This window comes from Prionailurus viverrinus, chromosome B3 (genome assembly GCF_022837055.1).
Source record: "Prionailurus viverrinus isolate Anna chromosome B3, UM_Priviv_1.0, whole genome shotgun sequence".
In the NCBI taxonomy this organism is placed as follows: Eukaryota; Metazoa; Chordata; class Mammalia; order Carnivora; family Felidae; genus Prionailurus; species Prionailurus viverrinus.
Window position 1 is genome coordinate 74,106,388 of NC_062566.1, and position 72,089 is coordinate 74,178,476.

Below are 72,089 nucleotides of genomic sequence, written 5' to 3' on the forward strand. Positions count from 1 at the left end.
CATTCCTCAAGTTCTTCTATAAATGAAGGCATTGACTGATGCTGACATGAGTTGAAAAAGATTTCTTTTTTTTGTCAAAACATCCCTTATTTTTTTTTTAATTTTTTTTTTCAACGTTTATTTATTTTTGGGACAGAGAGAGACAGCATGAACGGGGGAGGGGCAGAGAGAGAGGGAGACACAGAATCGGAAACAGGCTCCAGGCTCTGAGCCATGAGCCCAGAGCCTGATGCGGGGCTCGAACTCCCGGACTGCGAGATCGTGACCTGGCTGAAGTCGGACGCTTAACCGACTGCGCCACCCAGGCGCCCCAAAACATCCCTTATTTTGATGTATCACACTCGAAAATAGAACACAAAAGTATTTGTTTTTCCAATTCATTCTATAACTAAAAATCATGTTAACTCAAAATCAGTTGAGAAGCAACCCAAATATATTTTATTTTATTAACATAAAAATGTTTATCAAAAGTTCAATGATAATCACAGATATTTCTTTAATATCAAATATTCAAAAATAAATTTCAATTCATTCATATCCCATTTCTGCATACCATTCAATATTTAAGTCATAACTGTACTAGATTATTCTATATATAGTATCACTTGGGAGAAAATTTAGTCATTAAAACACTAACATTTTCTTTAATATCTAGGCAATGAATTTGATACATATTTTAAAGGCAAAGGAAACATGAGAGAATAATATAATGTTATTGAGAGGACAATGGAGAATAACTTGAGATTTTATCCTAAATTTTCCTTTCATGTCAACCAAGTTACTTTTGGAATTGGTAAGGTCACATTGTTTTATCAAAATTTAAAAGAAGAACTTAAATTTTGCTGACCTTATTTACTTAAAAAAGATAAAAATCAAAAATAAGTAATTTATGTTTGTTTATTCTTGCTGACTGCTGAATCTATGGACTAGATTGTCAAAAGGATTGTATTTCGTAGTTAATACAATGCTCCAGTATTTATTTTGAAGTTTCAGTCTAAAAAGAAATGAGGTTATTTTAAAGTCTGATCTCGGGGCGCCTGGGTGGCGCAGTCGGTTAAGCGTCCGACTTCAGCCAGGTCACGATCTTGCGGTCCGTGAGTTCGAGCCCCGCGTCAGGCTCTGGGCTGATGGCTCAGAGCCTGGAGCCTGTTTCCGATTCTGTGTCTCCCTCTCTCTCTGCCCCTCCCCCGTTCATGCTCTGTCTCTCTCTGTCCCAAAAATAAATAAACGTGAAAAAAAAATTAAAAAAAAAAAATAAAATAAAGTCTGATCTCAATAGCTAATTTTAAGAATTATGGCATTACCCAGAAATGTCTAGTAAATTATAGTATTTATATACTTGTATCTGACACACTGCAAATTGAACAGGTAAAGATGTTAAATCCCTCTCTCATGGATTAGTGGTTTTAGAGTATCTTGTCTGGATCAAATGCAAAATTTTAAATCAGATAGTTTGAGACCATATTTCTTTTAATTTTTTTATGAAGATAATTCATTATTAACTCAAAGCAGGGAATCCCTTCACCATGTATATATATACCAAATTATCAAGTTGTGCACCTTAAACAGTTTACAATTTCATTGGTCAATTATACTTCAGTAAAACTGGGGAAAAACTGGTTCATTAATAATGACCTTTGCTTTACCAAAAATTATTTTTAATTTCCCAAAAACCCTCAAGGAACAAAAGTGGCAATAGTGCAGTAAATAAACAGCACATGCAGTTAATAAGTCTCATTTAAAAAAAAACACTTGAACTTGTAGCTGGCAGATTACAACACTCATTCAAAAAATGACTGTAAAAAAATAAATAAATAAAAGTGGGTGTGTCTTGCCTTTACCCTCACTCGCCCACTACCTATCCTCCACAGAGCATACATCAACGACCCTTTCAGACCAAAGTCCTATCACAACATACGTCACTCAGAACCCTGGAATGACACTCAAACCCCTCATCTCTCTCAGAGTAAAAGCCAAAGGCTCTTACAATGATGACCTACTGTGTCCTATGTCATTCCCCCACCCCACATTCATCTCCAACACTCTTCTCCCCTCACTGGCTACAGACGCCCCGGTCACTTTACTGTTTCTTAAACATGTACCTAGGATGTCCCCAACCTGGAGCCTTCATACTGCCTGTCTCTGTACCTGGAATTCTCTTCTGCCAGGTATGGCTAGAGTTAATTGCCTTGCATTCTTTAACGCTTTGCTTTTAAGCATCACCTTTCAATTAGAATGGCCTTTATAAACTCCACTCTGCTTACCACAAAGCTTCCATTTTCCTGCTTTATCATTTTTGATAGTATTCATCAACTTCTAACATATTATAAAATTCACATATTTGCAACTTTTGTTGTTTATTGTCTGCCTCTCTTCATTGCACTCTAAGCACCATAAAAACAGTAATTATTTTTCCTCCAAGTGTTCATTTAAATTCTAGCTAGTTAACATACAGTGCAATACTAGTTTCAGATACAGAATTTAGTGATTCATCACTTACATACAAGACCCAGTGTTCATCACAACAAATGCACTCCTTAATACCCATTACCCATTTAACCCAGACCCCTGCCCACCTCCCCTCCAGTAACCCTTTTGTTCTCTATAGTTAAGAGTCTGTGTCATGGTTTACCTCTCCTTTTTTTTCCTCACATTACTTTTTTTTCTTAAATTCCACTTGAGCAAAATCATATCTTATTTGTCTATGACTCACTTCTCTTAGCATAATACTCTCTAGCTCCATCCACATTGCAAATGGCAAGATTTCATTCTTTTCTATAGCTGAGTAATATTCCAGTGTGTGTGTGTGTGTGTGTGTGTGTGTGTGTGTGTGTGTATCTTCTTTATCCATTCATCAGTGGATGGACATTCAGGGTCTTTCCATAATGTGGCTATTGTTGATAATGTTGCTATAAACATTAGGGTTCATGTGTCCCTTAAAATCATTAATTTTCTGTTCTTTGGGTAAATACCTCATAGTGTGATTGGATTGTAGAGCAGTTCTAGTTTTAAATTTTTGAGGAACCTCCATACTGTTTTCCAGAGTTTGCATTCCTACCAACAGTGCAAAAGGGTTCCCCTTTCTCTGTATCCTCACCAACACCTGTTGCTTCCTGTGTTATCAATTTTAGCCATTTTGACTGGTATGAGGGGTAGTTTTAATTTGTATTTTCCTGATGATGAGTGATATTGAGCATCTTTTTGTATGTCTGTTGGCCATCTGGATGTCTTCTTTGGAAAAATGTCTGTTCATGTCTTCTGTCCATTTTTTAACTCGGTTATTTATTTTGAGGGTGTTAAGCTTTAAAAGTTTATAAAACTTTTAAGTTCTTAAGTTTATAAAACTTTTGTTTCCCTTGCCTGAGGAGACACATCTAGTAACACATTGGCTATGGCCAATGTCAAACTACTTCTAGGCAGTAGTTTTTGTCTTTTTTTTTCACTTACTTGTCACAGGCCTATAGTAGTCACTCGATTGATATTTGAATTTTTGCATTAAAATTGTCTTACTAAAGTAAATCTAAAGCAGTTTATACTAAGTAATGTAAACCTTTAACTTTTTAAACAAAGTTTTTAATTGGGAATAATTTTAGTTCATTATTTTAGATAGGATAAAGAGCTCTCATATATACTTTACCCAGTTTTCTTTAATGTTAATATTTTACATAACCACAGTACATCAAAGCTAAGAAATTAACAGAGGCTAAATGTCACTAAACTGTACAGACTCTACTCAGATTTCACCAGTTTTTTTTCCACTCATTTGTCTCTTCTCTTCCAAGATCTCATCCAGAATACCCTATCATATCAAATTGTCTCCTTTAGTCTGTGATGGTTTCTCAGTCTTCCCTCATCTTTTACAACCTTCATACTTTTAAAGAGAACTGGCCAGACATTTTGTGTACTGATGTTCAAGTTGAGTGTGTCTGAGGTTTTCTCATGATCAGACTGGGCTTTTTGGTTTGGGGGGAAAAGATCACAGAGGGGAGGCACCCTTCTTACTGCATCATATCAACATGATTCATCAGTGATGTTAACTTTCATCACTTGATTAAGATGATGTCTGCCAAGTTTATATATTGCATAGTTCCTGTTTTTCCCTTTTCATATTCTATGCTGTGTAAGCCATTTATTAAGTCCAGCCCACACTCAAAAGGAAGGAAATTAAGCTCCACTTACAGATGTAGGAGTGCCTACATAGATTATTTGGAATGCTTCTCTAAGGAAGATGGATTCTCTCTTTATTTTTTTTGTTTATTTATTTACTTATTATGTGTCAACTCAGGGATATGTTTATATTCCTTGGGTTATGATAGAATACAATCAACATTTATTTCGTTGGTCGTCAAATCATTCCAGCTTTGGCCTTTGGGGAGGTCTTCAAGTTTTGCCTCTGTCCTTTAAAATATTAATAAAATATTTTCACATTTTTCACAGTATTTCTGAAAATTTCTGTGGGCTTAAATTATGATGGCCACCTTTTAGTCGGCACTCCCCCACAAGTCTCACACAAAGCATTACATTTAGTAGATCTCTCCTTCAGTTCAGTTAGAAGAGGCTCTATGGCACAGAGAATAACTTAGGATGAAATGTTACACACTCTTGGTCTCAAAACAAAATCCTCTCAGTCATGTGGATATTTTTTCACAAGTCTGCTTCCCTCCTGATGTTGTCCAATCTCCTGTGGCCTTTCTATCCCTCAAGAGTGTCCTAACATTTGTTCTCCTCTTGTAAACCTTGCAATCCTGAAATATCCACTTTGTTTTTTAGGCAGTCAATTTAGCTTTGTCATTGTTTGCAGTGACCTTACAGATAATTCCCTGGGACCTTATCTTTTCCAACAAACACAAGCCATCAAGGTATTTTGCTACAGAATTCAATCTTCTTCCTTAAAGGCAGAATATATTGTGGTCACTTGTAGTTTGAAATAATTTTTCTCTACTGTTTATATTTTGAAATATTCAGAGGAAAAATGAAAACATTTAAGGAGACTCCAGCAAGAAGCTATAGACCTGAGATTTCCTACAATGATTTTTTGAAAATAAAAAAATACCCTCTTTAATTTTCTCTTGGTGAAGTGCTAAAAAGATAGCAGAAGACAGTAGGAAAATTCCTTGGAAATTAGTTGTCAGAGTAATTTTTTGGATATTAAAAAAAAGATTGCCATTGTTTTAATACATCTATGACCTTTCGTTAATTTTCTGTTCCTAGCAATGTAGCAAAATAGCATGGAGAAGGGAACTTGCATATACCTCTGAGAGGCCTAAATCCTTGCAAATGACATTTCCTATTTAATTCAATAGGCTGTTCCCCTAAGATGGACCGAAAGCACAGCCTGGTGGGAATATGCAATGGAGGAGGCTTGGGAAAAAGTGCAGACTGGGCAAATTTCAAAGACTGATGAAATCATTCTTGGAGTGGATTATAAAAGTAAAGATCTATGGCAAGCCAAACTGGCAAAAGGAAAATAGGTCTGGGAGAGATGCCAAGCAGAGTGAGTATTAAGGTGAAGATAGGGTCAACTCACAAATAAGGAAAATACAGTCTGGAACTTAAAGACTTTATGTTTTCAATGTTTTTGGCAAGACTGCAGGAAGTGAAGTTGAACTTAGATTTCCTCTATCAACTATTTTGGCTACATTGTAGGAAGAAGCATCCATAATCAAAATTACTTAGCAGAACCATGGAATCCATAGCAACATCTGGCCAGCAGTAAGTACCTAAAGCAGCCTACCCAACTTCCCACCAAAATGCCTACAAAGATTCAGGAAATTACAAAAACTCTTATCCAGCTTAACAAGTAAGATCAGAAACAGTCTGACAGAATATGGAAGAAATCCTCACTGAACCTCAAGCAGATTATGTGGGCTAAAAAAAAAATTCATCCATCTTCTATTTGATTAAACAGTGTTGACAACCTGGAAAAAGGAAGACGGCAAGTTCACACCCCTTCAACGGACATCACGTAACTGGAGTCTAGACCACAATGCTGCATATGTGACCTTAAATTTTTGGCAGATTGGAGAAAAGAATAAAAACAGATGGAAGAGCTTGCGAAATTTTATGGAGACTTATTGACAAAATGATAGTTGGGGAACAAGAAGCAAAGTAACAAGCCTAATGTCAAAATACAGAAAATGCATAACTCTAAGTACAACATAGAAAACTCAAGAAGGAGCTTAAAATATGACCTAGAATTTTAAAAATTAGTCAGTTAATGAAAGCAGAGAAAGGAGTATGGATAATTACACAGAAAGAATGATCAACATACAGACAGAAGTATGCACGCAAATGCACTGATTAAGTAAATGGGTTGCGCTCTCAGGAGTGAAGAATTTAAGACATATTTTAGGACTAGAAAAATAGATTGGCGTTAAAGTAAAGATGATTTTGAGTGTCCTCATAAAAGTTTTAAGAAAACTAATGGCCTATGACATACAGAACAATCCTCCAGAGAGGTAAGAATACAAATTAAGATTGTATTCTTTTTTTAAGTTTATTTTTTGAGACAGAGAGAAAGCGGGGAAGGACAGAGAGAGATGAAGAGAGACAATCTCAAGCAGGCTCTGCACAGAGCCTGAAATGGGGTTGAACTCACAAACTGCGAGATTGTGACCTAAGCCAAAATCAAGAGTCAGATGCCTAACTGGCTGGGCCACCCAGCCACCCCTAAGATTGTTTTTGCTAACCAGGAACAAGGTAAGTGAGTAAGAGAATAAAAGAAATAGATGTCACAGGAATTAATGGAGTCAAATGTGAATCTGAGGTTTGAGTCTAAGTGGATACAATGGTGAAATTTAAAAAATTAGAAATGAGAGATTTTGGTTGGAAAAATGAATTCTATTTATAAATGTTTAATTTTATATCCATAAAATATAAACCTGAAATGTAGAACAAGTATAGGAAGAATGGTTTCAAGATGTAGACTTGGAAATCACCTGAATAGAGGTGATACTAGATGTTAAGGGAAATTATAAAGAGATTTGAGAACAGAAGCACTTCAGCTAAGGTTCAAAGACAACACCCAGCAAAAGCACCAAGAACGAATCTAGAAGAAAGTAAAGGAGGGGCACCTGGCTGGCTCAGTTGGTAGAGCCTATGACTTTTCATCTCAGGATTGTGAGTTCATCTCAGGATTGTGAGTTCATCTCAGGATTGTGAGTTCATCTCAGGATTGTGAGCTCATCTCAGGATTGTGAGTTCATTTTAGGATTGTGAGCCCTGGGTTGGGTGTAGAGATTATTTGTCTGTTTGTTTTGGGTATAGAGATTACTCTAAAATTATATTTTAAAAAAGAAGAAGAAAGGAAAGGCATCCTTAATTCTCACTGTCAGTTGTACTGATGCATGTTTCCAAGCCTGGGAAAAATAGAAATGAGCAGCTGGCAATCAGAAACCCAAACAAAAATAAAATTGCTTATTTTCTCTAAAATGTCTAGTTAACAGTTGTCTGTTTTTATGACCTGATCTTTAGAGATTCTCGGTGATTCTCACACTCGAGGTATGTGTTTTGTTTTGCTGAAGTCTAAAGACATGAAATATGGACGACTGTAAGCCAAGGACTTTCTGTGGCATACAATTGTTTGCTCGACACAAATTAAAATAAAACTAAACAAATTATTAAATGCCTTTATTTTAATTAAAGAAGATTCTCCTTCTGTGAGTACCCACTAAGTACACTGTGAATTCATTGGAAAAACTTCAAACACCCAGCTCACCAATTTTAGACTGATCCCTGGTTACCCTGTGAATACAATGAATTTTCACCTATTTCTTGCCTGATGGCCTGCCCTATTCCTTTCCTCTTTTCTCTCTTCCTTCATACTCCCTTTCTGCTCACCCACCCCCTTTTCTGTATCAGGCCAAGTCTCTCTCCTCAGGTCAGAGTAATTGTCAGCAACATTTACCATCACTTTCAATCTGTCCCTTTGACTATTTGAGTAGAATCATTTAGGTCAGTTTAAATGCAATCATTAATAGAATGTGTATTCAGAATTTACTCCCTATGATAGGAACCATACTGTTACAGAAATACAAGTTACTATGAGGAGCTCAGCCTACTTCAGGATATCCCATTTTTCGTGAATACTGTTTCAATTATCAGATAGATATGGTTTATGCAAACAGTGCAAGCAACGGATAAAGCAGCTAGGTCAACAGGATGCCATCTGAAGGATTACAGCTGGACCAACTTCATACTGTAAAAATGTATGGCTAAATTTTGTTTCCAAATGTTATGGACATCGAGGGAAACCTTTCATTATGAATCCAGTCATTTTAAGCCATATGTCAACAGTTTACCATTTCGAAGACAAAATTGGTTGTTTCAAATTGCATTAGCATAAAAAAATTTCCTGGCCTTGCTAAGTATTTCCAAATTTCTTATTTTCTGTTGAATGCAAATAAAGGATAATACGGGACCAGTATATTCAATTCTTAAAAAAAGCATAATACACTGTCTTCTTTTGCTGCCAGTGGCCATTTTAAAATGTAGGTTTTAGGTAGGTCATAGAAACGTTGTATGTCCTATCAATATCTCAAATAAGTTATTTTTCCCATTGCTAAAGTAAAGTCCACCTGAGGAATTAAGTTTCTGATAGATTTCCTCTTTGTCCATACTGAATTGTATCATTTATATATAACTAACTAATACTTTTCTGTAAAATAAAAATTTTGGTAATTCCCAGTTCTTATTTATTACTGTTTTACATAAACTAGGGGTATTTTTATCTGAAAATTTTAATCCTATTTTTACTACTAAATGTTTACCCAGTTGATAATGCATATATAGTGGGTGTAATTGGTGTGGTTTATAATTATGCATATCCAGATTAAACAAGACAAATGGCAGGGCTGGTAATGGCATCATATTAAGAATATAAATGTATTAAAAAATCTATTTAAAAGTATAATTATAAAAAAGGGAATGAGAGCTATTTTAAACTCTTTTCTAGGTATAAATAATCACATTTACCAAAGGGTATTACAGAAATCACATAAGCAAAAGATATTACAAAGTATTATTTAGAGAAACAATTGGAATTCAGACTTCTTAATAACTACTTGCTACTGTTGGCCAAATACAAAATGAGTGTAATCTACCATGATTAATTGCTTGTGTTTTTTTCCCCACTCTGTATAATTGAGAAACAGTGTAATCAATGATATAAATGTAACTCTAATGTATCTTTCATACACAGCCTTAATGGCTTTTATTCTCTCCAGCTTTTCCTATACATAAGAGCAAACTGTATTTGCAAAAGATTGGTTTCTATTATTGTTCTTATCCCAGGTGACTTGTAAGTGAATTTTTTTAATCACATCAAGCATAGAAATGTATTTTAAGATGAAAATACACTTTATTTTGATATTCTTAGTGATTAATGTGGCAAATGGGCTTTAAAACATAATGTGCTATACAAATCTAAGAACTTATTATATCTTAATAAAAGCCTAAGTTAAATAAATGATCTGACTTCCTATACTTTGTACCGTTTCTCAACTGCTACAGCTCAAGATTGGCTAGGGAGTTGACTTCTGCCCCACTGACTGACACTCCTCCCCCATCCTTCTACAGAATCCTAGCAGCCCACCAGGAGCACTGCTCAAGAGTCTCTGACATCGGTTGAATGACCCCTTCCTCACCTCCAGTCCTCTCTTAAAACTTCCATTAAAAGAGGTCAAACGCTGACGCCCAGGCTGTTAGTAGCTCCCACCTGAAAGTCACCCAACTTTCATTTACAATCTGTTAGTCATTTGTGATGTATTTTTCAACAGTGCTCTTATTTCAGCTTCCAATTCTTTCAGTGCCTTTTCTCTACCTGCTCGGAGAACTCCCTCTGATTGGAAAAGTTAAGGTGATAGTGAGGAAAGTGTAATTTACTTCCACTTTTAGCCTCTCAGATTTCTTCACTTTCTGGCTGAGAGGTGATGAAACAGCATTCCCAACGACTATAAAGCTTCTCCTTTCTGCGATTAATAAATTCAGTATCATCCCAGAATACCTGTTTAATATTAAAGAGTTGATAGCAATATGTGCTATCAGGGAAGATCTCTCAAGTAAATACTCTTTCTTTTCCAAAATAAACCTGCATGATTTTATCTCCTGAAATATGCCAGTATGCCATAAATACAGAATATGACACATAAGGAATTATTTCAAAATATTTGTGTTTTCTTATTCCAGGGCAAGTAGGAAAAGCTATAAGAGCATTCAAATAGTGATTGGTATATATGCTATTATTGCAACCAATTTTTCTTCTGATCTAAGATTCATTACTGAAGCACCTAGCTTAAAGTGTTTCCAAAATGAAAGAGCCACCTCTCTGTATAAAAATAATCTCTGTAGTTAGGCCAGCAAAGATAAAATTGATGATGACTCTCAATGTAAGGCTCCAAAGCCTACACTCGCAGTCAATTGCACTTTGCAACCCATGATCTCCAAGTGCTTTACCAATAAGGGTTATTGAAAGTGTTTCACACAAGAGCAAATACAAGTGACTTATCAAAATCATGGAGCAAATTTCAAACCAGCTCATGAACTCAACTCTCTGTCTCTGCCTCTATTCTTTATATTTATGTTTACGTATGTATTTTAATGTTCACATCTTGATGGCCACCCCATTTTTTTTCCAATAAGGCCTATTTATATTAGCAAGTATTATAAAATTATAGCACGTGGTTATTTATCCATTGTAAAAACCACAGGTGTGTGTGTGTGTGTGTGTGTGTGTGTGTGTATACATTACTCTTTACTTATTTACCACTTCATCAAAATGCCTAGAATTCTGTTTCAGAAATATGGGGAGTAAAAGTCAGGTGCAAGATAGAGTGAATTCTCACATACCTGCCTGGATGGGAAAAGAAAAAGTACGTGGGTAGTCTAAACCTACAAACGTTTTAAGTATTGATGTTTCCCTACGTTTCAAGACATTTCGGTGTTTGGATGTCAAAGTATTTGCCTTCTGGACATTAGCCAAACTGAATTTTTATGAGCACACTGTCACGAATAACAGTGCACTGGCCGGCTTCTCCATAGCCTCTGCTGGCAGTTCCTTCCTCTCTCCTATGCTGGCCAGAAGTGGAATCATCTCATGGACAAAGACACTGGTCCCCTTTCTTTCTAAGTTTGTACTTTTCCTGGCTGATAACCTTTTCTGTAAAGGAAATGGCTTTTATGTATTTTGGTAGCAAGTCTATCTTTAATTCAAGTCCTCTGCGCTAATAAGTGTATTCGAAGTAAGCACCTTTGTCCCAGTTCTACTACAATATATATCCTATTGCACTATTATTACTAATAGTCACGTCTGTATCTCTGTGAAAAGAAACCATACTTATTCCCTGTTGTGATCCTCAATGCCCTGTACTGTCCCCAGCGTAAGGCACTTGAGGAGAATTTGGAAATGGAGCAAAGAGTAAGTCGAATAATGAATAATCAAGATTTACCTGTGCTCTTGTCTATTTTAGGTCTATTTTCCCCCATAACACCTCCAAGGATGACAAAGAGAAAAGCACGCTTTCAACCCACCGCTGATGCCTACTCCACACGTTTGAAGCAGCAGCTTAATATACTACAAATATGACATTCTTTCTATAACAAAATAAAAACCAAAAGCAAATACTAAAGCCAGTATAGATATTGTACCAAGTGCAACATCAGAGGGGGGGATTCCTTACATTTATCTATAGAGAGATCTAGTATATATTTGGTTCGTGACTTCAGTTCGTTATAATGGCAGCAAATGCATGTCTTGTGTTTCCTTTTTTCTTTCTCTTTTCTTTTTTTAATCCTGCAACTGAGGGAACTCTTCCTTCTAACCTTCTACAGGGCGACCAGTCAGCAGACGACTCCAGACTCACATTTCACAATACAAATCCAGGAGCCCAGTGGCCACAGAAAAGCCTTCATTGTTATTAGTTTCAGGACCTCTGGGATATTAATTCATCATGCACCCTCTCATCACTCCATCCATTATGCTTGTCTATACAGCTCACACGGAGCAAAGACCGATGCAAACTCCCGCTAAAGCAATAGCGTGAGATTACCAACACAATTACTTTCAGTGCGGGTAGGGAATTTTCTATACCAGCAGAAATGACTACAATCTCCTTTAGAAATATCCTTGTTGCTGTGGCCTTTTAAAGCTGCTACATAAGTGAGATTAGTAATATTAATGTATTCTTTAGCGAGGTAAGATATTGTGTGTGGAAAATTAAATAGGACCATCCATTTCAGAATTGAAATGCTAAGCTAAAACCTTCTTTTGCAGCCTCATCCTTTTGCTAGAGTGTGGTACACGTGTCAGTATTATAGGAAAGCATCCTGGCTCTTTTCCTTTGTTTGGATCCGGTTTTACAAACAACCGTAGTATCCATTTCCTCAGCTTACAAAATCTGTGAACAGGCAAGGCAGAGAGAATCAGCCATTTTATTCTTCCATCAAAATGCATGAAAATATCAGCTGCCTTTTCCATGCTTTCATATACAACATGAGTGCACTGATATAAAGCAAATGAGTGTGCCTAGTTAACCAATTAACATAGGGGGTTTCTTCATACTCCCTCCCATGAGTTAACTTGCAAAATTCACTTGTAAAATTCAGAGATTACTAACTAGTCTTTGAATGAGCTAGAAATGTAATTTTGTCTCTCACCAATACAGAGGCTTTGTGCTAACAAAGATTTTTCTCTCAACACTGTTTTTCACCCCTTAAAATGAATGGTAATAAGCAGAGGCTGAAGAACAAGCAACTCACTTCTTTTTTGAGACAGAAGCCGAGCGCCATCTGCTGGTTTCAGGTCTCCATGACCGTCTGGGCATCGTGTAATTCAGAGAAAAAGAAAGATTTTAAGGGTTCTCGGGTTGTTTTTAGCAGTAAAAACTAGTCTTGACTTATGCGAGAAAACCAATGAGCACTAACTTCATTATGGAGTAAGATAATACCCTAAGGGCAATGATCCCCAGAAAAGCACATTTCTACATCACTGAATGTATTCTCATTCTGCTTGGCTGTTTGCAAGTTGCATTGTTAAATTACAGTTCTCTGCATTTCCTTTGGAGAGTAGGCAGTAGGGGTAGAGAAGGAAGGAACATTTTACCGGACCTTCTCCCTAAGTAAGTGGCTATTAATAACCCTAACTCGAGAATCCGTTTTTCACAAATTCTTTAATCTATTTAACTACTCACATAATCAACATATTAGAATGTCACTACCGTCTACAGAAAAAAAAAAAATTCAGAATGCTATCTTACTGGCACTATTACATCTTTTTTTTTTTTTTGGATGTTTTATCTTGTCTATATAGTCATTGTCAACCATGGACTGAGAGTCCTGTTACAGTTTTGTGTACTGAATTTGCATTTTCATTATATTTCACACCAAATAATTCTGTTCTTCATCTTTAGCAAAACAGCTATACAACTATATAAACAAAACACTTTATCCCACATCCCTCACATAGAAGCATGGTTAAAACAAACTGTGTAAAATGAAATTTATTTGTTGGCTCATTCCTTATGTTAGCCTAAAAGGAAAAAAAAAAGTGCTAGATACATCAACACATTAAGAAACAGAAATTAGGCAGAAAAACGACTTTTAAATAAATGTTTTAAAATAAAAGTTATAATTTGTTTTTCGGTTGCTTTTCCAGAGGAAACTTCTACAGATAGGGGTGGGGGCAAGGAAGCCATAGGAAGCTTTATATCTCAACAAGAAAAATCATTCTTGCAATGGCTTTACCTTGCTATCATTTCAGAGTCCAAATCTGTCATAATAAATGCAACCATAAATCCACGGCCAGTGACTGAACCTATCAGCTTCACAAGGAAGCATTTCCAAACCATAAATATCGGTTGATTGAAAGCCAAGGTCAGGTCTTCATGAGGATTTATAGAGCTATTTAAGGAAACTGTCTAAGACTTAATCCCAATGAACAAGAACCATTTCCACAAATGTGAGTACATCTTACATGGAAATATGTGAATAAATAGAAAAGCACATAATAGAGTTTTTAAGCTTTATTATCTCCATTTTGTGGACAAAAGGCAATGGAGAGGAATATAAACAACAACTTAAAATACCAGAAGTGAAGATAGAAGAAATAGGACGATAGGACTGCTCAAGGAGAGAACCAGAGTCTTTTTCTGGGAAGTCATACTGTGAGGGTCCACTCATCCCTGCCCTCTTCAGTCATGAATTCCTTGTCTTACCAGGTCAATCTTCACTTCTTCATGAAAGTCTTGACTGACCTCCCTGACTAGGTCAAATTGCCCTATTATATGCTCCACAGCACTTGTAACTCAACTTCAGAGCCCTTATCATAAATGCAGTTTTACGCGATTATTTGATTAATTTCTGTCTCTCAGATTGAACAGGAGGCTTCATAAAGGTAGAATTCTATCCTGAATGGCAACATTGTGTCTACAATTTTTTCTTAAAAAAAAAAAGAATCTCAAAGGATAGGTGCTTACTAAGTGAATGAATTAACGAGTAAGTGGGGGAAATCAGAATTTGTTTGACAGTGGTAGCAAGTTTATATGGTATTTGGATTCTTGTCTTAGTGTATTCTATGCTAAGTTCTTGCTCCCAAACTACAAATGAAAAATTTGACAATAACAAGTGGAATTGAGCCAAATTCTCAGGAATGTACGATGCCCATTTGAAATTAATTAAGTTCTTGAGGAAGCCTTGTAAACAATCTCAGGTCATTAAGTTGGTAGCATCCTCATGTTCCCACACATTGCACGGTGCTCCTTTTCAATCTTTCCCCGACCGTAGCACGTCAAGTGGCTGGCTTCATTTTTTTCTTTTACTTGCTAATACTATCCATAATGAAATTTCTGTTTTAGGTTAAATGTTTGCTCATCTCAACTCAATGCTCTAAACAGATGAGTGACAAGGGTATTTGCAGGAAATACTGCTTGCACAGTCCTAAGTATGAGGGTAGGATAGTGGTAAACAATGAAGATTCAGACAGCATTTTTTAAGCTGAAAGAGAAGGGGATTACATAGGAGGGAAAAAGTATATCATATAACAATTATTGCAGGAAATATTTTCCCAGATACATTTTTTGTCTGCGTGGGCTCCTGTACATTGGTGAGAGGTAAAATAGAGTTATTCCCTTAGGCACCAATCAAAAAAAGTATGAAAGCCACGGGGCTTACACGAGGGTCAGCAAACTTTTTCTGTAAAAATCCAGATAGTAAAAAATGTTACATTTTGTGAGCCATACAATCTCCATTGCAACAACTAGACTCTGCTTTTCTAGTGTGACAGCAGCCATAGACAATACATAAACAGGTGTAGCTGTGTTCCAATAAAACATTTTTTACAAAAACAGGCAGTCAGTGGATTTGGCCCACAGGCTGGAAGATCAAAAGAAATGAGGCTCTTTCCACTTAGACTCTCTGCAAATGAGAAACAACAGGTATAACTTGATACCAAGAAACTGCTCCATCAGTCATAAAGTGATTCACATTTGAACAAATGGGGACAGAATGGGACAATATCCTAATATGCTCTCTACCCTTTTAATGCCCTTTTAACAATGTCCTAATATGCTCTCTACTTCTCATCTTCCATTTTACCTTTTCTGACTCAACATTCTACACCAGCCTCCAAAGATTTTCCTAAATAATTCCAACTTTTCCTTACTGAAAATCCTTTAAATTTCTTATTTCCAATTCAGTTCTTTAGTCTACTTCATGTGCTTTTTTTCACCCATTTAATATGCCTGCCTTCTGTCTCTTCCAACTGATCCTCATCAGCATTTCACAACTAATGATATTACCTCAACTGGGCCCTCGGTGCTTCCCAGATTCATTTACCAGACTTTACTCATTCTCTGGTATATAGCCTATGACTTTGACGCTGCTCAACACACTGTGAAAATGAATAATACTAAAACAAACCTACAAATATGCAGCCCTAGCTTTTCTGTGTGTCTATCTCTCTGGAGGTCTTGGTTGTTGAGAACTCCATGTTGGAAAAAATTCAACTGGCTCAAGATAATTACTTATAAGGCAAATAACCAGCAAGATGCTCTGTAAGATTACAGTCACACATCAAGGATAATAAATGACACAATTTCATGGATCTTGGAAGGCTCACATGAAAATGTGTCAATGTCTGTTCTGTGGTGTTAGTCACAAGGCCTTAGAAAGGATCCTAGAAAGACCACATGAGAGAGACAAGAAATGGTTCCTTCTGCAAAGCCTTTAGAAAGTAGCTGTTTTGGACAAGTGTTCAAGGAACTAATTAAGGTTATCTCATAAAGAATAGAAGTTCTGTGAAAAGATAAATATGGCTTTCCTTAACTCAAAAGAGCTAAGGACCTCAGTACAATTCTTTCCTCGTATACAAAGAGCCAACAATAAAGAACCAGTTTTAAGAGTAAGGAAACTTTTATGTATCTCAGGTTGAGTCTCCCAAAGCCAATTTCAAAAAGACTTGATCAGAAAATCTTTTCAGAAAAGATTTAATTTGTATTAATTTCTACTAATTTTGGCTGAATTTCTACTACTAAAAAGCTTCATTTCTAATGACTTATTTCTACTAACTTAAATTATATTGATAATTGTAATATATACCTCTCCCCAAATCCCAAGATTATCTTCATATTTAACTATAGGTTTCCAGATTATCCAACACATAAAACAAAGCTATTATAACCACGATCAAACTCTTCTTCAAAACATTTAGTTCAAAGCTCAATAGGTAGGAGGAAACCAAACCTCAGAGTTATAAAAGGCTTGGTTTTTCTGTAATAGTTATACATTAACCAGCTATTTCTATGATGATAATGCATAACAACCTCAAAATCTCCACTAGAGATTTTAAGCAACTATGTATAGCCTGCTCATGAATCTCAGGTTTCCTGGGGCAGCTCTGCTCCCGGAAGTCCACTTCAGGTCTACACCAAGTGACTCTTACTCCAGGAGCCTGGCCAAAGGAACACAACGACACAGTGCTCTTCTCATGGTACATGACAGGAGCATGAGATAAAGGACAGAGACACACAATGCTTCTGCAAGTCCACTCAGCACAAGCACACTGAATTTTCCCCCATCTCATTGGACAAAGTAAGTCACATGGGCAAACTTCAAGTCAATGGGCTGAGGAAATACGCTCCACCCACAAGGAAACCTCAACAAGGCTGTGGAATGATGATAGACCAGGGATACCACCAACCAGAGGTTGCACAGAAAATCTATCAAAATAGATTTTATGTAAGACCATGATGTGAATACCCCATTTTTATGAAAGACTTTTATGAAAAAAGAATATAAAAACACGTGTCAGGAAGGCACCAACATGACAAATTGCCATGAAAGCCAAAGGATTGTGTATTTGATAATGACAACTCCCAGGAGCACGAAAAGCAGACAGTTGTTGTAGCGTGTAATGCCTTCAGCCTGAACTAGTGTATAGAGAAAGGAGAAATGTAATTTCCAGTTTACTGGCAAACTTCATGACAGATTTGTTTTTTAAAAAAAGGAAGAAAGAAATAAAAATGGTTTCAAGATATATACACTAATGACTAGTTAAGAGAGCCATTTGGGCACATAAAGAGATGTCACGTTCAATTTGAAACACACAGAATCTGAGGTGTCCGATCATTTACATGGATTTTTCCTGAAAACATTTGGAAAAAAAGTGGATTTGAAGTATGGGCCAGAGCTGAAGATGTAAAGGTAGGAATCAGGAATCCGAATGTGCTAATTAAAGCTGTGAGCATAGATGATGCCATTAAAGAAGTAAAAAAGGGGGAAGAGAATAAACCCAGACAGAGGTCTCAATGACATCCAGCCTTGGAAGTGGAAGCAAAGAAATCTAACACAAATGAAAAAGGGAAGGAATTATCTGTTGCAGAATGAATGTGCCGCCTCAAATTCGTATGTTGGAACCCTACGCCACAATGTGCTGGTATGAGAAAGTGGAGCTTTTGAGAGTAATTAGGATTAGATAAGGCTGTAAAAATGCAAAGCCCGGCAATGGGATTAGTGCCTTTACAGAATTCATGAGAAAGTTTGCTTCCCTTTCCCCCTGTATCCACCAGGTGAGGATGTACATATGGATATATGTGCAAGGCAGAAGATGTCTCTCCCCAGAACTTGACCATGTTGGCGCCCTGAGGTTGGATTTCTAGCCTCCAGAACTGTGAGGACTCCATTTCTGCCTTTTTATAAACCACACAATCAACAGTGTTTTGTTATGGCAGCCCCAACTAAGACACCAGTCGAATGAGTGTCTCGTGAGACACACGGGAAACAGACCCAAGGTCCAGCTGTGTCATCAGACACACTTGGATGTTGAATCCTAACACCGCCGAGCTCCGGGACACCGCAGAAGGGACTTCCATGAGCTTCAGTCTCCACACAAAATGGACCACAGCATCTATTTCACATTGACATTTATACATGTAATTCCTTTTCATTAAACAATGGTTTTACTACTGTATTCATTTGCAAACAAACAAACACACACAAAGCAGAAGCAGACCTATAAATACAGAGAACAAACTGATGGTTGCCAGAGGGAAGGAGGTGGGGAGATGGGCAAAATGTGGGAAAGGGAGTGGGAGATACAGGCTTCCAGGTGTAGAATGAGTAAGTCATGGGGATAAAATGCACAGTGTACAGAATACAGTGTTGTAATGATACTGTAATAGTGTTGTATGGTGACAGATGGTAGCTACACTTGTGAGCAAAGCATAGTGTATAGGGAAGTTAAAACACTGTGTTGTACACCTGAAACTAATGTAACACTGGCTCTCAACTACACTCAAATATTTTTTTTAATCTAGTGGTTTTAGATTCTGAAGGTGAAAAAACAACTAAGACTTTGTCCCAACTGTTCGTTCCACCACAAGCACTCACTATAGAAAACAGTGAACACCAGTGCAATAGTTAACAAGTGTCCAGGTACCTTGTACTGATTTGACATGTTCCCCTTCTCATTTTTCTCCTGAATTTCAGCTTATCCTTTAGATATCAGTTGAATTGAAAGCCTTCCCCAACTCTCAATCTGAATTACACAACTTACAAATCTCTTTCAAACTACCCCATTCTTTTTCTTAATAGAACCGATCTTCATTTATTTATTATATGCTTCTATCATGTCTGTCTCCCCTACTAGCCAGCCAAAAATAAAATTCATACCATTTGTGACACTACCTCCTTGTCATGATAGGATCATGTTATGACAGTGCTATCAGATGTAAATCCTCTCGACTTCCCACTTTATTATATTATTTACATTTTCACTTTCTTCCCTCCTAGAGTAGTATTTTTACTTTTAATTAAGGTTGATTCTTCACATTCCTCCCATGTGCTCTTTAAGTTATCTAAGACTTTATCATCTCTCTTCTCCCTCTCTCTTTCTCTCATTTTCAACCTCTCTATTCCTGGGTCCTTCTACAGAGATTAAGAACAAGCCAAATCTTTCTCATCTCAAAATAATTTCTCCTCTCACCTTTCTGCTGTCCAGGTATATGTGCTTCTTTTGGTTATGAGCACAGAACCACTCTTCTCGAGATCGCTCCAGGATTCCCAAACCCTGTTGCTAATTACTGATTACCCGTCACTCCCCAGTTCAGTCCAGAGACGTTCTATCCAGAATCATTTAATGGAATTGTTTTGGTAACAATCACCAATAACTTTGATTAAAACAGAAATACAAATCTTTCATTTAGCTTTCTTAATCTTACAGTGACTTTTGATATTCTAGTACACTATTCTTAAAACTTTATTTCACTTGTCTTCTGTGATGTCCCTCTCTCCTGCTTCTCCTCCCATATGTCAGATAGTTTCTATCCAGCTCCTTTTCCTGACTTATCTAGATCTACATATGTGTTCTTTCATATTGCTAAATACCAGAGCTCTGTTTCTTTTTAATTTCAAAGGTTCTTTCTGAACTACACACTGGTGTCCCAGACACAAAGATGTGCCATGGGTGTTTTCAAATAAGGAATGAAGTTAGAGCTGCAGTCCAGAAATTGCACATAAATCTACAACCTGTTCTATCTACATGTTCTTAACAATTATCAAGCATATAGCATCGAATTATCGTGTAAAAACAAACCATATTCATACTTCTTAACTTCATTACTATACTCTACATCTAATTTCTAGACCCATATGTTCAATGTCTATTACATTACATGTACCATAGTTGCCTCAAAAATCTATATTCAAACAAATCAAATTTTCTACCAAAATTTTTCTTTATCCTGTATGCTCTAGCTCAGTAAATGGACCACCAGTACCCCAGGAAGCAAAATTAAAAATCTGGGAGTCCATCTAAGGTCCTACTTCTTTCTCTCTATACTTCTGACCAGTCACAAATCTAGTTTATTAGACTTCCTTACTATCTCTTATACTGACTATGCTGGCCACGGGCTATTTTTGCTTTCCCACCCAAAATATAACAATCATCATCTTCGATACCAAGAAAGCCATGGGTCTTAAGTATTCAACATTGGGTTTGGCAGAAAAGGGGTCAACTAGAGAAAATCTTCAGTTGATTGATGGAGTCAGAATCCAGATCATAATGAATGCAATAGGCAAAAACCACACTTGTGGGACATTGTGTGTCAATGTAAATAAAGGAATTTGGTAGCCCCTGAAGTTATGTAAAATAAGGAAACTTGATTATATGTCATTTTGTATATAAGAGGTAAATATTAGTGCCTAACCTTTTTTAGATTTTTAAAGATCTTATTCCAGATACATTTTTCCAATTAGATGTGTATATACATAAATCTGCAAGTACTAACTTATTCAGATCTAAAATGCTATGATAATTGTGGCAAAATATAAACTACAAAGCTTAAATTCATACTCCCTCTGAGACTTTATTAGAGTTTACTAGTAAGTGAATCCGGTCATTGCTATTATTGTCCTAGTACCTACTATGTTCCAGGCACATTGCTACATAAGGGATTATTCTGCTTAACCCCTACAAAACCTTGTCAGCTATTGTTTTAGTACTATTATTGTCTCATGAAGAGGAGAAAACTTAGAAAACTATAACTTTCCTCGATACAGAGTCAATGTGAAGGTCTAACAACTCAACCTCTGAAACACCGCTCACATCTATTTTGATATTTTAATTTACCTTATTTGTTTTATATCAGCATTTCCATTTTAGTATAATAAAGTGGCATTAATCTTAAACTATTTATAATAACTATTTTGATTAAAACAGACTAATCTTTATTGTAATTGTCTCCATCTCTTCCTCCCTGTTAAAATTAGTCCAATATTACTATATACATTATCATGCTACTCATTTTTTGGTATGCATTACTCAAACTTAATAAAATATAGGCTCCAAATAAGCAGACACATTTTCTTTCTCAATATACTGTAACGAAGATCCAGGCATGACCCCTGAAGGTACTCATATTTGTATATTTTTAAATTATCCATTAATTATCAGCTCTAATAATATCAGAAATATACACTGAGGTCAATTAGATAAACACATAAGTAGGTAGGTAAATGGATAAGCCATGATATTCTAAAAAACTGGTGGTATTAATTTGTCTGAATAAATTAGCATAATTCTATTATATAAACCTCTTACTCATCCTTACTTCAGATGTGATGGATGGTAGGTTCCCTACAGACCTTTAAACAATGGAACAAAAATATTAGCTATAATATTCTCTCACAGGTTAAAAAAAAAGCATGATATTTCCACATGGCACTTAATTTCAGAACCACCTTCTTATCCATTTTGAGAATCACCCACATTTCCAAATAGCACCAGCCCCCACCCTCACATCACTCTTCCCTGTTAAGAAAGTCATCAGCTCCTGAACATTTTAACTGGTTTTCTTCTGGAAGGACCAGGACTCCTGGAGGGGAATCAACACAACCAAAGTAGCACAGAGTGAAACATAATTTCTCTTGCAGGTGTCAGACTCGGAGAGATTTGGGGCACTTGCCTAGCTGGAGCTGAGTTGTCTATGACAGTAAATAGCCTGGCACAGCAGTGACTACACAGTGCTATCTGTTTTTACTCTGTGCCTTGTGTGGGTTGGGAGTTTTCATTTCATACTGCATTTGCACCTGCTGAGTGATGCCACAGAATGGCAATACTCTCCATCTCCTAACATGTAGGAAGCAGCTCATTACGTGTAGCAGTGGCACCCATGCCACTCATCAAGGCCCAGCCTAATCCTTGTTTTGGGACATGTAGCTATCTTCCTTTTACAGTCTTGGATAGGTGATAAAAGGAAAAAGTAACTACAATTTGATTAATAAGAGTACAAAACAAAAAGGAACATGCAATTCGATCTCTGTTTTTAAATTACATACTCACTCAAGCTATAGTTTTCATCATTGCTCTTTTGGAAAAAAAAAATATCCTCTAAACATGGAGAGTAATTAACAGATACTCAAGAGAGGGAGAGATGAGAATCACACTTTTAAAAGTTTGGGAACACCCAGGTTTTGACCTGTATGATAGATATTTTTAATCTAAATATTTACCAAACATGTAAACATGATTTAAAAACATGAGCACATTAATGTTCACAACAACCTAACTATATTTAGAAGTCCCACCTTTTACTCAGGATACTCTCAGATTCACTGGTGGAAAAGCACGCCTGGAATATTAAACACTGCTTTATTTGTAGGCTTGGTGGAAAATATGTATCACATTAAAATTAAGTAAATTCTGGGGAAAAAAATCAGGAATGAAACAGAGAACCCAGATTTATAAGTCATGCTTTCAAAGAGACAAAAAGACATCTCGGTCTCTTGAATGAGTCAATTTAACCCATCATTTTAAAGCTACATATATAATAACCTTAAGGGAAACAAGACAAACACCTAAAAATTAACAGACACACGTAAAGCACATGTGTTCTGTTCAGAGAATCAATTTAAAAGCATGTTAACACAATCTACAAGTAATTGAGTCCAATCCATTATATGATTAATAGTATAAAGAAAGGTATTGATAGAGTATATAAAATATATGACTGTGTAACAGATAATAATTAAAAGATGATTTGGGGAACAATGGTATAGAGTAGATTTAGACCTTGTGCAAAAAGGTCTGGGAAGGAGACAGGGGTGTTAATAAATACCATGCTGAATTTCTTTCTTCTTGTAAAGATGATCTTTCTTTAGAGACTTGAACAATCTGTAAAATGTACCTATTTTGATGTTTAGTGATTATGTAGAAGCCAATTCACTGCTAATCACAAGATTTAAATTAAACTTTTAAAAAATTAACACAAAATAGCTGCTGTAAATGCAAATGTCTCTTCACCAATGCATTTTCTTTTTTTCAATCCTACGGAGAGTGAATCTCAAACATTGTAGATTCAAGTCTTATAAGAAGAGTATAGTTAGGTAATAGGAACATTCTAGTTAATGAAATATTAACTGAATGTTCTGGCAGAATTTCATAAAACTCCACCAAATGTCAATTATCAATATTAAGGAGTTAGAATTAAATAGAGTGTAAATATAGTTTATGACAAACTGCTTATAATTGAAACTGTCTTTGATGATTCAGAAGATGCCTCATCACCTTGAAGTCCTTGGGAGTATCATTATAGGTTGTCGTGTACTGAAAATGAGTTTTAGTATGTTATCATATTTAGCTCCATTGACTCGTTCATTCTTTCAACAAGGGTTTACTGAAGGCCTAGTCTATCTCAGGCATTGAGCTGGTCTGTGCAACAAATAGCTATGCTGACTTTTCCCTGACCCTACCTTCAAGGACTTGACACTCTAACACTGACGACAAATGGAAACTTGAATTCATTAATGTAGTTTTATGGGCTTCAAGGAATGTTAAATCATATACCCTCTTCAAGAAGACTCACACCAACACATCACAAACATCACCACTTTTGGTAAAATTCTGGCTGTGTTTCACAAACAAGTTGATTAGGGAATTTCACTGAATATTCTGAAACATCCCAGATACAGTTATAGCAGGTTTATTAAAGTATTAAATCATTTTTGCTATGCCTAATATAATTCTTTTCACCCTTTTCAATGAAGTTGTTCTTTTTTGCTTAGGGACTTTTGCTGAGCTGAAAGCAAAAGCTTTTTTGAGAATAAACATTTGTCACTGCCTTTTGTAAAAGTTTAAACTCTTTGAAGAGATTAATGCAAGTGTTCTAGATAGGAAAGGGACAAAATGGATTCTTCTGAGGGTCACAAGAGAGAAAAAAAGATGGCCCTGAAATTAGGAAATGTTAAGGAAGTCTGTACCAGTGTTAAGGCAGTGGGGGGGGGGGGGGAGGGATGTTTGTGTGACAGTTTTCAGGACATGAAAGCTGTGTGGTGCACATTACAAGATCCACCTGTGGCACCAAAACCTAAGGCTGGGAAACCTGGGGAGCCATAGAAGCTGCCCACAACTGGTGTCTCAGAAGTAATCAGTGGGCACCTTTAACTAGAGGAGAAGCTACCATGTTTCAGTATTTGACAGAAACCAGGGAATTTGTACAATTTTGCAAGGAAGAGGAAATCTCAGTAACTGAAGTTAAACTGCCCTCAGGAAATATTTAAGTTGATTTAAAGAAAATGATGTAATATAGCTCATGCTCATCTGAGTTTGTAGGCTAAAATTTATTCTTTCTGGAGTCATAACTCATTTCTTCTACTTTCAGTCCTTAAAAAGAATAATGTATTAACCATGTGGTGCTTATTGTTTTGTTTTTATTTTTTTAGTAGTCAGTGCATGCTTACTTCTAGCAGTCATGCAAGCACATGGTACAAAATTAAGACTTGGAAGGAATCTAAAATAATGTTTTCCCAGAACAAACCTATAGTTAACGATGAGGACATTAAATCCAGAGAGAAATTAAGTCTTTCTTTCCTGTGATGCTAGTTGTGGAATCGCTAGTTGAATACTTTGGTCACAGTCTTACCATCTATTGTGTGGGTGTATTTACTTGCTCATGGTATTCTTAAATTCTTTTTACATATACTTAAATTAGGGTACCTATTTATTATTTTGTGTATGATCATGTTGGAAATATGACTTTCCAGACAGTCTTTCCAGAAATAAGACTTTCCAAACAGCTTTTCCTGTTGACAACATAGTTGCTAAATCTAGGAAGCTTGAAATGAGCTATAACTCTGTGTTGTAGTAAACAGGATGTTATAAAAGAACTCTGTTCGTGGCATACGTTTCAATAGTCCTCTGTTTTAGACAGTTCCTGTAGTAAGCATATAAGTAACATATTTGGAAATAGATCTAAACCTTAAGTATACTTACTAACAGCTACAGAAGTCAAGAAATAAGTTTATTGTAAAGGCAATAGGGACTCATTGTTTACATGCAGAGAGGAAGGGCAAACAAAATTCTCAATTATCCATAAGCTCTAACTATTGGTTGCAATACACCTAACAACAATCCCAAGAGGATTGAGAAGGAAATGACCACTTTAGGGTGTGGTTTAAAGACAACTCTGACTGGTGTTGCCACAGAACTGTAGTGGTATTACCAAAGTAAACAGCGGGAGTGTCCAATGCTCCCCAGAATAGTTTTAAAGGAAAAGGAGGTAGAATGGCTTCCCTGAATTGTGATAGCCCAAAGTCTACACACGAGGAGAAATACTTATGGGAAGCTTGTATATATAGTTCATCTTCCCAGACCATATTAGTAATTCTAATTGCTGCCCCTATTAAATGAATACAAAATTATAAATAAAACAGATGAGGGAATGAATGAATTTGCAATTTAAAGCAATGTGATCAAAAATTATTATGAACCCTCCAACCTAGTGTTGTGAGAGAAAGGTGGTTATGTTACCATCTGTTCCATATTTTAATATCTATGAAAGGCAAATGCAGGAACCAGAACCCTTCTCTTGGAAACAGGATTTGGACAAAGGGGTCTGAAAAATGACTTTGGACCAAAATTATGGTGTTTTAGTGAATGATTACATTTGAGACATACTTATGACACTGACTTCCTACACATAGGCTTGAGGAGAACGGGAGTTGTTTCCATGTGTTTCTTTTTAGACCCTCAAGAGGAAAGACATATCCACCATGAACAAGCGGATTTTGATATGTATGGGTTGTAAACATTACACCAGTAGGTGAGCTGGAAAATTCTGCAAATAAATGTCCTGCACCACTGTGGAAGTGAACATACAGAAGCAAATTTGCTTCCGCAGTAAGCATTACATTTACCTTCACCCTGGTGATTATTAATAAACCTGAAAAGGACTATGTAGTCATGATATCATCATTAATGTATAAATTACAAGGGAATCCTTACACTTAATGATACAGTGAAATTAGCACATTGTAAATAGATTCTAACTAGTCTCAAGAATATCGATACAGGTTGCCATCAGTTCAGCTTTCTAGTATTTTTCACTAAGATGAAAAATGTTTACATAGAATACCTAACTTAATATATCAGAAGTCTCATAAAATAATTAAAATCAAGCATTCCTTTAAAGACTTTGAATCTAGATAAAATAACTGATAATAAAACCTTTTGTTAAGCCCTTGGTACACATATAAGAAAAGAAATATCGTATTTATAATAGAGGTTCGGTAAATTATTCTAAAGAATAAGAAGGCATTTGCAGCAAAAATTGTAGCTTCAGGAATAGAGCTAATCTTCACAAAGGGTCCTAGCTGAATTACAATCAGCTCTATCCTTTAAAAAATATATAAAGATAGGTTTTTACTACATGGCTTTTTTGTTCAATACATGGATTTTTAAAATCTACATTAGAGAAGTCATTGAGGAAAAAATAATGGACCTGGCAATAAGGAGAAATTTTTAAATTGCAGAGCAGTCCTTTGTGTTCTTAGTCATATGTCATTTTATGTTTATATTTATATAGTATTTAATTTAAAGAGTTATGAAAGGATGATTTGTAGCATTTTCCCTAAGCATCACAGCAATAATTTTTGAGATATGCAAGCATCAGATGGGTATTTGAAAATCCCTACTTGAGCTGAATAGGGACAGAGGAGAAAGAGAAAGAAGAAGACCCGACAGAAATGCAATCTAAATATGCTATTTGTGGAGAATTTTGAAATTTTTAATAAATAAAAACTCTGTAATCATAGTGTTCATCAACTCACAGCTCATTCTCTTTCTTACTGTACCTCTCCTTTTCTCTGTCTATACGCAAACACACACACACACACACACACACACACATATACACACACAGGGTACAACACCTGTAGCCTGTGCTTTGATTCAATTAGACTTATTAGTACCGAATTTCCCATTACAAAGGGAGTTGGCATTCAGGAGTCTGGGCATTTGTCTTGCCCTAGAAATTTAATTTTATCTTAATTTGGCATATGATATATAGTTATTAAAAATAAGCACCATTCAAAATGGCTGGATATACTTTGCTACATATCATTGTCAATACATTAGATGTTTAACTTCAGACCAAACCACATAATAAGTTACATAATAATAGTAACTTATTATGGTTATAATCAGCATTTTCTTGTTTATTAATGAAGTTTCAGATCATTTCATGTATTTACTGACCAGTGAGATGTCATTTCTTGCTTCTCACTTTTTTTCCATTTCCCATTGGAGTGTTTGACTACATTTGTATTGATTCATAGAAAGGATTGACATATTCCTGGTAGTAATCCTTGTCAACTTTATGAACTACATGTGTCTTCATCTAGTCAGTTCACTTGCCTTTTTCTTTTAATTTTTTATAAACACATGTGTTTAGTTTTCCCATAGTTCATCTTACCAACATATCCCGTATGTTCTAGGTGTTCCCGTTTTGTTCCTTGTTCAAAAAATTCTTCACTACTACAAACTTTTGAGGAATACGGTGGAGGAGGAGGACCCTAAGCTCACCTTGTCCCACGGATACAACTAGGTAACACTGACATCAGTGTAAGTAAACCAGAAAATGAGCCAAAGACTGGCAGAACAGACTCTCCACAGCTAAATGTATAGAAGACCCACAATGAAGAAGGGAGGAAGAACAGAGATACAGTCATAAGCTAAATGGACCTGTGGGACTATCCTCAGGAAGGAGGAACATGGTGGGCACAGAAAATGGACAGCGACAAACCATTTACCCAAGAACTCCAGGCACAAGGAACCACATGAAAACCAGAGAGGCATAAAAGTCACAAGTTCTCACAATCATCGGGGCTTAACACCTAGGATTTTTAAAATCAACAGTCTAGGCTCTAGGAGAGCCAAGAGGACCAGAAGAAACTGAGTCGCCATCCCTAAAGAGACAGTACAGCAAACAGCCACAAAAAGATACAGCAGAGCAGCAGCAGTTTGAAAAGTGCCTAGAGTATACAGGAGGGATATTTGTTTACTAACCCCAGAGCCTGTACTGGAGGGGCAGGGATCTTTGGGAGGATTCTCTAGGAACAAAGTAATTGGTGGATGCCATATCCTCCCCCAACCCTCAACCTAGACATGCAATAACTGTAGGAGCCAGCACAATATCAACACTCACTACCAATCGTGCTAACAGTGCACTGTGCCTCTATGTTCTCCTGCAAACACACCCCCTCCAACACACCCCTGGTCAGAGACCATCCAAAGTGGGGCCACAAGCCTGGAAGGGGACAAGCAGCTCTAACAGGGATGATCCCCCTTGTAAAGTGACTCCTTCCTGGTAAAGAAGGGAAAGTAACCACACACAGTCCAACTGCACTCTCAGCAGTGGGATGGGAAAAGACATCTGGTCTGGATGCAGGCCCTGCCCACCAGGGAACAACACAGGGAAAGCACCCAGCAATTTGTGCTACTGCATCTCTGGCAAACTCCTGGTCTAACTCAACTGAAAGCCAAGGTGGCTCCAGCCTGGTCCACTAAACTCAGGGACCAAACAGTGCCCACAACAGGCAAAAAGAGCCACTTCAGACAACTGGACTAAAGGTAAAAGTTCAGCCACAATAGTAGAGCACATGCAACACACAAAGGAGACAACTCTGAAAAGCCAGGTTCTGGTGAACAGGGGACATTGCTCTGCAGGGCACTTCATGAATTCTTCATAAGGCTACTGTTTTCAATAGCAGATTTAGTTAACTTCCTTAACATGTAGAAACAGATACAGAGTTAGACAAAATTAAGAGACATAAGATTATGTTGCAAATGTAAGAACAGGACAAAAACCACAGCAATAGAGCTAAATGGAATGGAGATAAGTAATATTCCTAATAGGGAATTTAAAGTAATGATCATATAGATACTCCCTGGACATGAAGACAGAGTAGAAGGCCTAAGTGTGACCCTTAACAAAGAGACAGCAAACATAAAAAGGAACCTATCAGAGATGAAGAACATAGTAAATGAAATTAAAAATATACTAGATGGAATAAATAGTAGACTAAACAAACAAAGAGAACAGATCAGCAATCTGGAGGATAGAATAATGAAAAGCAATCAAACTGAGCATGTGAGAGAAAGAATAATAATAAATGAAAATAGACTTAAGGAACTCAGCCACACCATCAAGCATAGTAACATTAACATCATAGGGATTGAAGAATAAGAAGAAGAAGAAGGAGGAGGAGGGTGAAAAGGGTGCAGCAAAGTTATTTGAAGAAATAATAACTGAAAATTTCCATATCTGGATAAGGAAACAGAAATCCAGATCCAGGATGCACAGAAAGCCCCCAACAAAATCAACCCAAGGAGGTCCACAAAAAGACACACAGTAATTAAAATTGCAAAAAGTAGTGATAAAGAATTGTAAAACCAACAAGAGAAATAAAACAGTTATATAAAAGGGAAATCCCATGTTTATCAGCTGATTCTTTGGCAGAAACTTTACAGATTAGAAGGGAGTGCCATGATATATTCAAAATATGAAAAGAAAAAAAAAGGCAACCAGGAATACACTATCCAGCAAGCCTACCATTCAAAACAGAGAGAGGAATAAAGAGCATTTGTCATTTATGGAAGTGAAAAAACAGGGTAGCAATATTTATATCAGACAAAATATACTTTCAAAGTAAGATTGTAACAAGAGACAAAGAAGGACACTATATAATGATAAAGGGATCAAACAAGAACATGTAACAATTGTAAATATGCACACAACATAGGAGAAACCAAATATATAAAACAGTAAGTAACAAACATAAAGGAAGTAATAGATAGTATACAATAATAGTTAAGGACTCTAATACCCACGTATGTCAATGAACAGATCATCCAAACAAAAAAATAAAGAAACAGTGACCTTGAAAGACACATTGCACCAGATGGGCCTAACACATATTCAGAACTTTTCACTCTAAAACATTAGAATACACATTCTTTTCAGGTGCATGGACCATTCTCCAGAACAGATCACATATTATGCCATAAAACAAGTCTCAACGAATTCAAAAAGATCAAAATCATACCATGCATCATTTCTGAACCCAATGCTATTATGAAACTAGAAATCAACCACAATAAAAAAAAAATGGAAAGAGCACAAATGCATGGAGGTTAAATAACTTGTTACTAACCAATGAATGGGTAAGCCAAGAAATCAAAGAAGAAATAAAAAATTACATAGAAACAAATGAAAATGAAAACACAATGATCCAAAGTCTTGGGATAAAGCAAAAGCAGTTCTAAGAGGGAAGTATATAGCAATAGCAGCCTACCTCAAGAATCAAGAAAAAGCTCATATAAAGAACCTAACCTTACACCTAAAGAGGCAAGAAAAAGAAGAATGAACAAAACCCCAAGGCAGAAAAAGAAATAATAACAAGTAAGAAATAAATGATACAGAAACTACAAACAAGAAAGAATAGATCAATAAAACCAGAAGCTAGTTCTTTGAAAAGATCAGCAAAATTAATAAACTTCTAACCAGATTCATTTAAAAAAAGAGAGAGAGAGAACTCAAATCAGAAATGAAAGAGGAGAAGTAACAACCAACAACACAGAAATACAATCATAAGAGAACATTATGAAAAATTATATGCCAACAAAGTGAACCTAGAAGAAGTGGATAAATTCCTAGAAATATAGAACATCCTAAAACAAATCATGAAGAAAGAGAAAATTTGACCAGACTGATTTCCAGCAATGTCCAGAACCAAATGGCTTTACAGGTGAATGCTACTAATATCTACTCTTTTCAAACTATCCAAAAAGAATAGAAGAAGAAGGAAAGCTTCCAAATTCTTTCTATGAAGCCAGTTTACCCTGCTATCAAAAATGAGATAAAGACACTACAATGAAATGACAACCACAGACCAATATCTCTGATGACCACAGATGCAAAAATACTCAAAAAATATTGACAAACTAAATCCAACAATACATTAAAAAAATCATTCACTACAATCAAATAGATTTATTCTTGGAATCCAAGAGTGATTCAACACTCACAAATTAATCAATAGGATTCATCACATCAGGAAGAAAAAGGATAAAAACCGTACAATCATTTCAACAGATGCAGAAAAAGCATTTGACAAAGTACAACCAACATCCGTTCATGATAAAACCCTCAACAAAGTAGATTTAGAGGGAACATACCTAAACATAATAAAGTCTGAATATGAAAAGCCCACAGCTGACACCATACACAATTGTGAAAAAAATGAGAGCTTCTCCCCTAAGATCAGGAACAAGACAAATGTCCACTCTCACAACTTTTATTCAGCATAACACTGAAAGTCCTAGCCACAGCAATCAGACAAGAAAAAGAAATAAAAGGCATAGAATTGGTAAGGAAGAAATAAAACTTCCATTATTTGCAGAGAACATGACACTATATAGAGAAAACCCCAAAGACTCCACCAAGAAACTTCTAGAATTGATAAATGAATTCAGTAAGGGCACATGACACAAAATTGATGTACAGAAATTTGCTGCATTTCTATACACTAATAATGAAGCAGCAGCAGGAGAAACTAAGAAAACAACCACATTTATAATTGTACCAAAAATAATAAAATATCTAGGAATAAACTTAATCAGGGAAGTAGATGACCTGTACTCTGAAAAGTATAAAACACTGATCAAAGAAATTCAAGATGACGCAAACAAATGGAAAGATATCTCATGCACATGGGATTGGAAGAGTATTGTTAGTATGTCCATTCCACCCAAAACAATCTACACATTTAATGCAATTTCTATCAAAAAACCATCAGCATTTTTCACAGAACTAGAATAATCCTAAAATTTGTATTGAACTATAAAAGACCCTGGATAGCCAAAGCAATCTTTAAAAAGAGTAAAAAAACTGAAGGTATCACAATCCCAGATTTCAACACAAAGTTGTAGTAATCAAAACAGTATGGTACTGGCACAAAAAAGGACATATAGATTGATGGAACAGAAAAGAGAGCCTAGAAATAAACCCACAATTATATGGCCAATTAATATTTGACACAGAAGGAAAGCTCATGCAATGGGAAAAAGTCTTTTCAACAAAAGGTGTTGGGAAAACTGGACAGCTACATGCAGAAGAATGAAACTGAACCACTTTCTTATACCATAAAAAAAATTAAACTCAAAATGGATTAAGGATCTAAACGTGAGACCCAAAATCATAAAAATCCTAGAAGAGAGCACAGGCAGTAATTTCTTGGACATTGGTTATAGGAACATTTTTTCCAAATGTCTTCTGAGGCAAGGGAAAACAAAAACAAACTATTGGAACTACATCAAAATAAAAAACTTCTGCACGGCAAAGGAAACAATCAACAGACTAAAAGATACCCTACTGAATGGGAGAAGATATTTGCAAATGAAATATCCAAAAAGGGCTAGTATTTAAAATGTATGAATAACTTATATAACTTAACACCCCAAAACTGAAGAATTCAATTAAAGATGGGCAGAAGGCATGAAAAGATAGTTCTCCAACGACGACCTACGGATGGCCAACAGACACATGAAAAGATGCTCAGCATCACTCATCATCAGGGAAATGCAAATAAAAACCACAATGAGATATCACCTCACATTTTTCAGAATGACTAAAATCAAAAACACAAAAAACATCAAGTGTTGGAGAGGACGTGGAGAAAAAGAAACCCACATGCACTGTTGGTGGGGATGCAAACTGGTGCAGTCACTGTGGTAAACAGTATGGAAGTTCCTTAATAAATTAAAAATCAAACTGCTATATGATCCAGTAATTTCACTACTGAATATTTACCCAAAGAATATGAAAGCACTAACTCAAAAAGATATGTGCACCTCTATGTTTATTGCAGCGTTATTTCCAATAGCCAAACTATGTAAGCAGCCCAAGTGTCTAACAACAGTTGAATGGATAAAGAAGTGTTATACATACACACACACACACACACACACACACACACACACGAATATGATGCAACAATAAAAATGAATGACATCTTACCATTTGCAATAACATTGCCGGATCTAGAGGGTATAATTTTAAGTGAAATAAGCCCATCAGATAAAGACAAACATGATTTCACTCATATGTGAAATTTAAGAAACAAATGAACAAAGAAAAAAAGAGATAAGCTAAAAAAAAAACGGGCTAACTATAGAGAACAAATTGATGGTTGCCAGAGTGGAAGTGGGTAGGGGAATGGGTGAAATAGTTGAAGGAGATTAAAAGTATACTTACCGTGATGAGCACTAACTAATGTATAGAATTGTTGAATCGCTGTACTGTACATTTGGAACTAATATAACAGTATCTGTTAACCATACTGCTATTTTTAAAACTTAGAAAATTAAAAACAAGAAATTCTTTATTACCACAAAATAGAGATATCTTTCTTCATTTGTCTCACAAAGTCTTGAAGTTTTGTTTTATTAGGTCTTCATTCAACACCGAAGTTTTGTTGTTTTTGTTATTATTTGTAATGAAAGATAAAGATCCTATTTTTTTCCATACAGGTAATTAATAAAAAGTGCATTCTCCACTGATTTGCAGAAACTTGTCTCTCACATATCAACTACACAAACACACACACACACACACACACACACACACACACACACACACACAGTTTTGTATCTGGGCTTTCCATCTGTCTCCATTAGTCCATTACTCTATTCCCATGTCAACTTTGCCTCTTCTTGATTGCTATCAGTTTACAATGACTTCATATATTGGTAGGATACTTCCTCAAAACGTTCTCTTTCATAGTTGCCTCAGCTTCTTTTCCCTTTGCTCGACTAAGTGAACATTAGAAACATCTTCCCAAGTTCCATGAAAACACGAGTGAGATTTTTATTGGAATAATGCTTTGAATTTATATATAAATTTAGAGATAATTTACATCTTTAGTATCTTGAGTCTTTCTATCACATACAATATCTCTCACCATTGATCTAGCTTTTCTTTAATGACTGTCAATAAAGTTTTATAATTATCTCCATAAAAGCCTTGCACATCTTTTGTTAGATTTATTCCTGCTGTTTTACATTTTAGTTGCTATTAAATGCTATCCTTTTAAAATTACATTTTCAACTATTTTTTTTCCAGGATTTGATATGTAATAAAACTGTGAAAATCTCTTCTTTAGCAATTTAGTTGTAAAGTCTCATGGGCTGCTTAGTACCCTCAAATATAGAGTACAGTTTCTTCCTTTTCAATCTGTGTATGTTCTTACTCTAATTTCTAGGCTTCCTGGTCTGGCCAGCACAATGCAAAATAAGACATGCTTTTCTCATGCTCGGTTTTAAGGGGACTGTTTTTAATATTTCACTACTATGAGTGAGATTTCAGGAGTTAAGGAAGTTTTCCTCTATTTCTACTCTTCTAAGAAGTTTTATCATAAAAGAACATTGATTCTGTTGACTTTTTTGTTGTTGTTGAGATAACCCTGTGATTTCTCTACATTCATCTGTTAAAGTAATCAATTTCACTAATGGTTTTCCAATAGTATATCATCCCCATATTCCTGGGATAAAACACATATGAGCATGATGCAATTTTTTAGGCATTTTGGGTTCTGGTCATTAATTAATTGGTTTGAGGTTTTTTGCTTGTAAGTTCATCCAATAGTCTAGCTTGTAACTTTTCATTTACAAGTTTGACATTGGTTAAACAGTTCTATTTAAAAAGTGAGACGATCTTCTTACTTCTTCCAGTCTCTGAAACTGTCTGTTGATGACAACAGTGTTAAAAGCTACCTTTTACTTGAATATTTGATATAAGTTGCCTATAAACCCAGTTTGTTTTGTAGATATGCGAAGGTTGGAATGGGAGGTAGGTAGATTTACTTAGTGGTAGATGTTTTAAATACTGTTTCAATTTATTAAGTGCAGATCTTTTCATGTTTCCTATTGTTTAAGTTAGACTTTGACAAGTTATATATTCCTAATAAATTGTACCTTTCATCCAACTTTTCAAAATTATTGGCCATAAGATCACCATATTTTCTTAATGTCTGCTTTGTGTGTGATTATGTTGCTTTGTTTTATGCCCTCTCTGTCAGTCTTGCTTCTTTATATTTACTTTGGATTTATTCTGTTGTTCTCTTTGTAGCTTCTTAAGCTGGACATTGCGCTCATATTTTTTAGCCTTTTTGTGCAATAAATTACTTTCTGAGCATTGTGTTAGCCATATCCCATAACTTGTGATATATCATGTTCTATTTCAGTTATATTGTCTAATTTCCATTATGATTTCTTCTTTGAGTTATATAGTGGTGTGTGATTTTCAAACATAAAAAAGATTTCTTTTCCCGTTAGATTATTTTTTTCATATAGGTTCTTTTGTTGAGAATTTAGCACTGTTTTATTTAAGAAGCTTGATCCAAGTGTCACCTTATTCAATTTAAAGTCCTTGGCTCTGTTTTTAGTGTAGCTACCGAATTCCAATCACCTTGGGCTTGGCAATACCCACAAGACAATCTTTGTACTAGGAATAGCTTATTATTTTGGTTTTCAGTTCTTTCTCTACTCTGAGCCCTTGTGGTCCTCAACTATCTTGCAAGCTAAATTAAACATTCTTAATTGTTTTTAAGCAAGAAAATTTTAAACTATCTAGTCAACCACATTCCCAGAAATAGTCTGAGGATGGACTTTCAATCACATGCTGCAGTATGGGAAGATTATAGAGGCAGGAAATTTTTCTAAAACCAGCACTGTTTGTTTAGTAAGTACAATTCTCAGGGGATTATTATCAATGGGGGTCTGTGTATTATAATATTCGACCACTATCTTATACCATACACAAAAATAAACTAAAAATGGATTAAAGACTTGAATGTAAGGCCAGAAACCATAAAAACCCTAAACAAAAACATAGATGGAGATCTTGACTTTGGTCTTGATGAATTTTTAGAGTTGACACCAAAAGCCAAGGAAATAAAAGCAAAAATAAACAAGGGGGACTACATCAACTTGAAAGCTTTTGTACAGCAAAGGAAAGCATCAACAAAATAAAAAGGCAATCTACTTAATGACAGAAGATATTTTCAAATTATATATCTGATAAGAGATTAATATCCAAAATATAGAGAGATCTCACACAACTCAATAGCAAAAAAAAAAAAAACTTATTTAAAAAATGGACAAAGGATCTGAGTAGGCATTTTCCCAAATAAGATATATTGATGTCAAACAGGCGCATGAAAATTTGCTCAACATCACTCATCAGGGAAATACAAATCCCAACCACAATGAAATATCATCTCACATGTTTTCCACTATTTAGTATTAAAAAGACAAGAAATACCAAGTGTTGGAAAGGATTTGGAAAAAAGAGAACCCTCATGCCTTATTAAGGGAATAAAAATTGGTGAGGCCACTATAGAAAACAGTATGGAGGTTTCTCAAAAATAAATAAATAAATCAGCTACTACATGATTCAGCAATTCTATCTCTTGGTATTTAGCCAAAGGAAATGAAAACACTATTTTGAAAAGATATCTACATCCCCATGTTGAATGTAGGATGATTTACAATAGCCAAGATATGGAAACAACTTAAGTGTCCATTGGTGGAGCAATGAATAAATAAATTCTAACACATAGATAAAGAGAGAGACAGAAATAGAGATTGAGTGAGAGATACATATACATACACACACAATGGAATATTTTTCAGTCATAAAAAACAATGCAATCTCACCATTGGCAACATGGATGGAACTGGAGTCATGTGGTCTTGAGTCAAGCTAAGCTAAGTGAAATCAGTCTGACAGAGAAAAACAAGTACCACATTATCTTACTTTTATATGGAATCTAACAACAACAACAACCATAATAACAACAACAAAACCAGAACTCACAAAGAACACACTAGTAGTTGCCAGAGCCAGAGTGTGAAAGGACCGAAGGTGGTCAAACAGTACAAACTTCCAGGTATAGAATAAATCAGGGTAATGTAATAGACAGCATGACGACTCTAGTTAACAATACTGTATTATATAATTGAAAGCTGCTAAGCGAGTATATCTTCAAAATTCTCATCATAAGGAAAACAAAATTTAACTATGTGTGGTGACGGATATCAACTAAACTTATTGTGGTGATTATTTCGCAATAAATAAAAATATCCAATCATTATATTACAGGCTTGAAGCCAGGATGCATTTATGTATCAATCACATCAATAAAAATTAACAGCAAAATATTCCAGTAAAGCAAAGAAAAGGTACATGTGGGGGAGGGAACAGTAAAATAAATAAATAATTGAACAAGCTTAGGGACAGGAAGACTGGAAGAATTGGGGAAAAAAATAATAAATCCAAGGATAAAATTATCATGCCAAAGCATATATTGTGTTGTACAGTTCCTAGCGGTGTACCAAATTTGCTGTTGCAAAAGGAGAAAAAGAGGGAAACATTATCCATCACAAACATCAAAATGTCCCTAGGATTAAAAAAGGCCAGTTGTCAAGGTATTGGATCAAATATGATATTATAATAAAGCAAAGCCACATCTAGCCCTGGGTAAATTCAAACACACTATTATATAAGCCGAAATATCTGCCCTGGGCAAAAACAAAGAACATCTAGCCAGTGATGTGTCGAGGGCTGTAACAGACATAATAGCTGAAGGATATTACAGATTTTTTTCTCTGTTCTCTACAGAGATTAGATGAAGGTGTATCTTTTGTGGAGACTCTGGGTATGATTTTCCTTCATGGACTCATTAGGTTAATTTTTCAAAGTTCTATGTATCTCTAGGATACTAAAGCACTGACTCATATCAAATATCTACAGGTCACATTATAAAAGTGTAATTAGTTTGGTTTTATGGCAAAAGTTGGTATCAGGATTATATTCATGCCTGCATACACAGCAAGTCAAAGTCAGATAATAAAAATTCTATTTAATCTTTAACCACTGAGATGTTGGGATGATATTCAAAGCTTACTGTGTTCTATTACGATACATATAAATAGGTTAAAGTAAGTCTTGAGTAACTTTCATTGTACACTATAGATGATATTAGAGAACAAATTAAGTGGAAGTCAATAGAAATTTTAAACTTCGTTCCCTAGCAGGTTGTTCCTCCAAAGACTGAAATCACATTAATTTTAAAATATGAAAAAAAATTAAAGAACGTTTTCAAAAAAGCAGAAATTATTTACATCTGTATGTAGTTTATTTGGCAAGTAGACTAGTTCTAGGAAGGTGGGCACAAGAGAGTAAGGTGACACTGAATTATTGTGTCCCCTTCACAGTCCCCTGTGAAAAGGTACACTTTCAACAAGAGGCAAGTTTTCAATAAACTTTTAAGAACGAGATGAAATGGCAAAGAGGTGGTAGAAACGCGTAGTCCACTAAAACGTACATGGAAGTAAATGAGCTGCGTGGTGGTAACAGCAGTAAGACTTACCTTAATTGAGATGGAGAGAATGAGTTGAGAATAATACTTGGAGAAATGCTGCAGAAAAACAAAAGGATCTAAGGCCTTGATTTTAGAGACAATAAGGGGTTGAATCAAGGCAGTGCTACAATCAGTTTTTAATCCCTATGTCAGGGATTTCCTAGTTGCATTTGAATGTATTTGGGTGCCTATAAACCACGTAATTTCTGTATTAACCAAGTAATCATGAGAGCTCAGTTAAAAGAAATTTCTGCGAAAGGGACAGAGGAGAGAAAGAGGCTGATTGGTTTGGCATTAAAAACAAAAAACAAAGAACTCGCCTGATAGTAAGGGTTAAAGATAAATCCCCAAAAGAGGAACATGCCCATTTTCCACTATACTGAACTGTAAGGATGTTGATACAGATGACAGTCAACGGGGGAATTCTGGCTGGAGGATGGCATGTTAAATACGTATTTGCAGTCTTCAACTAGCTCATCATGAAACACAAACGAGTTTAATTTTTCAACCTCAGGAAAGGATAGGAATTCTTAAAATTAAACAAAGGAATTTGCTACCATCTTGTGGCCAACTTGGAAATTACAGCTGCTTTTACTATTTTTTGATTTTCCAAGGTTTTCAAACAAGTGCCTTTAAATGACTTAAGATTCTCACAAAGCCATTCCACTTGTCTTACAATACATTATGTTTTATTTATCTATTAAAGTTCAATTCCATTAGTAGTCAAATAGAGAAAATATTTAGAGAACACACACTCCAGTGTATTATTTTTTAAAAAATATATATATACACAAAAATTCATACACCAAATGAAAAGGAATCTCAAGGACATATTTTTATCATCACCTTCATGATCTGAGGCAGAAAAAAGTAAAAGTAACAGGCATCTTTTGTTATATAATAAAAGATAACGCTTAGAAAAGTTTCATAATCATACCAAAAGCACTGACTTCTAGTTTTACTTTATATTTAGTAGTTCTGTGGCTTAATGTGAATTATTTAGTGGTTGGTACCTGTTATTTTCTGTGAATTTGTCTCATAGAAATGGGGATCAAATGAAATGACATACATAAAACTTCTCTGAGAACTATAAAAATCTTTTTAAAAATTGGAAGAGGATTAAACTGACTAGATAAGGCAGAAGGTAGCACTGGATGTGTGCCTAAGCAGAGAAGGGAAAGTGAATTGGAGTAAGACACTTATATGTATGTGACATAGGTTAGAACAGCTCAAAATACCTATTATTTATGTCTAATAGGTATCAAACACCTGTTACATACGAAGGGTATTAAGAAAACTCAAATCCAAAGAACTGCTCCAAAATAACTCACAAGTCTAAATGGAGATACCGTCAATTTTTTATATTGCAAAAAATATGGAAAAATGCTAAGTTGACTATTTGCAAAGCTCAGTGAGTAGTTCCAAAAGAAGTAGAGATCTATTGGGGCGCCTGGGTGGCACAGTCGGTTAAGCGTCCGACTTCAGCCAGGTCACGATCTCGCGGTCCGTGGGTTCGAGCCCCGCGTCGGGCTCTGGGCTGATGGCTCAGAGCCTGGAGCCTGTTTCCGATTCTGTGTCTCCCTCTCTCTCTGCCCCTCCCCCATTCATGCTCTGTCTCTCTCTGTCCCAAAAATAAATTTAAAAACCTTTAAAAAAATTAAAAAAAAAAAGAGGTAGAGATCTATTATTATTCCCATTTAAGATATAATAAAAGCTTTATGTAGTGGGAAAAGGCGTAAAAAATTAAGTTCATGAAATGAACAGTGGCTGTGACTACCTGTTGCTAAAAGTTGGGATAAAAACTTAAACAATATCTATATATACAAAAGTTGTATACAAACATCCCAAAGTGTCTGCATATTTCATACAAGAAGTATCAATTCTTCAAGGAAAATCATCAATTCCACTATTTAAAACACTTAAGATGAGGAAATCCACTAGACTCAGTACGTTTGAGAAGCCTGAGACTTGCACAAACTGCTTCATCCTTCCGCACCACCCTTTCCCAAGCCCCTGAAATGGGTCTGCAGAGTCCTGTGAACCCACTGATTTTCTTCCATCATGAATTAGGAAGACTGACTAGTCAAAAGACGATTTTTATTTCATATCTGGGAGGGGATGAGGGGCTAAGATATAAGGGAGTTACAAAGTTTATTGGTCCCTTAAGAGAATTTCTTAGAGAAAATAAATCATGTCTTCACAATGTCTAATAAGACTAGTTCTTGGAGAGCCTGGGTGGCTCAGTCTGTTAAACGTCCAACTCTTGAATTTGGCTCAGGTCATGATCTCACAGTTCATGAGACGGAGCCTGTCTGAGAGACCTGTGTGTAGCCACTGGGCTCTGTATCCAGCTCTGGTGACAGGGCCCTGGAAGCCACTTGGGATTCTCTCTCTCCCTATCTGCCCCTCCCCTACTTGCCTTCTCCCTCCCTCCCTCCCCACTCTTTCTCTCAAAATAAATAAATAAACTTAAAAAAAATAACCCTTTTGCATTGTGTTATTCATGGCAACTCGTCTAAAAGAAATAGTAAATTCTAGTAATTTAAATAGTGATTCTAGTAAATTGAAGAAAAATGTTCATCAACAGATAACAAAATGTCAAAACAGGCATTTTGACCAAAATGATAAGACACTAGATAACCAACACCAAAATGAGGTGTTCCATCAGAATGCAAACGTTCAAAGAAGAAAAGGAGACTCCACAGAGCTGCACAGCCTCTTTCCTGAAATAGTGGAGGAGAGCGAATATATAAGCTAGGATTCCCTCAAGAAACAGAACCACTAGGACATGATATGTATTCATACAGAGAGAAAGAGAAACATTTAATATACAGAATTGGCTGGCACTATTACAAAGACTGAGAGATCCCACCATCTGCCATCTGCAAGCTGGAGGCTCAGGAAAGCCAGTGGTACAGTTTCAGTTCAAGCCTGAAGGCTAGAGAGCCAGGGGAGCCAACAGTTCAAGTTCCCATCCAAGCCCCGGAAAAGACCCTCGTCCCAGCTTAGTCAGGCATAGAGACTCAATGTTCCCTCCTCCCACTTTTCTGTTCTATTCAAATGCTCATAGCATTAGATGATGCCCACCCTCACTGGAAGGGGCAATGTGCTTTACTCAGTCTGATTCAAATGCTAATCTTACCAGAAACACCCTCAGATACACCCAGAAATAACATTTAGCCAAATATCTGGACACCTGTGATCTGGTCAAGTGAACACATAAAGTTAACTATCGTGTATATTTCGTAAGTCATTTTTTTTATTTTAGAAAGATATTACAGTATATATAGATCACGCCCTCGGTGGATATTATATGTATCAATATTTCTGCAGTGAAATGTTAAGCATATTCCAAGTGGGATTTTTTTAAAGGTTATAAAGATTATAGCCTCATGCTAATTTAACTCAGGCATTGCTGCCAAATAAATATGCAAGATGTATGCACGTGTATAAAGAGATAGAGATATGTTCATGTTTTTCTTTATTAAGAACTTCTTAGACTTCAGTATTGTATTATAGATAAGGATTATAGTCCAAAGCCACATATATTGTACTATGTCTTTTATCGTGCATGGTCAAGAAAGACAACTGGAAGAGGACTTCTGTGGAGAGTAACTGGGAGGCTGGTGTCCAGCTCCTGCTTGGGAGATACAAATGGAGAGAGACAGATCATCTGGACTACGTATGCACAAATAGTTCTCATGGGGCACACGTGGCCATGTGATTGTTCTAGAGCCTAACCAGCGAAATCGCCTAGAGTCGTACAACAGCGATCCATTTCTGTGTAATCTCCACAAACTGGGGCTTAAAACCATTTCTTATTTCTTCCCAGTTGTGTGGATTGACAGAGCTGGTTCACCCAGTCGGCCTGCAGCTTAAATGAAGCAGGATTGAGTAAGATGGCCCCACTCCTACTTCAGGAGCCTCCACTCCTGGTGAGTGATGAGAAGAATTGGGATGGTGGAGCTGGCCTCCCTCTCTAACCAACTTGTCTTTTTCATCTCAAGCGTCTTCACGTGACTGCAGAAGTATTCCAAGGGGATGAGGCCAAACTCAGAAGTCACAACGTCATTTCCATAACATTCTATCAAAGCTGGCCACAAGGCCAACCCCCATCCACAGAATCGGGAGGTGGATTCTGCCTTATGATAGGGAAGCAGCAAAGAATTCAAGGTCATATTTAGTATACCACCAGAGGCAAAGGACTTCAGCTGTCAGAACCTGCGAGCACATCACAAATTACCCATAGGGCAAAAAAACAAAACAAAACAAAAAAAACCCACAAAAAACATGAACTCTAAGAGCATTCATTCACCCAAATCAAGAAAATGGATGAGCATCCCCAACAATGGCTGAGCATTCCAAGAAGCAATCTAAACACCCAGAGAATCATCAGCTAAACCCAGAGTCCAAAAACATCCCTGCTGCCCTCTTCCAAAACCTTTCCTTCCCCTGCTTCAACAAAGTTAGGAAATGGAGCAAAATGGGAGAGGAAGGATAGAAACAACAGGTTGGGAAAGAAGAAAGGAGCAAGCCTCCGTTTTAAATTTTCTATTTGCAAAAGGTCTCAGATGGGGAAAATTTTAACATTATATCAGATTCAAAGTTTGATTATAACATGGTACTAGACACTTTTTTTTTGATGTTTCTTTATTTTTGAGAGAGAGAGAGAGTGCAACGGATGGGGGCGGGTGGGCAGAAAGAGGAAAACACAAATCTGAAGCAGTCTCCAGGCTCGAGCTGTCAGCACAGAGTCCAACATGGGGCTCAAACTCACAAACCGCAAGATCCTGACCTCAGCGGAAGTCGGACGCTTAAGGAACTGAGCCACCTAGGCACCCCATTCATTATAATAGTTATCCTTGACACTTAAAATGACCATAGTTTTGTTGTTGTTGTTTTTTGTTTTTGTTTTTTTTATCTGAACAGAGAACTGAAAATACATGGACTTGCCTGAATTTTCAATCACGAGTGGGAATTACCATTACTGCATAAGGGGAGATGACAGACAAAAATGACGACACTCTCTGGGTAGCTGCTATTGTTACTGATCTTGAAATTGGAGTTTTAACATGTGTATTTGGGAGTGAGAAGTATAATAAATATCCTGTGAGATCTGTTGGTTCAATGCATTAGTTTTTCTTGAAGAAATGGTTCATGAGAGTACTGTATTAAGTAAAACAGCAAAATATCCTAAAGATTAGCTTGATACTTGTCCTTTCCCAGAGCTTCATATGTCATGGCAGATCTCCCCTGCCTTACTAAACATGATAGCCCATGTGTCTCTTTTCCTCACTCTCCTGTTCCTGAAATTAGTATCTTCTTTTCTTCCAGCAATGGCTCCTTGCCAAGCACGCACACGCGTGCACACACACACACACACACACACACACACACACACCTGATTCATAAATGGAGAGTCTCCAAATGAGAATAAAAATGTCTCCCATATCAAATTTTGAAATCTAGTTCCATAAGTAATGAAAGAAATATAGTGAATATGTTAAGAAGGTTAATCTGACCATGTACAATGGTTTTTAAAGGGACCAGCAGAGGGGTGTGTGGGCAGCTCATTAGGTTGAGCATCCAACTTTTGATTTCAGCTCAGGTCATGATCCCAGGATCGCGGGATTGAGTCCCATGTTGGGCTCCAAGCTAAGCATGGAGCCAGCTTGGTATTCTCCCTCTCTCCCTCTACCCCTCTAGTGCACTCTCTCTGTCTCTAAGTTTAAAAAAATAAAAACCAAACAACAACAAAAAAAATTTAAAGAGAGAATTGAAGGTAACCTAGGCAGAATAGGAGTGATACTCAATTATATGCAAATGACAGTAACCTTGACAATGAGAACCATGCTTCCTGGATGAGAAAAGGTAAATGACTCATTACAGCTAGAGAGAAAAGGTTCTACTTTTAGAACATTGTAATATTCGTAGGTAAATATAATCTGATGACTTTGAATTTGCATTAACCAAAATATTAGAAATTAAGGCTTTCTCAAATTTCAGTATAGTTTGACAGGTTAGGAAAAGATGATGACACTGTAATCTGAAGATGCCATTTGAGATCCACATTAACAAACTATTTTAAATAATTATCAAAACACTCCAGATGGGCAAAAACAAGATTCTAATGTACCAAATCATCAATGATCAAGATTTGCCATTTATTGAAAATGTTCCAAAGTTGATCATGGTAACTGAGGCACAAATCTGAATACCTTACAAACCACTGAATTGTGTAATTTTACACCTGTGAATTATATAGTAAGTGGATTGAACCTCAATAAAGCTGTTACCAAAAAAAAATACTAATAATAATTGCCACTTACACTAAGAATAATTACATTTACATGATACAAGTCAAACACTTTATTTAATTTAGGTTAGGTATCCTACCCATTCAAAATTGCTCCAGTTTATAGAATAATATCATATAAATCATTCAGTACTCATTACCAACTATTAATAGAACATCTAGTATGTAATAGGAACTCTATTGAGCTCTACAGAAATAGGACTTGCCTTGATATATTGTAATCTAGGATTCTGAAAGATCAATAGAAAATATGAAGTTCTATGACATGTAATACCATAAGGGAAATACCAGATATGGGGTTGGGGGAAGGGTGCACAAGAGAAGAATTTAATTCATATTTGAGGGAAGGGTGGCAGTCAGGGAAGTTTCCAGGAGAAAATGGCATTTAAATAAAAACTTTAAGACTCAAAATTAAGCAATAATAATACAAATAAAAAATCACAATACACATCAGATGGGATGCAGAGGCAAATATCTGAAGACTTTAAGAAATGTAGTGCATTTGAAGTATTGAGTCAGTGTGAAAAGTACAGGGACATGTGGCAAGAGACAATGCTAGATAAGTGAGAGAGAGAGAGAGCTACACGTGAAGTCTGACTCGGTGGCCACTGGGAGGCAGTAAGCAAAGATGAGACAATGTTTGATGTGCAGTTTTCAAAGATGACTCTGGTTTCAATGTTGAGGACAAAATTAAAGGTGAGAGCCTAGAGAGGAAATCGGGGTCCTAAGGGCCTGGGGGATGATTCGAAGTGGGTGGACAGGACTCTTCCCAGATTACTTCTGTTTTTCCTGAGAAGGAGAGGAAGCTTACCTGGGGAGGGGGGAGGGAGCAGGAGGGAGGAGTTTCCAGAGCTGGGTTTGAGGAGAAGCAGTAACTATTTGGTAGTGTCACCAAGGAGAGTGTGGTCTAGGCCTCACCAAGAAAATACAAAAAGGTTACTAGGTAACACTGATTGCTTGACTGTGTGTTGAGACTAGAATTCAGAGTGGAACCATTAAAGTAACTGTTACCCTATACTCGTCTTTTTTTATCCCCAAAATGTTCCTCTTTCCTTAGTAATCCCTTCTAATGAATGCCGACAGCACACAGGCAGCTGTCTAGAAACATGGGCTGTTCATCGAGGACTCAAATCCTTACTTTCTCTCTCTCCCCTAGTTCTCAAATTCACCTACTTCCCCACAATTTCATGGTCTCTACCTTGTTGCAGGTTACCTCTAGCCTGACCTGCATTCCTGGAGCAGCTTCCTCCGTGACTTTGCCTTTGGCATCGTTCTCTCTAGTGCCAAGTCCTAATGGGATCCTTTGCTGTCAGCACAGGAAGCTGCTTAAGACTATTATTGCTACTCCGCACATGACTGTTGTAGTTCAAAGAGGCAAAGAGTGCCTCGTTAGAGAGGCTTTGAGACCCCTTTCTCCCTCTAACACTTCCTATGCCTGATCTCCCTCCCTTAGCCATTAGCTGTCCATTTTGAGGCCTAAGAACAGGAAGAACTTCAATAGAACGAGTCAACAAGAGCTGGACATAGAGTCATTACTGAGAGTGAGTGAGGGAGATGCTTCTTCATTTTTGCTATCTTCCTGGAGCCACAGGCAGAATGACTACAAGAGTACTCAATATTGAGTCCACTGTGTAGGCAGTCTCAAAAAAGGGATGCCAGGACACCAGAGAGACTGGAGGACAGCACCTACCATAGTTGTAGGGTGATTTGAAAGTGGGCAGCTATGCCAAGGTTTGCTGTAACCCAATTCTATTATACCTGCTCAGTATCTGGCAGCTTTTTGATGAGTATTTATCCATCTATCTCCTCAAGTACATTCTATGTACCAAAGTATTTTACCATGCGAATTCTCATAGGAGTAAGACCCTGTCCCTGCCCCCACAGTCTTGAGAGAGATATAGCTGCAAACAGACAATACAAGCAGGTCCTGCAAAACTATTTCAATAGACAGTACAAGCTTCCAAGAGACCAAAGGAAAAGGAACCCAGGAGTGGACTTTACACATATTCTCTAGATAATATAATGTCCAAATTGAAGCCTAAATGACTGGCAAGTATTAGTAGCTTTTTATTGTGTATGCCATGAAAAAGTATGCAATTATAAATTACATATACACACTACTGTCAACAGTTAATAGTTAATGAAGCACAAATGACACATAGAGTGGGGCTTATTGTTAAAGATATTATATGTAATATCCTATGTTTTTTCTGAAAAATTTCAACAATGGGGGTAACACCTACTAATTGTCTTTTCTTTGTATGTCATGACTGAAACAAAAACTCACACAAAAGGCAACGTTCTTTCTTCTTTTCTCGTCATATGCTTGTGCTTGCAATAGTTTTAAGTATTTAAAGTAGTTTTAAGTTTAGAGATACTGATATTAAGTTTAAGTATTAGTTATTCGTGTTAGTTATTACTTACTAATATTTAAGTATTAGTTATTAGTATAAATTATAATTACACCCCATTTACTCCCTGTCTTTAAGAGCTCTTGAATCTTCTCTATACCCTATCCCAGCATTTTCCCCCATTGATGTATTTCCTACTTCTCCAGTGTCCACTGATCAAAAGTACTTTTTGTTACTTCACTTGGCTGCCAAGTAGGGATCTGACAATGGCTAGCGAGTAAGCTTGGAATAAGTAATGGTAAGAAATCAGTCACACCACTTTGGCCACACATTTAAGCCATGTCCTCCAACCCATGTCTGACTTTTGGATACATCTCTCTGTTGGTTCTACAGCACGGAGGGAAAAAGGATGTTATATATTGGTGTGCCAAAATCACACAATGCACACAAAGCGAAATGCCCTAAGAGTCGTTTATGTTTTGAGAAGGTGTCAAAATAGTAATTTAACATTAGAAATATATAAATAATATAATTAGTGCTTTATGAAATGCATTTGTTCAACAACTACCTCCTGAGTCCCCACGACATGTTGGGCACCAAGGATATAAGTAAGAAAAAAACAGACACAATCCCTGTAGTTACAGAGCTTGGAGTTTAGTGGAAGAAACAGATATTAATCAAGTTATCAAAAATATGAAACTACAGTGGTGATACTCATTAAAAAGTAATGCTGTTACACGATGTTTGGAAAGTACCTTATAAAGCACTCAAGCTAGTCAGAAAGGTCAGGAAGGCTTCCCTAAAGGCAATGGAAACTGGGCTTAGGTGTGAAGAAACATCTTTCCAGTTGAGGGGACTAATATGGATTCAGTACCCACAGGGCAGGTCCCAATTATATCATTTCAAATCTCTGATTTTCCCCTTCTGAATGAGTTTGTTAAAAAGAAAAAACAAAAGAAGATATGTATATATAGGTCACATGAGACTTAAGAAGCTCCTTCCCAATATAGCTAGCAGGACAGAATACCTAATCCTGAAGCTAGCTAAGAAAACCTCGCTCAAAATATCACTACCAATGGGCCAAAAATCCAATGTCAGTATGGGTCATCAGCCTGGAAGTGTAGGAGTTAAAGAAGGAGTATTAGGAAAGCAGTTAGTATACTGTAGCTAGCGACAGGAGTAAATAAAACATTGGAAAGATAAACTAATCTCAACCTTTCTGACACGTATGGGTTTTTCAGAATTCCAGTGAGTCCTCGTGGTTGGGCATAGCCTTAAAGAATGTTTTCATTAACTTCTACAGACTTACCTTGGCACCTAAATGCTAAACTATGGTTATTTCCTGAGATGAAACTGTTTCTGCATCTGCACATGCAGCTGTATCCAGCAAATCACTGAACCCTAAAGCAAACTGAAAAAAAGCCATGACCTACGCAAAACAAAACCGGAAACTTTTTCCAACAAAGGCATGCATACAAAAACAATTTCTAAAGTAGGTATTATATATGCCAGAGTGTTACCATGGTTTAATTGTGGTATTTATTTGTTTCTTTAAGGTATTATTAATTTTCCTATTTTTAAAGTCCCTATACAGTTGTAGAATACAAGATTATTTTGATTATGTAATAACTTGTAAATGCAATAAAATGTTATTTTGAAAGCATCATGCCCCCCTGCATGTTACTGCTCCCCAAAGGACCTAAATAATTTTTATCAATGAGCATGTCCTCCAATTGCCACTTACCAAGTGAGAAACTTAAGCTAAAAAAAGAACTTTAATAAAGTCAAATCTAAAATCGCTGTGCTAAAAAAATTAAAATAAAATAAAATCGCTGTGCTTCATTCAATGCAAACATGACATTTAAATTAATAGCATCTATCTCTATCCCTTAGGACATGAAAGTTTTACAACTACAGATGGCATATATTTATTTCTGCCTTTCTTGTTCTGATGTAGACACACTGTTAATGGGAATTTTTAACTAGTGACCTTGCTACTGTTTACTTCATCACCACCATGTTGAATTTAAAAATTAGTATGGGCTTAGTAAAGCCCATTACATCATTAAGGAAGTATCAAGAAAATCAATAGTGATACAGAAGCTTTACTCTGTGAATAATACCCATGATGCCTTTCTTTCCTAAACCAGTTCTAATCATGAAAGGGGAAACGTATGTAAAATGTTTTTCACCTGTGTCAAAAAGTATCTCAGCTTCCGGGATATTTTGTAAGCTTTATAAGCATGAGAAATATTGCATATAAATGATATCACACCCTACATTTTAGCTAGTTATGCCTAAATCCTTTGTTGATATAGGCGATATAACTTCAGGCAGACAAAAGAAAAATAATCCCTATCATGTTGAATGCCAGTCTGTGGTGTTTATGAGTACCGCCTGCTGTGTTAAATGACTCAAACATCTGTCAGGTGTGCTACATTATAGCCACAGGAAAATCTCAGTACAGGTTGTGTGCCAGGCAAAATGCTTTGTCTAAGACCTTGTCAATCCTGCTGATGGATGAGTTCAGTATTCTAATGAGTAAGAATCTAAATATGTTTCTACTTTGCCAGATCTCCAGATCACATCAGGAGGCACCAATCTCAGACAATTGGAAAGAATAAGATCATTTTTAAAGGACAGTACTTCTCCTGACACGTACAAATGTGTGGGTTTTAAGCTATCCTGGTGAGATGGTCTCTTACCCCTTTGTAATCCCTGTCTTAAAAGCTTCATTTAACAGACTAATTTCCGTTTACTCAAAACAAATTAATTCCAAACAATTTGCAAAGGCTACCATACTTTTGAAGAGCATTAGTTACTGTTAGCTTTACATTTTTCATACTACAATGTCTACAATCGATGAGTTTGAAGACATATTATTTAGTGAATTCTATTTTAAGCTATGCCAAGCCACTAAATTAGAAGAAATTGTTTTGGTAGGATACTATATATATATGTTCTATGTGGATAACTTGTAAGTAATAAATCCAACCACTTTTCTCATGGCCTTTCATATTCTGATATAAAAACAGAGCTTTTGTTTTTTATCTGACTTGGTGAAGAGCATTATGGTAAACATATTGCCTATTATATAGCAACTATTTGCTTAAAAATTGTATGATATTCCTGTAATAGTCTACATATAGATTTGAATCCTGTCCTTAATGATAATAATGTAAAGGAGGTTCATATTTTGTACAACTGACATTCAAAATTTACTATATTTAAACTCTACATAACATCTAGCATGAATCCTTGTAAATTCTATTCCAGATGAGACAAAAACACATCTATAAGAGATATAGTGAGATGAACAAAGATAATAAAAACAATGAGCCACCAGTTAGCAATTACAAGTCAATCTTTCTCTATTCAAAATGTTATACTACTTAACATAATATATGGAAAAACTCACTAAGAATATTATTTCTTTCCAAGAAGACAACTATAATTTCAGGTAATGCCCTCAAAATAACCTATATATTAGCCTTTAAAATTAGACCAACAGAGTTTTGAGGCTAGTGATTTAGCAGCACATCAAAAATGAAATTTTAATAGCATTTATAGGTAGTAAATATGGAAATTATTAATCACACAAAAGGCGATTTCTCTGGGTCATTTACTGATTCACCCATTCATTGATTTATTCCTATTCTCACTAAAACTACAGAAAGAATACTGAAAGTTCTAAATCTCTGGCTAGATTTTACCATTTTGCCAATTGGGTCAATTTATAAATTAAAGTTATGTTGTAATCATCAGAAATGCTTATGTCATGATAAGACTTAATTTTTAGTTTCCCAACCTTTTGATTGATTAAAGTTGTACATATATAGATATTTACTATAGAACATTTAGGAAAAAAATCTGATAAAGATGGGGGTGTACCTGGGTGGCTCAGCATCCAACTTTTGATTTTGGCTCAGGTCACAACTTCATGGTCCTGAGATCAAGCCCCCATGGGGCTCCACAATGGGCCTGGAGTCTGCTTAAGATTCTGTCTCTCCCTCCACCTCTGCCCCTCCTCTTCTCATGCTTTCACTCTTTCTGAAAAAATAAAAATAAAAAAATAAATGAAAAGTCTACTTTATTTTTTAAGTTTATTTCTTTTGAGAGAGAGCGCGCGAGAGCGCGAGAAAGAGCAAGCACTATAGCCCAAGTCAGGGAGGGGCAGAGAGAGAAGGATAGAGAATCCCAAACAGGCTCCACGCTGTCAGCACAAAGCCTGACATGGGACTTGAACCCACCAATGTGAGATCATGACCTGAACCAAAACCAAGAGTCTGAGGCTTAACCAACTAAACCACCCAGTCACGCCCACACATTAATTAAAAAAACATAGGAATTAAAATAAAGTGATCAACAATTCTACTGCCCACATTTAAAAAAAACCACCCCCACTACTACAGTGCAGATTCGTCCATCAGTTGACATATATACATAGTCCATATCTGATCTTTGTGCTCTGCACCAATGAAATATAAACAAAATACCCATTGTAGAAATATGAGTAAAAGACTTGATTAGGCAACTAAAAAAGAGGCTAACCAAACAGCCAACATGAAAAAGGTGGCAAACGTCATTAGTCATGAGGGGAATAAAAATTAAAACAATATTCTCTAGAGTGGCTACATGAAAAAGGAAAGAAAACTCCAAGTGATAGAAACAATAAGGAGAAACTAAAACTTGCTTACAATACTAGAAGGAATGTGCATTGGTATAATGACTCTGAAAATTGTTAGGGTCTCCTAAAACTAATTATATGCATAGTTTTTGATTCAACAATTAATCTCATAGATGTAAATATACTCAATAGAAGCAAAATATGTATGTTAACCAAACTCATGTACAAGAATATATAGCTCTATTCACATTAGAGCCAAACCAGAAACATCCCAAATATTCAATAGCAGTAGAATTAATAGCAACGTATAGATAAATAATATTCTCTTCAGCAATAAGAATGAACAAACTATATCCAAAACAACATGGAAGTTTTTCAAACATACTGATGAGTAAAACAAGACAAATACCAAAGTTGAAAACAAGTACTTGGAGAAAAAGAAAAAGCATGATGCACCATCCAGATTCTGCCCCACTGATTACCCTTATAGAATAAAAGTCATAAACTGCTGGGAGAAGGGCAGCAAACCCTTTGCCCTTTAAAGTACTATTAAAAATGTCTCCTTGAGGCACCTGGGTGGCACAGTCGGTTAAGCGTCCGACTTCAGCCAGGTCACGATCTCGCGGTCCGTGAGTTCGAGCCCCGCGTCGGGCTCTGGGCTGATGGCTCAGAGCCTGGAGCCTGTTTCCGATTCTGTGTCTCCCTCTCTCTCTGCCCCTCGCCCGTTCATGCTCTGTATCTCTCTGTCCCAAAAATAAATAAAAATTTATTGAAAAAAAAATTTAAAAAAAATGTCTCCTTATGACATTGGTATATCTGAAGGAAGGAAACAATAATCCCTCTACCCATGTGGGAGGAGAAAAATAAATTCTGAGCTGAAGAGTGAAAGATCACTGAAAAAGTCCCCTCATCCCCAAAAGAATCTAGGGGTATAGTGCCAACCTAATATCAATGCCGAAGCAGAAGAAAGGAGAAAGTCTTCCTCTTCCTGCCCCTACCACCAAACTACCAGACCATCAAGTAACAGAAGTACTCTACTGCTAAGAAAGATTCAAGAAGATAAAGACGCTCTCTGGTACACAAGTTCAAAGACCTAAAGCTGATGAGAAAGCAAATATTGAGAAAAACCCTCCTGCAAACCAGCCCCCACCTTAAACACAAGGTAATGCTAAAGGAATTTGAAGCAGGCAGTCCACAGAGGTTGACCATAGCAACAAAAGAGACCAACTTCGGTTCAATTTCTGACAAATTGGTCCAACCCTCCACCGAGAGGCCTAGCAAAAGAAGATATGGACCCATATTTCTTTTCACCTACTCATCTTAGTTTCCATTAGCCTACATAAAATACCAGTTGTCAACCAAAAATTAAAAGCATAAAAGGAATAAAAAAAAATTTCCTTTCAAGAGATAAGACAATCAACAAGACGGGGCGCCTGGGTGGCGCAGTCGGTTAAGCGTCCGACTTCAGCCAGGTCACGATCTCGCGGTCCGTGAGTTCGAGCCCCGCATCAGGCTCTGGGCTGATGGCTCGGAGCCTGGAGCCTGTTTCCGATTCTGTGTCTCCCTCTCTCTCTGACCCTCCCCCGTTCATGCTCTGTCTCTCTCTGTCCCAAAAATAAATAAACGTTGAAAAAAAAAATTAAAAAAAAAAAAAGACAATCAACAAGACGTCTTAAATATGAGAATTGTAACACAGAAAATGTAAAGTAACTCGACATGCTTGCATAGAAACATACACAAAGAAGGTCTGACAGGTATATCAGTAGACTCAACTCAGCACTGGAAACAATTAGTGAACTTGAAAACAGATCAACAGAGATAACTCAAACGGAAACATTAACAGGAAAGAGTAGAAAAGAAAAAAATTAGAGCTCTGAGACAGTATGAACAGACTGATGTGTAGGCTATTGGAATGATAAAAGGAGATAGAAAGGAAACTAAGAAAAGTAACCATTTGAAGAAATAATGGCTGACAATTTTCCAAAACACTTATCCAAGAATCTCAATGAACATTAAGCATAAATTAGGATAAATACAACACACACATACACACACACATACACACACACACACACACACACACACACACATCATATTCAAACCCCTCAAAAGCAAAGAGAATATCTTTTAAAAAGCCCAAGATTAAAGGTACATAACATAGATAAGGCACAAAGGTGAGAATTACAGCAAACATCACCAGAAACAATACAAGCCACGTAAAAATATAGTGACACCTTTCAAGTGCTGAAAGAAAAAAAAAAGTTAACTACAAATTCTATACTCTTAAAATATATTCTTAAAATAAAAGTGAAAATAAAAACTTTATCTGAGGAAAAAAAAAACTTGGAAAATCCATTGCCAGCTGATCTATATTATGACAAGTGTTAAAGGAAATGTTCCAGGCAGAAGAAATGATATCAGAGAAAACCTTAAATCTACATCAAGAAATAAAGAAAACTCACTGGCACAAATGAAAGTAAAGGTAAAACTCATTTGTCTTGTTTCTAATTGTCTTAAAAGATGAATTTCTAACCAAACAAAAATAGGAATTCTTTATTGTACATCCATAGCATAGGTACAAGCCTAAATTTCTAAATTAATAGTGCAAAAGAAGAGAGGAAAAAATTTAGCCCATCCCCCTTTGTGGTCCTTAAACTACATACGGAGTGGTTTAATATTATTTGAAGATAGATGCTGACCAATTAAAGATACATATTGTAAATTCTAACGCAACCCCTGAAGAAAAAAAAAAGTAAGAGATATGAATAAGACAGTAACAGAATAAAGGGGAGTTATAAAAATTACTCAATCCAAAAGAAGCTATAAAAGAGAAAAAAATATAATTATCAGATGACACTAAAACAAAACTGTTAGGAGGATGGCAGATTTTAATCCAACCACATCAGTACACATTGAGGCAAAAATATTGGAAAAGATAGGTCATGTAAAAACTCATCAAAATAAAGATGAAATAGTTATATTTATGAAGTTATACAGTTATATTTTATAGCTATATAGTTATATTTATAAAGTCAATATCCAAGAAGAATTCATAATCTTAAATGTGTATAGAACTACAGAGCTTCACAACCCATGAAGCAAAACTTATAGAACAGAAAGGACAAAGAGAAAACCCACGGTTAACAGTTGGAGATTTGGCACTTCTCTCTCGTAACCGAGAGAAAAAGTAGACAGAAGTTCAGTAACTACAGAGAAGATCTGAACAATGCCATTAATCATCTTGACGTATTTGCCATTTAGAGAACATTCCACTAAGTAATAGCAGAATATACATTATTTTCAAAGGTATGTGAAACACTTTCCAAAACACCAAATAAAACCAAACCTCAACAAAATTAAAGAATTGATTTACACAATGATGTTTTCTAACAATCATAGATTAAAATGAGGAATCAGGGAGCCTGGGTGGCTCAATCAGTTAAGCGTCCGACTCTTGATTTCGACTCACATCGTGATCTCAGGGTTTGTGAGATTCAGCCCCACATGCACTGTACCATCAGTGCAGAGCATGTTTGGGATTTTCTCTCACCCTCACTCTCCACCCCTCCCCCCCACCTAGCACATGTGTGTGCTTGGTCTATCTCTGTCTCAAAATAAACAAACAAACATTTAAAAAATAAAATTAGGAACAGCAAAAAAAAAATCTGGAAAATCCCTCCAATATTTGAAAATGAACACAATTCTAATGGGTCATGAGGGTCAAAAATAATCTAACAGAGTTAAATATATTTTGCACTGAATGAAAGTAAGAATGTGGTAGGTGATGCTGGAAGCTAAAGCAGTGCTTGGGGAAAATGTATACATCAAATGCTTACCTTAGATGAGCTAAAAATATCTTAAATCAATATTCCATAGTTTCCACTGTAAGAAACTTAAGAATAAAAGAGAAAATTGTCTCAAGCAAGTAGAAGAAAGAAATTAAGTACAAGCAGAAATCAATGAAAATGGTAACAATAGAAAAAAACACACAAAATACTTGTTCTGTGGTGGGACGGAGTGTTGGGAGGGGGGACGATCAGTAAAACTGATAAGCCTCTAGCCAGGCAAACCAAAAGAGACAGAAAGAGAGAAAGAGAGAGAGAAAGAGAGACATAAAGAGAAAGAAAACATACACATTAAAATGTCAGAAATCCAAGAGACAATATCATGACAGGTTAATAAGAACACTACAAACAACTCGACACCCATAAAATCAACCACTTAGATGAAGTATTAAAGTCATTAAAAAAATCCAAACTCCAAAATCTCACTCAAGAGTTAGATGAATTGATTATTTCTAAATCTATTAAAGAAACTGAAATTATACTTTAAAACTATCCAACAAACCAAGCTGCAGGCAGATGGTTTTGTTGATGAATTTTCATCAACTGATCAATATAGAACCTTGTTTTAGGTGTTTCTGTTTTATGATACCTCATTTACTTTTTTTTTTCCTCTTCTTGATTCACCATCTCTTTATAGGAGTTTTATTTTCTTTTTTATTTAAATTCCAGTTAGTTAACACATAGTGCAATACTGGTTTCATGAGTAGAATTCAGTGATTCACCACCTACATCCAACACCCAGTGTTCATCATAACAAGTGCCCTCCTTAATACCCATTATCCATCTACCCCATCCCCCATCTACTTCCTTCCACAAACCCTCAGTTTGTTCTCTAAGAGTCTCTTGTGGTTTCATTCAGCGCAATCCCAATTAAAATAGCACCACATTCTTCACAGAGCTTGAACAAACAATACTAAAACAGGTATGGAACCCCGCATAGCCAAAGTAATGTTGTAAAAGAAAACCAAAGCTGAAAGCATCATAATGCCAGATGTTAGCCTGTATTACAAAACTGTAACCATCACGACAGTATGGTATTGGCACAAAAACAGACACACAGACCAATAGAAGAGAGAACCCAGAAATAGACCCACAAAGATATGGCCAACTAATCTTCAATAAAGCAGGAAATAATATTTGGGAAAAAAAAACAATCTCTTAAGCAAATAGTGCTGGGAAAACTGGACAACAACATGCAGAAGAATGAACCTGGATCACTTTCTTACACTATACGCCAAAATAAATTCAAAATGGATGAAAGACCTCAATGTAAGACAGAAGCTATCAAAATCCTCGAGCAGAAAGCAGGCAACAGCCTCTTTGACCTCGGTCGCAGCAATTTCTTATTCAACACGTCTCCGGAGGCAAGGGAAACAAAAGCAAAAATAAACTATTAGGACCTCATCATGATAAAAAGCTTCTTCACAGCAGAAGGAAACAGTCAAAGCTAAAAGACAACTGACAGAATGGGAGAAGATATTTGCAAATGGCCTATCAGTTAAAGGGTTAATATCAAAAGTCTATAAAAAATTTACCAAACTCAACACCCAAAAAACGAATAATCCAGTGAATGGGCAGAAGACATGAATAGACATTTTTCCAAAGAAGACATCCAGATGGCCAACAGACACATGAAAAGATGCTCAATATCGATCATCATCATGGAAATACAATCAAAACCACATTGAGATACCACCTCACACCCATCAGAGTGGCTAAAATAAGCAACTCAGGAAACGACAGATGTTGGTGAGGATCCGGAGAAAGAGGGTCTATTTTGCACTGCTGGTGGGAATGCAAACTGGTGCAACCACTCTGGAAAAAAGTATGGAGGTTCCTCAAAAAATTAAAAATAAGACTACCCTATGACCCAGCAATTGCACTACTAGGTATTTATCCAAGGGATACAGGTATGCTGTTTCAAAGGGGCACATGCACCCCAATGTTTACAGCAACACTATCAACAATAGCCCAAGTATGGAAAGAACCCAAATGTCCATCAACAGATGAACGGGTAAAGAAGATGTGGTATATACACACAAGGGAATACTACTCAGGGATGAAAAAGGATGAAATCATGCCATTTGCAACAATGTGAACGAAACTGGAGGGTATTATTCTAAGCAAAGTCAGTCAGTCAGAGAAAGAGATCATAGGATTTCCCTCATACGTGGAATTTGAGAAACTTAACTGAAGTTTCAAACAGAGAGGGAGGCAAACCATAAAAGACTTTTAAATTTTTTTTTCAACATTTTTAATTTATTTTTGGGACAGAGAGAGACAGAGCATGAACGGGGGAGGGTCAGAGAGAGAGGGGGACACAGAATCAGAAACAGGCTCCAGGCTCTGAGCCATCAGCCCAGAGCCTGACGCGGGGCTCGAACTCACGGACCGCGAGATCGTGACCTGGCTGAAGTCGGACGCTTAACCGACTGCGCCACCCAGGCGCCCCAAGACTTTTAAATAGAACAATCTGAGGGTTGATGGCAGCGAGGGTTAAGGGAGTGGAGAATGTCTGTGATGGGCATTGAGGAGGGCACTCATTGGGATGGGCACTGGGTATTGTATCTAAGTGATGAATCACGGGAATCTACTCCTCAAGCCAAGACTCTGCTGTATGTTAACTTGACCAAAAAAAAAAAAAAAAATGTCTCTTGTGGTTTGTTTCCTTCTTTTTTTCTCTTCCTATATGTTCATCTGTTTTGTTTCTTAAATTCCAGAAATGAGTGAAATTGCATGGTATTTGTCTTTCCCTGCTTGACTTGCTTAGTTTAGCTTAATACTCTCTAGCTCTATCCATGTCCTTGTAAATGGCAAGATTTCATTCTCTTTGATGGCTGAGTAATATTCCATCACATACATACGTGCTTTACCCATTCATCAGTTGATGGACATTCAGACTCTTTCCATAGTTCGTCTATTTTTGATAATGCTTCTGTAAACATTAGGGTGCATGTACCCCTTTGGATCTGTATTTTTGCATTCTTTGGTTAAATGCCTAGTAGTACACTTGCTGGATCATAGGGTAGTTCTATTTTTAACTTTTTGGGAAAACTCCATAGTGTTCTCCAGAGTGGCTGCACCAATTTTCATTCCCACCAACAGTGTAAGAGGGTTCCCCTTTTTCTATATCCTCACCAACATCTGTTGTTTCCTGTGTTAATTTTAGCCATTCTGACAGTTGTGGGGTAGTATCTCATCGTGGTTTGATTTGTATTTCCTTGATGATGAGTGATGTTGAGCATCTTTTCATCTTCCTGTTAGCTATCTGTATGTCTTTTTTGGAAAAATGTTATGACACCTTATTTAATATGTATTGTTCATCCATTAACACTGGACCCACTGACCAAAAGCAGTATCCTTCTACCCTGAACAAAGCTTGATGTTTCACATCTGTTTCTTCTGTGAGTCCTATCACTCAGAAACACAAGACAGTATTTCAGCAGTATGCTTAAGGGACATTTTAAACAGTAAAATCACCAACAAAAAGTACAAAAATATGAATAACATGAAAATAAACAGACCATGAAAATGATGCTTGTTTATAATTTGAGAGCCTGAAGAGGAAGGCGAAACATCACCTCATTTGACCTCAGCTGGGACCGTGCACACTGGCTGAGCTAAATTTTTTGCTGTTCTGTGCATGTCTGAAAATGTTGCAAAAGCACCACAAATTTTGATTTGGGGGTTAGAGATAAATTTTAGCAAGTAGGCAAATTCACAAACATGGAATCTACAAATAATGAGGACTGACTATAATTCACCATATCCACAGAACAAGAAGAAAAACCCTGTTATTATCTCAATAGATGCAGAAAAAGCTTTTGACAAATTCAACACCCCTTCATGATAAAACCTTCAGTAAACCAGTAATAGAAAGGAACATTCTCAAGTTGACCAAGGGCACCCACCAAAAAAATTACAGCTAAAATGATCCTTAATAGTAAAAGACTAAATGCTTCCTTTCCCTCTGCGAACAACACAGAGATTTCTGCTTTTACCACTCCTAGTAAGCATTGCATTGGCTATCCTACTCAGCACATTAAGTAAGACAAAAAAAGACACACAGATTAAAAAAAAATAAGAAATACAATTGTCGCTATTCTTAGAAAATGAGACTGTCTACCTAGAAAACTCCAAAGAATCTTAAAAAAAAAAAGTAACTAGCACTTTTTGAAAAAGCAAGTTTATCAAGGTTGAGCCTTATGAGGACAACATGAACAGAACAATTTTGTTCTATATAGTGGCAATGAATGATTGGAAATTGAGACAAATTAAAACTTAAGGTGGCACCAAATAGTTTATAACATAGGTATAAATCTTACAGAGTATATGCAAATCCTTATGCTGATTCTTTGTTGTGAAATGGTACTCTCAATACCTGAGACCAACGTGTTTCTAAAAATCACAAGGGGGCACCTGGGTAGCTCAGTCAGTTGTGTCGACGTTGGTTCAGGTCATGATCTCATGGGTTCAAGCCCCACCTTGGGCTCTGTGCTGACAGCTCTGAGCCTGGAGCCTGCTTCAGATTCTGTTTCTCTCTCTCTCTCTGCCTCTCCCCCACTTGCTCTCTCTCTCACTGTCTCTCACTTTCACTCTCACTCTCAAAAATAAACATTTAAAAAATTTAAAAACCACCAATAATTTTGCCTTTGTCTATTTCTCAATTAAGTCTGTCAATGGTGTTTTGGGCCTAAATTGATTATCATTAGGAAAAAAGCCTTTTTGTCTCTTGTAACCCTTCTTGTCTTTTTTTTTTTTTCTGAGAGAGAGCATGCACACAAATGAAGGAGGGGCAGAGGGAGAGAGAGAATCCTAAGCAGGCTCCATACCCAGGGCAGAGCCCAACATGGGACTCAGTCTCATGCTGGTAAGATCGGACCTAGGCCCAAATCAAGTCAGATGCTTCACTGAGCCACCCAGACTTCCCGAAGTCTTTTTTTTTCTTCATTTTAAAATTTTATTTATTTAGAGACAAAGGGAGAGAAAGAGAGAAAGAGCACAAACAGGGGAGGGGCAGAGAGAAGGAGAGACAGAATCCCAAGCAGACTCCAAGCCTTTACCACAGAGCCCTATGCAGGGTTCCAACTCACAAATTGGGAGAGCATGACCTGAATGGAGATCAAGAGTCAGTGACTTCAGTGATTGCAATGCCCCCTGTGACCCTTTTTCATACATTAATATAGCCATTCAAGCTTTCCTAGTCTTAATTATTTGCAGAGTACATATTTTGTCTACCTTGTAGATTCACCCTATCTGTGTCTTTGTGCCCAACTGTATCTCTTGCAGAAAGCCTCCAGCTGCTTCTGGTTCTTGTTTTCTTGCACACTCTGAAAAAGTCTTTTCCCCATACCCCATAACCATCAGTTTGTTCTCTGTATTTATAGGCCTGTGTCTGCTTTTTTGTTGTTTTGTTTTTAGGTTCCACATATAAGTAAAATCCTCTCGTAGTTGTCTTTCTCTGATTTATTTCACTTAGCACAATACCCTCTAGGTCCATCCATGTTGTCCCAAATGGGGAGATCTGGCTGAGTCATACTCCATCGTAGATCAACAACAGTCTTTTGACTGGAGTGTTTTGCCCATTTTACCTGAAGGAGTTATCAATATGGTTGTTCTTAGGTCTGGCATTTTGTTCTTTTTTAATTTAATGTCTATTATTTTTATCTGCTCTTTATTCCTTTTCTGCCATATTTCATGTTACATTATTTTGAGTGTTCCATTTTCTCTCTTGGCCTACTAGCTTTAACTCTTTGCATTTCATTTTAGTGTTTGCCAGGCATAACAACACCCATCTTTAATTTAGCACAAGCTTCTGACAGCTAATGTTTAATTATTTAAGTTAAATACTGGAAACTTGGAATAATATTTCCAATCGGTATTATCATATGTATCTATATATAAACCCTATATTCAGTTGTAACTTAAACTCTGAGCCACCATATGCCTTTTAAAACACTTGAGATAGCAAAAGAAAAATGTAACCTTTGATACTTACCAACATATTATTTCTTGGGTATTTCACTTCTTATAAATCTAAACTTACCATCTGTGTCCCTTCTCTTCAGTCTAAAGCACTTCCTTTAGAAATTTTAAAGCAGGTATGCTAGATTCAATGGATATAAAATTCTTAACAGACAATTTTGGCAATGTGAACATGTCTTTCCAATACAATATGGACTATTGTTACTGACAGGAAGTCAGCCGTGAATCGTACTGTTGTCTTGAATGTAATTTGTTAAACTTTTCTGGCTGCTTTCAATATTTTTCTCCATCATTGACTTTGAGTGATTGGACTAAAATATGAGTAGGTGGGATTTTCTGTTGTCATCTTGAGTTTTATTAATAATTCTTGAATCTTCATGTTTACACTTTCCCCCACCAAACTTGGGAAGATTTTGGCCCTTATAATTTCAAATATTTTTCCTGAGACTCTCCCCCTCCTTCCCTCCTAGGACATAAATTGCACGTATGTTGGACTGTTGGATTTTGTTCCATAGCTCTCTAAAACTCTGCTTATTTTTTTTTAAAGTAAACGTCCCTCTGTTACTCACACTAGGTAATTTTTAATTAATATAATTTCAAATTAACTAAAATTTTTTCCTACCACCTACAAATGTTGAACATATCCATCAACTTTTCTTAATTATTGTGCTTTATACATCTCGAGTATCTTTTTATAATTGTTTCTGTCTCTCTGTTGATAACTTCCCTAACTACTCAGAGTACCAATTTTTCCTTTATTATTTGAGTATATTTGCCATTAATTTTTTGAGCACATTTATAAAAGCTGTTCTGATATCTTCATTTGCTAAATCCAGTTTCTGGACCCACTCAAAGTCAACTTCTACTAATTGCTTTTTTTTCACCCCAAAGTGTTGGTCACACTTTCCTGGGTTTCTGGCAGGTCTAGTGATTTTTTGTTAAAAACAACATTTTAGGGGTGCCTGGGTGTCTCAGTCAGTTAAGCGTCCAACGTCAGCTCAGGTCATGATCTCACCATTCGTGTGAGCTCTGCATCGGGCCCTGTGCTGACAGCTCAGAGCCTGGAGCCTGCTTCAGATGCTGGGTCTCCCTCTTTCTCGGCCCCTCACCTGCTCACACTCTGTTTCTTTCTCTCAAAAACAAATAAACATTAAAAAAATTAGAAAACAACATTTTAGATATTGCAATCTGTTGTCTTCTTCTGAGGATTGTTTTCGGCTGTTGCGTCCTTTGTTTTCTGTAGTTTATTGTTGTTCTAATATACAACTATCTATTCCAGATTCAAAGTGTAAACTCTATACTGCATTTTGCAGTAAGTGACATCTCTGCTTGATTTTCACAAATTCCCGAAGCTACATTTTTTCAGCCTGGAACCCTGAGAGTGTCTCCTGCATCTGCCAGTTGCGCAGTTAGGCAAGCCAAGTGTCTGAGCAGAGTATAGAAACGGATTTGAGGACTGACAGTCTCTAGGACCACATGGGTGAAGTGATTCCCTCAAGTGTCAGTCACTCTTCCAGTTTTAGTTTCTGTCCTCTGAGGCTTCAAGCCTCTAATGCTTCAGCTGCCTGCCACCAAGCTGTGTATAGTTTGAGAAATCTACTCCGTTAAAGTCACAGCAAACACTAATCTCATCCAGTGCAGCTCTGTCTTTCAAGGCTTAGTTTCCTCTCCTATCTCTGCTTGCTTGGGGACTGTCCCTGTAGCTTCCTCCCTGCACATGTGTAGTTTAGTACCAGAGATATAGGCAGTCTTCACCGGATTTCGAGTCACGCATTCTGTAACTTTCATAGGATTCCCCTCTTCAATTTACAGCAATCCTTTCTAGCCCGCAACTGCTTTTTTATGTTGTTTTGCTTCATTTTGTTTTGTTGTCACCTCAACCTGTAAATATATAGTTTTCTGTTGCCACTGACGTAGTGGTTGAGAAGAACATACAGAAAAATTAACTGCAAACTCCTGATTTTTTACCCTGTAGAGTTACAATTTTTCAACAGTAAAATCTTCTCCAATTTTTATCTAATTTAAAATGTTTTCCAGTGCTTTTATGATTTTTTGTACAGATTTTACAACTGCTACCTCCAAAATGCGTTAATTCTATTGCCAATACTCTAAAGAGTATTTAAAGAGTGTTTTGTTTTATATTTGCAGAAATAGAGCATGTTTATTCTAGTAAATATAAAAAATGTAGGTATATGAAGAGAAAAAAATAAAAATTACTTGTTATTCAACTATCTACAGGTAACTACTCATGATATTTAGTAGTCTATCATTTCTGCGATGAGATTACTGCCTGAGATTACAGATTTTCACCATAAACATTCCTGAAAGGTGTTAATAAGTCATTTGTGAGAATGACTTTTATAAGATATGAAACTTAGATATATTAAAAGAACAATAGAGACATATTATAAGAAACTTTATGCCCAAAAGAGTGGTAGCCTCAACAAAATGGCAAATATCTTCAAACAAATAACCAAACTTTGAAAATCGATCGAGAACAGGTAATCAGTTTTAGACATTTAGGCAATTGGCTATCCGTCATAAAGATAATGAAGCAAATCAGGCCTGCTTTAATAGATTTTGGAGTTATCAGTAGCTCAATAAATTGGATAGAGATCATATTCTATTGGCCCTTATAGAACATATGAAAGAATTTTGTCTTTATTCTAAAAGCAATAGAAGCCACTGACTGGTTTTCTGCAAGGAGTTGACAGAAGGTTTGCCTTTAGAAAAGTTCAGTAACTGTACTACAAAGAACTTACTGGAGGAGATATAAAGAGTATGCCAGGAAATAAAATTAATGACTATGTCAGTAGGTCAGATGAAAATGATGGACTTATAGTGATTTTGATGAAAGAAGTAGGAAGATTTTTAAGATATTAAGAAGATAAAATCAAAAGGGTTTTTTTTAATGTATATTTTTGAGAGAGAGAGGAGTCCAAGTGTGAGCTGGCGGGGGGGGGGGGGGGCTGGGGTAGATAGAGAGGGAGACAAAATCTGAAGAAGCCTCAGCTAGGTCAGCACAAAGCCTGACATGGGCTCAAACCCATGAACCATGAGATCTTGACCTGAGCCAAAGTCAGACATTCAACTGATTGAGCCCCCCACGTGTGCCCTCCAAAGGGTTTTTTGATGGGGACACCTGGGTGTCTCAGTTAGCTGGGCATCCAACTCTTGAGTTCAGCTCAGGTCATGATCTCACGGTTTTTGGATTCAAGCCCTGAGTCGGCTTCTTCGCTCCAAGCATCCGAGACTGCTTAAAATTCCCTCCCTTTTCCTCACCCCCCACCCCTCCTTTCTCTCTCTCAAAATAAATACATAGGGGTTCCTGGGTGGCTCAGGCAGTTGAGCATCCGACTCTTGACTTTGGCTCAGGTCATGATCCCAGGGTCATGGGAATCAAGCCCCATACACAGCGTGGAAACTGCTTGAGATTCATATTCTCTCTCTCTCTCTCTCTCTCTCTCTCTCTTTCTCTCCCCCCCACCCCTTCCCCACTCATGCTTTGTCTCTAAAAAACAAAAAGAATTCAATATATTTTAAGAAATAAAATTAAATAAATAACCTTTTTCTTTTGTTAAAGGATTTGTTGATGGACTTGATGTTTACAATGAAAAGCAGTTTCTTCTGGCTGGTTTAACCACACATGACAGTGCCATTCACTGAACTAAGCAAACTGCATAGCACACATTCATTGTGTATTTGTATCTATTTGGAAAGTATACAAACCCTAATACAAATTTTGCTTATATATTTAAAACACTTGATCTCAAAATTAACATAAATATAGAGGGAACATATCTCAACATAATAAAGGCTGTATATAACAAACCCTCAGCTAACATCATACTCAACAATGAAAAGCTAAAAGCTTTTCCTCTAAGATTAGGATCAAGGCAAGATGTCTACTCGCACTGCTTTTTCTTCATGTTTATTTATTTTGATAGAGCAGGGGAGAGGCAGAAAGAGAGGGAGAGAGAGGGAGATAGGGAGAGAGAGGACTGTTTGTCACTCCCAAACAGGCTGACACAGGGCTTGAACCCACGAACTGTGAGATCATGAGCTGAAGAGTCAGATGCTAACTGACTGAGCCATCAGGATACCCCTACTCTCACTACTTTTATTCAACTTAGTGTTGGAAGTCCTAACCACAGCAATCAGCCAAGAAAAAGAAATAAGCATCCAAATTGGTAAAGAACAAGTATAATTGTCACTATTTGCTGAAGACATAACACCATATATAGAAAACCCTAATAACATAACCAAAAAACTATTAGAAGTAATAGATGAATTCAGTCAAGTTGCAGGATACCAAACCAATATGCAGCAATCCGTTTTGTTCCCATATAGTAATAACAGACTAGCAAAAAGAGAAAATAAGCAAATAATCCCATTTACAATAGTGTATTGCAAGAATAAAGTATCTAGGAATAAATTTAACCAAGGAGGTAAAAGACCTGTCCAAAAACTCTAAGATGTTGATGAAAGCAATTGAAGATGGCACAAATAAATGCAAAGATACTCCACGCTCACAGATTGGTAGAACAAATATTATTAATAGGTCTATACTACCCAAAGGAATCCGCAGGTTTAATATAATCCCTACCAAAATACCAACAGCAGTTTTCACACAACTCAAACAAATCCTAAAATTTTCATGGAAATACAAAAGACACTGAATAGCTCCAGTAGTTCTTTTTGATAAAGAGCAAAGCTGGAGGAGGAGGAGGTATTACAATCTCTAACTTCAAGATATGCCACCAAGTTATAGTAATTAAAACAGATACTGGCACCAAAATAGACACATAGTTCAATAAATACAGTCATTTCATGTACCAAAGAGAAGGCAAGAATATACACTGGGGGAAAGATTATCTTCAGTAAATTGTGTTAGGAAAATCAAACAGCCAAATGCAAAAGAATGAAACTGGAACACTATTTTATAACATACACAAAATAAACTCAAAATAAATTAATGACCTAAATTTAAGACCTAAAACCCCTGAAAAAAAACATAGGCAGTAAACCCTTGGATATGGACCTTAGCAACATATTTCTGAATAGGTCTCCCCAGGCAAGGGAAACCAAAGTAAAAATTAAAATTGAGACTACATCAAACAAAAATGTTTTTGCAAAGTCAAAATAAAATCATCAAATGAAAAGGCAACCTATTAAATGGGAGAAGATACTTGCAAATGATCTATCTGATGAGGTCTTAATGTCCTAAAAACATAAAGAACTCCTACAACTCAACATGAAGAAAACAAATAATCTTAAAAATGGGCAGAGGACCTGAATATACATTTTTTCAAGGAAGACATACAGATGGCCAACAGGCACATGAAATTCAAAATTACTAATATTCAGAGAAATGCAAATCAAAATCGCAGTGAGATACCACCTCATACCTGTCAGAATGGTTGGTATCAAAGATACAAGAAATACTAAGTGTTAGAGAGGATTTGGAGTAAAAATAACCCTTGTATACTGTTGGTGGGAATGTACGTTGGTGCAGCCACTGTGAAAAATAGTATAAAGGAAGATAGGTGAAAATAGATTCTGTGTGTGTGTGTGTGTGTGTGTGTGTGTGTGTGTGTCTGGCCCTCCCCCACTTGCACACACACTTTCTCTCAAAAATACATTAAAAACATAATAATAAAGGAGAAATGTCTAAATCTGGCTATGCTCCAAATATCTTTTCACTTGAACTTTGTGTTCAGCTCTATCCTCATCAACCTACAGAACAGCATTGCATATACATGATTGAGTCTCTAGGCTTTAGAGAGAAAGGAGTGACAAGAGTGACTATCTGATTGGCCTTCTGAGAGAGGATGGCAACATGAAATGCACATGTTAAATGTTTATCTCTTCCTTTCATGTATGCAAAGGATCAGGATTGTTCTGTCCCTTCCCTACCCAGCATATGCCAAGAGTGACCATGACCTCTATAGTCTATTACCCGGTGTGACACATGTATTGCTTGATTTATTTTTAAGAACTGAATCTTCTGCATAGGAAGCAGCATGTCATTGATACATTTCATATACAACAGCCTGAAAATTGTTCTTACTTTGTTGTAAACCAAGTTTCTATGAGTGGAAAAGACTAAGGGAAAAATCACCATTTGTTGACCATGAAAGGAGAGCAGAAGTTGAGAAACTAATCGCAGAGAGGGGATCACAGGCTTTTCTACCAAGAGTAGGACATATGACTTATTGGAGACTAGAAGAACAAGAGAGCAGGAGAGAGATGTGCTCTGGGAAGAACTGAGAGGACAGAGATACCCAAAAAGGCTATTTCCTGAAAACAAAATTGAGTTCACCTAAAAGGCACTGCATTTGAAGCCACTAATTGACTTAAATGGATAAATTGACTTCTTTCACACACATTCACATATTTTGCCCCACTCCAGACAGAAAGGAACTAACACATACACTGAGTTGTCAAATCAGACACAGTAATCACAGATCATACCCAGTAGCATGCTTTACTAAGTAGTTACAAGTATACATGAAATCAGGATATTCAGGTAAAGCAAACAGAAGTCTGAATCATCAAAGGAAGCTCCCCAGGTCTTTCCTTCCCATCTAGAACAAAATGAAGGAGATTCAGGGAGTTTTTCACACAGCAAAAAGTGTTTAGATTCTAAAACATGTCCATTTTACACTCCAGAGTGGTGAAAAGCCTTTGTGAAGTTCTCCAGGAAGCCAAGCCTTAGCCTCTGGGTTCTACTTACCTAATCCTCACCTAGGGACATTCCCCGAAGGGACTGCAGAGATAAAAATGTATTAGTGTATTTATTCAGAAGTCTATTTGAGAATAGACTGGGTCACCTGATTCTTTTCCCTTCCCCACAAGATCTCCCTCTCCACACCCATGCAGGATTGCAGGTCAGCTGCTCTAACTTTCAGTGCAGTAAGTGGAAATGCTCTACAAGAGTAAATGAAGAGTAAACAATGCTTTATTGCTGAACCTATGTGTCACTGATTCCTCTTTCATGTGCTCTAACTATTGAACTAACATGGTTCAATTTTGACCATGATCTAGTTTAAATGCTACTTTACCATTTATTTCCTAAGACAGTAGGTTCCCCTACACTAGTCTTCTTTCCATAAAAATCCTAGCTATTGCCTATCACTTTGAGCTCCTATTTCAGAAATCTCAATAAGGTCCTTCCATTTGCAAGGAATATTTAAACTGACTTCAAGATACAAAAAGCATATTTAAGGACTTAAGACTTCAGGAACTTCTCAGGTTAAAAACAATCTCAAATAGGTTCTATTAAGAATAGAAGTCACCCAAAAATGTCTTATGAGAACATTGTCAATGCATTATATAAAGTGGGCAGTTCCTACAGTCTACATACATAGGATGCATTTAAGACTATAAATGTGGTAAAAATGCTCTAAGTTAGAGTCTTGCTAAAATTAAATAATACACGTTTATGAGCAAATAGGTGTATGATCCAAAAGTAGATGCTAAAGTAAAGACTAAACACAATTCAAAGTCTCCTTAGTTAATATTTACCAAAGGTAGTGCATTTTTTTCCATCAATAGTTGGAAAAGGTATTTTTTGTCCTCAAGGAGTTTGTTTCTTTACTAGTGTCCCTTAAACAATTCCACATTGTAATATGATGAAACTTCAGTACTGCCTACTTGATTATTTCCTTCATTTCAAATGAAATTCCTGGTTCTATACTGTTTATTTAACCAATTTTTTTAATTTTTTAATTGTTTTTACGCGTTCAAGTGACTAATAATTAATAAACGCAACTTTTTTTTTGTTTTAGTTTCAACCCCATTTGGAAATACATTAGAATTCACTGTATTTTACCTGAATGAAAACTTGGACTCGGATAAAGTATTATGATGTAGATATTTTCTTCAAAATAACATGGAATGATAACATAATCCCAGTAGGATCTGAAATGTGTTCATAACTATTGAAGCTGGTTTATGAATGCTTGAAGCTCATTATATTATCCCTCTACTTGAAAATTTTATGCTTCACTTTTTTTATAACTATCTTTTAATTTATTTTTTTAATTTACATCCAAGTTACCATATAGTGCAACGATTTCAGGAGTAGATTCCTATAAGAAAAGTATCTTTTAAGTTTATTTATTTGCAGAGAGAGAGAGTGCAAGTGGGGAAAGGGCAGAGAGAGAGAGACAGAATCCCACGTAGTCTCTGCTGTCAGCTTGGAACCCGACACGGAACTCGAGCCAAAATCCGTGGCCTGAGCCAAAATCAAGAGTTGGATGCTTAACCCACTGAGCCACCCAGATACCCCGTAACAAAAGTTTTTAAATATTTAAATGGACTATGAAATTCTTATCAGCTACGCCCTTAGTCACTGGGAGAAATGACTTCATCATTTATTGCTAAGAATTTTCTTTTTTAGCCCTGATTTCACACTGTAACTAGAAAGTATTTGGTGAGCTATTAATCTTGTTATTTGTGATGATTTCAATTTCTCTGCCATCCCTCTGAGTCTCTCAATGCTGTCTTAAAAAGTTAATTCCCAGAAATCATCAGGAGAGAGTTTCAGATATTCCAATTTCGTTATTATTTTAGGAGAAAAGAGGCTTAAATACTTGTTCAAGGTCACAAGAAATTTGCTGTAAAAATCAGCCCAGGAAACCAAAGCTACATGGGCCTGGAAATAAGTTCTAATTATTGGAGCTTGCCTGGATTGAGACTACAATTTGAATTGTTGCTTTGATTGAGACTAAATTATAGACAGGCCTGTAGTTTTCCGAGCTAGTGTTCTTTTCTCTCAGAGTCACTGGTAGTTATGCACTAATTCAAATGAATCATCTCCAAATTTAAATAAAAAAAAGTGTTTGGCAATAACTACAGTCTTTGGGGATCCATGAAGAAACTTTCTGGCAGTGTTCTTCATCAGTCATAGGTTTATAACTCATAGAAGTCATCATAACACCTGTCAATGTCACCATCATAGACCCTGGCTGAATAATCAGTGTTATTCACCCTAGTGAGGTAAGTTACAGTAGTTAATGAGATTGATGTTGTCATATCCATGAAAATAGTGAAGTTCTTACAATTATTTTTAGAGCAGATAGGGAGAGCAGTTCCTGTTCTGATAGCTATAATCCTTCTCTAATAAACAACCAAATATTTTGAGTCAATACATTAAGGTTTGACTGAAATATACTTGTCAGAATCGGTACCAACCTTATTTCATTGAAATAGATTTCCCAGGAAACAAAATGCCAATGTACTGCCCTGAAGAAAATGCTGAGATACAAAATGTGTTGATATTTCCTTATTTGTCCTTCATTAGTGAACTATAACGTAGAACATTTTAATTTAGTATTTCATGAAGGCCCATAAATATCATGAAATTATTTCATGCATGGCCTTGAAAAAGGGAAATTAAATGATAATTATTTCCAGGTAAATGATCCATTAGGAATTAATTGGCACCTAACAAATCATCACAAACTTAGAGATTTAGGACAGCCCCCATTTATTAACTTACAGTTCTGTAGATCAGAAGTCCAGCATATCATGTCTAGGTTCTCTGCTCACAATACCACAACGCTGAATTCAAGGTACAAGCAGAGCTGAGCTGTTGTTTGGAGGACCTGGGAAAAAGCCAATTCCATGCTCAGAATAAGTAGAGTCCACCTTCTCGCTAAGGCAGGCCTGAGCTCTTGTTTCCTTGCTTGCTATCAGCCAGCATGATCACGCTTAGCTTCTGAAGACTGCCACATTTCTTGCCACGCACCTTCTTCATCCTCAGCTTGGAAATAACATGTTAAATCTTTCTCAAACTTTGTGTCTCCAACTTCCGTGACCAGCCCGTGACCTGGCTTTTAAAGAGTTTGTTAGATTACATGTGTCCCACCTGGATAATCTCCAGATCCCAGGGTCAACTGATTTGGGACCTTAACCGAATCTGTAAACCTCTTAACAGCAGTGCCTAGATTACGGTTTGATTAAATAAGTGGGAAAAGATGTGTGTGCACCTGGGGCCAGAATCTTAAGGGGACCACCCTAGACTTCTGCCTATCACAAACAGTATTATATAAAATGAAATTTTACTATATCTTCTGCATCCAAGGATTTATATCAAATGATCCAAATAGCAGTCTTCAAATTCCCTTATGTATCTTGTATCTTAGTCCATTCAGACTGCTATAAAAGAATACAAGAGACTGGACAGCTTATGTATGATACTTATTTCTCACGGTACT